Source organism: Cannabis sativa, chromosome 1, assembly GCF_029168945.1.
Source record: "Cannabis sativa cultivar Pink pepper isolate KNU-18-1 chromosome 1, ASM2916894v1, whole genome shotgun sequence".
Lineage (NCBI taxonomy): Eukaryota > Viridiplantae > Streptophyta > Magnoliopsida > Rosales > Cannabaceae > Cannabis > Cannabis sativa.
The window spans coordinates 12,495,267-12,561,200 of record NC_083601.1 but is presented as its reverse complement, the minus strand read 5'-3'; the positions used below and the strand labels follow the sequence as shown (position 1 = coordinate 12,561,200).

The following is a 65,934-nucleotide window of genomic DNA, read 5'->3' as shown; positions in this document are numbered from 1 at the left end:
GCATGGATTTCTTCTGCGGAGAAGCTGTAGAGGATGGGCACCGAAAAAGACCTAAGCCTGAGGGATTTTAGAGAAGAAGAAGAATATGAAATTCCACTGTTGGACCTCTTCTATTCTAGTTTTTTTATAAGACCTTGTGGATTGTGAGAAATCCGTTTCTGTGGAAGCCGCATGGGCTATCTTTCTGGTTTTCCGCCCTTTCACCTTTCCAACTCCTTGCCATTCTGCTGTCTCTTGTCGTTTTCGTTACGGGTCCCCGTTGACGATGATCTCTCCAATAGTTTCGCTGGCATGCGGATTACTCACTCCTATGATCCCAACTCATATTTACGAGTTCTACGCAGCGAACCAGGTTGTTATAACTCAAGTCAGTTGTGAACCCCCTAAACTTTCTTTATTCTTATATAACTACAGCTTGTGAGAGCAACGAAAGGTCTTAAAAAGCGAGTGTGAGGTTCAGGTACAATGATGGCAATCCAGTGAATTCACTTGAAGCAAAGCTGCTTTCATCTTAGGAAGAAACTTCGTACGGGACTCATCACGAAAAAACTTCTAAGAAAATGAAAGGACTTGCTCTAACACCAGATATTGGACATGCATCTTCCCCTTCCTTCCCTTTTGCCACATATCCTCCAACCTTAACACCTACTCCACTTGTCCCTGCTTACTCGACTGCTGCCTCTACAACATCCTTTCCTACAATATCAACATCAACACTTGTTTCTTCTGTCAGCAACAAGGAAAATGTCCCTCCCACGCCTGTGATCAAGAGACAAAATGATAACCTCTCTGTCAAACAGTTCCTCAAACGATGCCGCAACCAAAACAACTATGTTCCAACACCACTATCTATGGGAGAAATCTCAAGCCACAATGTTTCCTATGATGATATGGATTCGGATGGCTTCATTGATGATTCCGCGGAGATTTCTTTGCAATCCCGCGACTCCTTATGAAAATATTAAGTTGGAATGCTCAGGGATTGGGGAACCCGAATGCATTTAGGCATCTTCGATTGCTTGTTAAACAACAATCGCCCCACATTTTGTTTCTTATGGAAACAAAGCTGTCACAGAATTCCATTTCCCGTTTTCGACAAATCTTAAACTTTCCAAATGGCTTGGAATCACCTCGAAATGGCTTAAGTGGTGGACTGATGCTTCTTTGGCATCAGAATATTGATGTTACACTTCTGAACTTGGGCCGAACATTCTTTGATTGTCTTGTTAAGGCTGAGAATGATGCTACCTTTCATCTATCAGGCTTCTATGGTGCACCTGATGCTCAACGTAAGGCTGATTCATGGTTGCTTTTGCAACGCCTAGCTGATGTTTCTCCATCACTCCCTTGGATAGCCATTGGGGACTTTAACGAAATCCTTTCCAATGAAGATAAATCGGGAGGCTGCTTCGGGAGTGAAAGGCAAATGGAATCGTTTCGTAAGACTCTTGATCATTGTAAATTACATGAGACTAGCTTTGAAGAGGACCCCTTTACTTGGATTAAAAATCGTTCTGGTGTAAACACTCTTAAGGAGCGTTTGGATTGGTGTTTTGTGAACCATCATTGGGGAAGTCTTTTTTGTGCCCCTCACGTGTTGCATCTTGACTATTACAGCTCAGATCACCGGGCAATATCAGCTACTTTTGCTCCTGCTAGCTCTCGGTTCCAGCTAGAAAAAAGACGCAGCAGGTTTCGTTTTGAGAAACTTTGGCTATTTGACTCGCAAAGCAAAGAAATAATCTCAGCAAGTTGGAATTCTTCACCAAATGCTGATCCTATTGCTGCTGTCCTTACTAATATTCAGGAGTGTGCTTTGAATCTCCAAAAGTGGCATATTGACAAATATGGCAATATGAAGAGGAAAATTTCTGATGCTCAATCCAAAGTGGAAGCTCTCAATAACAGTCCATTTCGTTCTGCTGAATCAGTAAATAATTTGAAGACTTCTGAAGCTTTTTTGGACGAATTATTGGAGCAGGAGGAAATCTATTGGCAACAACGCTCACGTGTTGATTGGTTAAATGCGGGGGATCGCAACACCAAGTTTTTTCATCCTAAAGCATCGGCCAGGAAGTCTAATAACACAATAAAATTTCTGCAACTTGAGAATGGTACTCGTGTCTCTGCTAAACACGAAATGGAAGCTGTTATCCATGACTATTTTGCTGAGATTTTTACAGCTTCTACATTAGATGAGGATGTTGTTGCTACCACTTTAAATGCCATTCCTACTACAATCACATCTGAGATGAATGCTGATCTTCTCAAGCCTTTTGAAGCCTCTGAAGTCGAAGTAGCACTGCATTCTATGGCTCCTGACACGAGCCCCGGTATCGATGGTATGTCTCCTATGTTCTATCAACACAATTGGGCTGTGATTGGTAATTTAGTCACAACAACTGTCTTGAGTGTTTTGAATGATGGGGCTGATCCAACAAGTTTCAACAAAACCCTTATTACACTTATCCCCAAGATCAAGAAACCTCAGGGAATGCAAGATTTCCGACCAATCAGTCTTTGTAATGTAATCTCCAAGCTTGTCACCAAAGTACTGGTTAATCGCTTCAAACACATCCTCCCTTATGTCATCTCCGACTCACAAAGTGCCTTCTTGCCCAACCATTTAATCACCGACAATGTTCTTGTAGCTTTTGAACTGGTCAATGCTATCAAGAACAAAACCTCGGGGCGCAAAGGCATTGCCTCTCTGAAACTGGATATGAGTAAAGCTTTTGACCGGGTGGAGTGGGGATTCATAGAAAGGGTTATGGGTAAAATGGGGTTTGCTGGTGAATGGATTACTTTGGTTATGAGCTGCCTTCGTACAAACAGTTTCTCATTCATTTTAAATGGAGAAGTCACGGGTTCACTTCTTCCTTCAAGAGGGCTTCGTCAAGGTTGTCCACTATCGCCATACTTGTTTCTCATATGTTTTGAAGCCTTGTCAAGACTGTTACAACACGAGGAAGCTACTGGCCGCTTACATGGTTTTAAACTTCCAAGACATGCCCCATCGATTTCACATTTGTTCTTTGCTTATGACAGCCTCCTCTTCTGTCAAGCAAATGAGTCTTCCTGCCTTGCTATTCAAAGCTCCTTGGATATTTATCGCAGAGCTTTGGGTCAAGTTCTCAATACAGAAAAATCGGTGATGTCCTTTTCTCCAAACACAACACTTGCATCTCAAGTTTTCTTCCATCGACATCTGCGAATGCCTATCTGTGAATGCCATGAACGATACTTGGGCTTGCCATCTTATTCTGGTAGGGATAAGAAGCGTATGTTTAGTGATATCAAGGAGAAATTATGGCGTCTTATGCATAGTTGGAGTGAGAAAATATTTTCGGCTGGTGGACGCGAAGTGCTACTAAAAGCGGTTGTCCAATCCATTCCAACTTACGCCATGAGTTGCTTTCGACTACCAGCATACTTTTGCAACCAACTTGAGTCCATGATGGCTAATTTTTGGTGGGGCTTAAATGAGAATGGCAATAAGGTTCATTGGCGTTCTTGGAAACTAATGTGTAAAAGGAAGGATAGTGGGGGTATGGGGTTTCATTCTTTTATGCACTTTAACCAAGCAATGCTTGCTAAGCAAGCTTGGAGGGCTGACTGTGTGTGTGTGTGATAAATAGTGAATATTATAAATATAATATATTAACTGAAAGTCTGAAAGTGAAGAATGAAGATTGAAGAAGAAAAGATAAATAGATTAGAATTTAGAATATGAATAGCCTATTCAGATTCATTTATTAATTCATTGAAATTTGAAAATGATTAAAAATTTAAATGTAATTTAGTTTTACAGAATAGTGGAATAAGAATAGGAAAGACAGGTAAGTAAATGTATTAATTTTTTAATAAAAAAAACAGTTTTTAATTTTTAATATTTTTTGGGTTACGGGTTCTAACCCGACCACCGAACTTAACTAATATGTGACTCGAACCCGACACCCGTTACAATCATTTTTGGGTTCAACCCGACCCGACTATACGGGTTCTCAGTGTTGGGTTTTATGCCCTAAATAAAACTCTTTACAATCTGATTAGTTATCAATATAAGAAATTTGAAGTGATTAATGTTTGCATGAATTTTACATGCTAATGGTTTAATATGTTTATTACATTTATACACAAAATCAGTTAAATCCAGATCATATGTTTATTCACAATTACAGTATCGTCAACACAGTGGAATGTGATTGTGATCATATGAATCAAAAGACTAAGTCCCTGTTTCATCAGTGTTTTGGATTTACACTAATGTGATAATCAGCGATGATGTGTACTTACACTTGGAGGAAGTGTTATGTTCTTTCTAGGACATTAGTAAAGTATACAAGTTTCGAATGTATGGAGTATACATTGGACTGGACCGATATTGCAACTTAGTTAAGATATTACAAACTTACCGTTATATCTTTCCAAGTCAATGTCAGTAGTTGATCTTAAGATTAAGAGAATCTAAATCCTGATATGCTTAGGCTCAACTCAGGAGTACTATTCATGTTCTTTGATTTATTAGTTAAGCCTACTTTTGGGTCAGGGTGATACGTATATTTTGGGAACATGATAGTATGATTGAGTAGGAGTGCTGAACATAAATATGGAATCTATAGCTTCTACTGGTGTATAGAAGTCAAGTGATGATTCCCTTCGAGCTTAGCAAATAGAAGTAAATGGATGAGCTCTTGTTTAAGTGACTAATTCTTAGATCACTAAACACCATTTACAGGTAGCTAAGTGTTTTAAAGGGCAAAATACATTGAGGGGTGAGAACGGTGAAATTATCCCATCTCGATGTAAATCATCTATATAGAGGATCTTTAATCACAATAAGATTATAACAATGGTTAAATGAGATAGCATATCTATATCGTGGAACATATAATATGCTCTATATAAATTTGAGAGTGCAATTCTAAGTTCTAAGAGTGGATTTAACGAAGAATTAATAAGTAGGAATTTACTTAGTAAATTCGGTTCACTTATTGGAAGCTCAGCATATAGATCCATGGTCCCCATTCTAGTTGAGAACATACTGCTTGTAAGACTCAATAATTGATTCGTGATTAATCAATTATAATTCTAAAGTTAGACTATGTCTAATTTGTGAATTTTCACTAAGCAGGGGTGAAATTGTAAAGAAAAGAGATTCTAGGTTTATTTATTTATTAATAGACTTTATATGTCTAATTAATAATTAAATTAAATGACAATATTATTTAATAATCTATTTTAGTTATTAAATAATTAGTTTTGGCATTTAAAAGGTTAGAATTGGAAAATTGGCGTTTTTGAGAAAATAGAAATAAAATTTGTGAAAACTGCAAAACCAAGTGGGGCCCATTCTACACACCATGGCCGGCCACTTTATGTGGATTTTCAAATTGATATTTTCATTATTTTAATGCCAAATAATTCCTAACCTAAACCTAGTAGTTGCCTATAAATAGAAAGTGATTGCTCAGTCAAAACATACTACTTTTCAGAAAAACAATTTTTCAGAAAAACTGAGCCTTCCCTTTTTCTATTCCTTGGCCGAACCTCTCTCTCTCTCTTTTCTTCTTCTAAATTTCGAACCTTAGTGATAGAGTAAGTGCCCACACACAGCAAGTGGTAACTCAATCATAGATTGGAAGACTGTGAAGGATCACATACACAAAGAGAAGGACATTCGGGCTCAGATCTTGATAATACTCTGCGACAGAAAGGATACAAGGGTTAGAGATCTGAGTGGAAGGAGACATTAATTCCGCTGCATCAATGTAAGGTTTTCTTAACTTTATATGTGTTAAATAATCGTTTTAGAAAGTTCATATTTGGGGTGTTAAACAACATACTTGTGAGTAGATCTAAGATCCTGGTAAAATAATTTACAACAACTGGTATCAGAGCCATGGTAATTGATTTGCTTGCAAGAAATTTGGACTTTAAAACTATTGTTTGTTATTTGGATGGTTTCATGTTGTATTGAGTGTTATATGATGATTGATTGATGTTTGTGAATTTTCGTAAAAAATAATTGAAATTTTGTTTCTGGAATTATTTTTATTGGATAGTATGGAAAAAATTAAGCAAGTTACTTTTTTACAGAACTCAATTTTCGATTTAATTTGAATTAGTTATGATTTTTTGAAGTTTCGAAAACAATCAGGAATCAGGCAACCAGCATCCGCGCGCGGAAATCATGCTGGTGACCCCCTGCGCCGAGAAATCATGCCCATGCACTCCCCATGCGCGCGCAGACGGGTATGCACAGCATCCCGTCCGTATAGCTCGCAATTTTTTCGTTTTTCTTCGATTTTTCATATTTTTTCATGGAATTAACTTCCGATTTTTTGTGTAGTTCTGTATTTATACATTTACTATTCCTAATTCAATTCTAATTATCATAATTAATTTAATTAATATTTTTTTTAATTTAATTCATGATATTAGTGTAATTTGAATTTGAAAATAGTAAATATCTATCTTTTTGCTTAATTATCTATCTTATTTTTAAATTTGATTATATCTTATCTTATTTTTAAATTTAAGGTCAGATATTAATTTTTTAATTTAAATATTTTTTTAAATTATTTGACCTTATTTAAATTTAAAATAAGATAACTATAATCATGATATTTTAAATAGATGTAAGATATTTCGCTAACTTTTAAAGTGTGTTATTTTATTTATTTAAACTAAATTTAAAATCTGAAAAAAAATATTTATTTATCTTATTTAATTTTTATTTATAAAATAACATTTAATTTTTAAAAGTAGTTAGCAAATTTTTGAAATGATATTTAGGTTAGTTGCAACCTAATTTTTTCAAAATTGTAGGCTTAATTTTAAATATTATTTTATTATTATTTTCGAAAATAAATAAATATTTTTTTTTGAAAATTAAATATTAATTTTATTTATTTATTTAATTATTTTATTTTCGAAATTTAATTATTTAAATATTTATTTAATTATTTAATTATTTTATTTTCTTTATATGTGTTTATTTTATCGTTTCAGAAAGTTCATATTTAGGGTGTTAAACAACATACTTGTGAGTATATCTAAGATCCTGGTAAAATAATTTTCAACACTCAGTTGGTCGGTTTTTTGGCGTCGGGGCGGGTCGGGTCTTCGGGTATTTCGGGTTTGCGGGTCTAAATGTGCAGCCCTAATGGAGGCTTCTCAAACAACCAGATTCATTGCTTGCTAAGGTCCTAAAGAGTAGATACTACCCGAACAACTCTTCCCTTCAAGCTACACTTGGTCACTCTCCTTCCTTAACATGGCAAGGCATCCATTGGGGTAGAAGTCTTCTCTCTGCTGGTTTACGTTGGAAAATCGGCGAAGGTTGCAGAATCAAGTGTGTAGATGACCCTTGGATACCAGGACAATCAACCTTTCGGCCTTACCATTTTTCAGGGCCTCCTGATATGGTTGTTTCGAACCTAATTACAGAGGAAAGGCAGTGGGATTTAGCGCTTCTTCAACAATGGTTCTCTCCTCCTGATGTGGATCGAATCTTAACCATCCTACTGAGCTTCTTTCGCAATGAAGATACCCTTGTTTGGCACCCTCACTCTTCAGGCATTTACTCAGTACAAACCGGTTATCACCTAGCTGCATCTCTTGAAGAAGTTGATGATAGTTCTTGTTCTTCACCATCGGCTTCTTGGTAGAAATTTTTATGGTCACTGAATTTACCACAAAAGATCAAGATTTTTATCTGGCGTGTTTACAATGATGCTCTTCCAGTTGCAACTGCCCTGGTTAAAAGAAAAATAATAACGGATTCTACTTGTTCCATCTGTCAACAAGCTTGGGAAACTGTCGGGCATGCTCTCTTTAGTTGCAAATATGCTCGATCTGTTTGGCGATTCTCTAATATCACACATGATTGGAACACAGCTCGGGTTATGCATAAAGGCGACTACTTAGTTCACTTAGCAGCCATGTACACAAAGCAGGAGATGGAACAAATTTGTTGTTCACTTTGGGCGATCTGGACTGAGCGGAATCGTGTGCTTCATGGACATCAAGCTAAACCAGCAAAGGATCTAGCTTTTTTTGCAAAGAATTACTGCCAGAATTTCATATCAGCCCAACTGAAACGCACCTCTGTAGCATCAGCTTTCACTCCTTCAACTTCTGCTACTGTTGCCGCTCCTTTGCAGCAGTCTACTTCATCGGCTGCTCCGTTACCTTGGACTCCTCCTCCACCTGGTTTGCTGAAATTGAATGTTGATGCAGCAGTTGACAGTTCGCGAAAAATCACTGGTGTGGGTGCTCTAATTCGACGCTCAGATGGTTCGGTTGCTGCAGCTTTTTCCAAGCCGGTTCTTGGCTGTTTTGCCTCTCATGAAATGGAGGCAATTGCTATGTTTCACAGTCTATCCTGGGCGCTTCAACTTCATTTGCCTGTCACTTTAATTGAAACAGATGCTTTCCGAGTTGTGAATGCTTTATGCAAATCTTTATCAGCAATTTCATCCTTCCAGGATTTAGTTGCTGATATCTCTAGTCTATTATCCTTTTTCCCTAATGTAAATGTTTCTCATGTCAAACGCTCAGCTAATGTTGCTGCTGACGGGTTGGCTAAATTTACTTTAGGGGTGGATGAGGTTTGTTATTGGACGGATTGTATACCTCCGCCTATAAACTCTGTTATTGTAAATGACTTTTCTATCTAATTTATAATAACAAGTTTTTTTCCTCAAAAAAAAAAAAAACCAATAATAGTTTGGCATTGTTTCAGAAAAAAAAAATAAACAAAAAGTTAACCAGCCAAAAAAATATGCAAAAATACGATTATACGGAACTAAGAAACAACCCGCGTTTCGCGTGCAGTTATATTTTGTAGGGGTATATGTCGATCGGTTTAGTCGGGTTATAGCATATTTTTATTAACCCAATATAAATATCGAGTTGCAAAAATTTAATCGTAACTTGCCCAATGAAAATTTAGAAAAAGTTCAACCTGTCCAATGATTTTGTCGGTTTGGTCGGGTTAACCCGTCCAAAGCGTTCTTCATTTTTTTTTTTTATAATTATTATTGTTAGTTTCTAGAATTCAAGTAATAAAAGTTAAAAAAATAAAAATATATTATTTATATTTCAAGCTAAAAAATGCTATAGTTTAAATTAATTTTAAGAACTTTAATATAAGATAAATATAATTGAGTAAACATAAAATAATTGAATACAATAATAAAAAAAAAGTGATAATATGGTATAGATTTTAAACTTTAACTTCACTATCCAAATACACTAAAAATTATTAACTATAAAATCTAAGTTTTAAGTTAAAAATTAAAATATCCAAACATTAAATACAAAATAGGTTAACTAATAAATTTAATTTATATAATATAAGATATACACTTTTATTAAAAAATATATAAATCGGTTTAATTCGGTTTATTCGGGTTAATTAGACGGTTTAGAATAATTTGTAAACCACCCAATATATTCATTGGGCGGTTTAGATTTTCATTATATTATTTCGGGTTGTATTTTTTGTCGGTTTATTCGGGTTGGGCGATTTGTAAATTTTATTGAACACCCCTAATATTTTGTTTAATAATATATATTAAATTTCAAAATTTAATATTTTGTTTTAATAATATGAGTAACTATTTTACTAATTTTTTTTTATTCAGAATTGTAAAAAAAAAAATTATCATACAATTTCTTATTTAATAAATAGGGTGACTATTTAATGATTACATTTTTATTATAACAATGATGGTTATATTTCTTTTTTGACATGTAATAGCATGTTACCAATAGGTAATTTTTTTTTTATTTAGAATTAAATTGATCATAATTAACAATTTTCTTATAATAATTAATTTTAATTTAAATATTTAATAAGACTTTTTTAGCAATTAATATTTATAAATAATTCTATTAATATTTAAGCCCATATTATAATATTTTTAACATTTAAACCATTTAACTATAATATTTACAATAAAATTTTAATTTTTTTTACAAAATTTAGACTTCCACCCTTTCTAAAATAAATTTTTAAATACTTAATTAATTTTTAAAAATTACATCTAATTATTATTTTGCAACAACCGCTTGACCCATCTTCCTCCTTTATAAAAAAAAAAATAAAAATTAGGGTTTCAGTTTGTTCCAACCTAACACTACGTGAATTTTTTACTTTGATACAATCTCCTACATCTTTACCGCAAACCTATTTCTCTATTCAACTAACTACAGTTAGATTTTTCTTTAGTTTTTAATAATTTGCTTGGTATTTTCCTACTTTTATGCTTATTTGTAAAAAAAACAGTAATTTCAATTAATTGGTAATCTACTTTGACAATTTTTTTTACAATCTTTAGATTAATACAGATGATTTCAACGAGGAGCAAAAATAGTTAACAATCATTAATTTTATAATTGTTATTAATTTTTTTTACTTAATTTTTCATTTTTGAAAAGAAAAAAAAACTAAATAACTTGAACTAATCTTGGCCTGACAAACTAATTTAGTACTTAAATGTGTTAAAAAATAAGATTGAACGTAAAATTACCTCTAATTAGAGGTCATTCATACTATTTTTATTAATTAAGGTTATGTGTGTAATAACTTTAAATTATAAGAAGTTTTGTTGCAATTATTTCAATTATTTAAGTTAAAAAAAATAATTGCTAAAAGATCTTTACTTATTAACAAATTGCATAAAATTAATTAATAATTAGGTTAATTAGCAATTTTTTTCCCCGAACTTTGACATATACCAAATTATGCCCCCTGAACTTTTTTGGCCGTTAAAAAGTCCCTCTGAACTATTGAGATTGTTAGATTTAAGGACTTTTGTCTAATTTCATTCAATTTTACTGTTTCAGTGACTGTTTATGTACTAAACTATGCTCCCCAGACTTTGATATCTACTAAATCATGCCCCTCAAACTTTGATATGTACTAAATCATGTCCACTGAACTTTCATCTATGTTAGAAGTTTTTTACTAAAATTAGATAAAAGTCCTTAAATCTAACAATCTTAATAGTTCAGGGGAAATTTTTAAGGGCCAAAAAAGTTCAGGGGGCATGATTTAGTACATGTCAAAGTTTGGGAGGAAAAATTGCTAATTAGCCTAATAATTATTAGTAATTTAATTTTGAATATAATTAATTTTAATCAAGTTTTTATAAGAAAATAAAGTATCAAGTTACAAGTTATGTATTATTTTTTTTTTTTAATTTCTAAATTAATCACAACCATTCAACAATAATCTAATGGTTAAAAATAAATGTAACCATGATTGTCACATATTTGATGTAACCATTGGAACCTCCTCCTTAATAAATAAAGGAAATAAAGATATATCTTCAAACATTATAGTGAAAAAAAAAAAAATTGAAGAACCTTTACACAAAATTGAGGTCTAAAAAAAGATAATTAATAAATCTATAGAAAAATGACTATATATGATCTCAAAATTGTTGTATCATTATCTTGTAGACGGGGCTACGTTAATTCAAAACTGTTATTATCATCGTATCTCGTCAATATATTCAAAGTTATTATTGTCGTCATCGTATCTCACTCTACCATTTATAAACGAGCTACACGAGTCGTATTTGGATTTTATTTTTTGACACAATATCTTTCTAATACTTTTAAATACGATTTTTTTACTATACACATATATATTATTTTTAATAATAATAATAAAAATATTTTTTTTTGATTGCTACCTATCTTTTTTTCCTTATTAGCTTAGAGAATTTATTTATTTTTTTAATAAATATTTTTTTGATTGTTATTAATAATAATATTTTTGGTTGCTACCGATTGTTATTTTAGTTATAATTTTTTTGAATTGTATATAAATATATATTTTTAATTAATTAATCAATTAATATTTATAAAAAGAATTAAAAATAAAAATTCGATAAAACTATTTTAATTGATTTTAAAGTGTTATTTTATTAATTTATATGAGATATTTAAGGAAAAAATAGATGGAGTTATTTTGAGTAATTTTAGAGTATTATGTCACCACCTCATACTTCTCTTTTATAATATGTATAAACAAAATACAAAATCAATACCAACGAAAGTAACTTTAAAAAAATGATGTAGAAGTGGAAAGCTATTTTTCTATACACATAAAATTGAAAAAGAAAAAAAAATTGATAATAAGAGGTATATATACCAATATGTAAAATAGTGAGAGGTATGAAGACTATATAATATATATATATATGGCGGTGAAAAGAATTAGAGAAATATATAATATATATTGATTATAGTTTGAAAAAGAAAAAATAAATGTGAGTAATTAATTGATAAGTGATATTTAAAAAAAATAATATTATTGTTAATTTATTTATTTTAAAAGTAGTTATTATTTTTTGTTAATTCTGATATAAATATATATATATAAAAATTTATTTATTTAAAACAACATGATAACAACAACAATAATAATAACATATAGTATTATATGTATATAGTTTTTTTAAAAAAAATAATTGATTTACTGCTAGATATTTTTATAGAAATTTTTTTAAAATAATTGTAAAATATCACTTTGTAGATCCATACTTCAATAAAATATCAAAAATGAAAGAATTAAGGAGAGCTGAAATTTTAAATTATAAGGTCCTAGAGCTAAAAATTTATTTTCTTAGGCTATCATCCTAATAAAAAATGATGTAAATATTTTAATTCTATCTCTAAAAGCATTTATATTACTATGTATGTTTCTTTTGTTGAAAATAGTCCTTGTTTCTCAAAGAATATTGTCCAGCGGAAAATTCAGTGGTACAAAATTTTTGAGAACTTAATGAACCTTTGCATAAAACTATTCTCGATGTTTCATAAGAAAACTTTGCCTACATTTATTAAATCCAAATATAACCTTGGTTTGTCAAAAATTGAAATGCTACGATTGATTAAAAATCGTAACAATCTTGAGCCTGTGGTTTATTCAGTGAAGAACATCTGTGAAAGAAGTAGATACCATCCGATGATATGCACAAGACCAAACGTAAACCCTAAACAATAGTCAAGTACGTACCCAAGGTAATTCTTAGGGCTGTACAAAAAAAATTGTAAACCGCCCAAACCGAATAACTCGCCCAAACCGAACCGAAAAAACCGATAAAAATTACAAACCAAAGTGGCCCGAAAAAATTACAACCCGCCCAATCTGTTAATTGGGCGGGTTGAAAATAGGTCCAACCCGCCCAATTAAACCGAATAACCCGACCAACCTGATTTTGCCTTTTTTTTTTTTTACTTTTTAGTTTTTATTATATATAACATAAATGATTAAATATATAATAATATAAAATTATATACTTAATTGTTAGTTTCAAAGTATATATTGTGTTGTGCTTTGGTGGAATTTGATATTTTTAATTTATTTTTTAAATTTTTATTGACTTTGAAATCAAAAAAAAAAAGTTTGGCCGGTTTGGGCGGGTTAACCCGACCAAACCGCCCAAACCGTTAGTCGGTGTACAATTTTTTTTTTTAAATTGGGCGGGTTGCACTTAAATTTTAGCAACCCGAACTTTAAATTGGGTTAGAAAATATATAGGATAAACCGCCCAAACCGACCGATGTACAACCCTAGTAATTCTTCTTCTATTCCTAGTTCTTCTTTTTCTCCAAATAATATTTTGTCTTCACAACCTCTTTCGAGCCCTACATCTGAAAACTCTAGATCTTCCTATCGCTCTTAGAAAAGAAACTCATGCTTGTACAAAGCACCCAATTGCCAAATACATCTCGTACAATTACCTATTTAAAAACTGTAGAACATTTATTAACAATATTATGAACTTGTGTTCCTAGAAGTATATAGGAGACACTAGATGAACCGAGATGAAAGTTGGCAGTAGGGATGCACACGGGGCAGGGAATTGGCGGGGAGTGCTCCCCTCGTCCCCATCCCCGTTAAAGATTTTAATCCCCATCCCCGCTTATTTCCCATCGGGGATGGGGCGGGAAATCCCCTAATGGGGGCGGGGGCGGAGGCGAGGACGGAGCGGGGAATCCCCTAATAGAAAAATAAAGTTTATAATAAAAATTTTAATAAACAAAAATATTAAACTACATAAAAATTAAAATATTACACATTAATTAGTATTCAATAAACTAATTACTATCCAAAACACAACTGAAAATTCATAAAAAAAATATACTAATATACTAAAATAATGCAAACATAAATTGTAAATTATAAAATATTACTATAAATATAAGATAAAATACTAAACGGGTCCCCGTCAGTGCGGGGAGTGTGATCCCCATCCCCGCCCCGTTTAATATTTGGGGACAAAAAGTAATCCCCGTCCTTGCCCCGTTCCCTATTTAGGCGAGGAATCCCCGCCCCATTAGGGGCGGGTCCCCGCGGGGCCCCATCTCCATGGGAGAAATGTGCATCCCTAGTTGGCAGTGGATGAAGAGATGGATGCTTTGGTAAAGAATGAGATTTGGGAGATTGTGAAGTTACCGAGGGACAAGAAAATTGTAAGGTGTAAATGGGTGTTCACAATAAAAATCAAATCTGGTAGAAGTATTGAGAGGTATAAGGCGAGACTTGTGGCCAAAGACTTTAGGCAAACCTATTGGAATAGATTATCAAGAGATGTTTGCACCTGTTACAAAAATTAACTATATACGAATTCTACTATCTTTAGCAGTTAATTATAATTGGCCTTTGAACCAGTTAGATGTAAATAATTCTTTTTTTAATGGAGACCTTGAAGAGAAAGTGTATCTGAGTGTCCTGCCAGGTTTCGAATAAAGCTTTGAAGTTAAAAAAGTGTGTATATTGAAGAAATCCTTGTATAGTCTTAAGTAATCTCCTAGAGCTTGGTTTGAACGCTTTGGTAAGGTATTGAAGTTGTTTGGTTACACTCAAAGTCAAGCGGATCACACTATGTTCTACAAACATTCAGAGGAAGGAAATATTGCTATTCTAATTGTGTATGTAGATGATATTGTGATAATTGGGGATGCTATTTATGAATAAGAGAGATTAAACAGAAGACTTGGTGAGGAATTCAAAATTAAGGACTTGGGTCCTTTGAAATCTTCCTTAGAATGGAATTTTTAAGGTCCAAAGAAGGTATTTTTGTAAGTCAGTGTAAGAATGAGCTTGATTTACTTAATGAGACAGGTATGATGGGTTGTAAACCTGGGAAACACCTAGTGAATCTAATGTTAAACTACAGGCTGTTGAAGATTTAAAATGTGTGAAGGACAGAGAGATTTATCAAAGATTAATTGGAGGTTGGTTTATTTGTCTCGTACACGACCTGATATAGTTTTCTCTGTGAGTATGGTAAGTTAGTCCATGCATTCACCTGGTTCAAGGTATTTTGATGCAATCTATAAGATTCTAAAGAATTTAAAGGGAACACCTGGCAAGGTCTCTTGTTCAGACCTCAAGGCCATCTAGAGATTGAAGCTTATACTGATGCAGATAGGGTTGGAAGCACTTTAGACAATAAAATCTAGATCAGGCTACTGTTCTGTTCATATATTGGAGGTAATTTGGTCACTTGGTGAAGCAAGAAAAAAAGTGTGGTGGCTAGAAGTAGAGCTGAAGTTAAATTCAGACTTGTTGTTCATGGAATTTGTGGAATTATTTGAATGAAAAGGTTGTTTGAAGAGTTGAAGTCATCTCAATCATCTCTTATGAAATTATATTGTGACAATAGGGCAACTATTACAATTGCTCATAATCCTACATTTCATGATTGCACAAAACATGTTGAAGTAGATAAGCATTTTATTAAAAAAAAATTGAGAGCGGTCAAGTGTGTATGCCTTATGTTTCTACAGAAGAGCATGTGAAAAATATCTTTACAAAAATATTGTTTAAGAAACAATTTGACTTTCTAACTAGTAAGTTGGTTATGGAGAATGTTTTTAGTTTAGTTTGAGGAGTGTTGGAAAATCATCTTTATTATTATTATTATTATTATTATTATTATTATTATTATTATTATTATTATTAGAAATTTTTACACAAAAAATACAAAATGCATTCTTTATTACTGAAATACCCTCACACGGTTATTGTTACTTTTTTACTCATCAAGTTTATTTTATTACACTTTTACCACTTGCACACACATTTCATGCATCGCACTTGTTGCTTACACGTCAGGGGTCTAGGATTGACTTCTATCAATCAATCCATCATTTCCCTCTCTTTTTTTCTTCTTTATTTTAATTTTATTTCAGTTTTTATTTTTAAAAATTAAATTCTCCATAGCTGAACTCGTCTCCCTCCACGATCCAAAACCATTTTCCCCTACTTTCTTTTCTGCCATTTTTTTCCAAACTCCCATTAACCGATTTCTATAACTGTTTTCACTCTCTTTATATTACTGTGAATCTATATATAATCATGGCTAATTAATCATTCTTCATCCATCCCTTCTCCATGCCAAAAAAAAGTTCTAAAATGAGTGTTAAATCTGTAGCTAATAGGTCTAAAGAAAAATGACAAGTTGGAGAAGCTGATGACTCCGAGTTTGCTCCTCCTTTATTGAAACGTGATCGTGGACCTACAAAGAAGAAAGCTAAAGTTGATGTTCCTCAAAAAATTTCCCCATCTTCTGATAATAAGAATGAGCAGGTTGAAGATGATTACGGGTTGGAGGTTTGTTTTCTGTTTCTTTTTAGTTTTCCCCAAAGGAAAATACCCAGTTGTAGAAGATGATGACTCCGACTTTGCTCTGCCTGTATTGAAACGGGGGTTGTGGACCTGCGAAGAAGAAATTTAAAGTTTATATTTCTTAGAAAATTTCCCCAACTTCTGAGAATAGGAAAAGGAAGGTTGAAGTTGATCATGGCTAAAGACGTTTCTGGGAAAAAAGCTAATGTTGGTGCTGATGTTCGAACCGAGGTTTGTTTTCGGTTTCTTTTTAGTTTTCTCCCATATTTGAAATTTTACACCTTCTGTATGTATTTTTTTTAATATATTTTTTATCTAGTTGTTTCCTGTCCATTTTTATGGGTAACAATGAGATTTATCATGGATGTTGATGTTCAAAGAGTTTTTCCTGTATTTTAGTTTGTATACAGTTGTTTTGTAGTTTTATTATAGTTTTGCTACTTGCATATGTTATTTCACTATAAAATTAATATGCAACTATTTGCACAAAACTTACTATGTATAACTACTATTTCTTAGTCCCCATCAAATTAAATTCTTGCATAATATATAAACTATCATAAAACGATAATGCAACTATAAGGCAACTATTTGCACTTGCATACAGTTGTTTTGTAGTTTTATTATAGTTTTGCTACTTGCATATGTTATTTCACTATAAAATTAATATACAACTATTTGCACAAAACTTACTATGTATAACTACTATTTCTTAGTCCCCATCAAATTAAATTCTTTCATAATATATAAACTATCATAAAACGATAATGCAACTATAAGGCAACCAAAACAAAAAATAAACAGACTTATACATAATTGGTTGTACCTTAATTCGATTTTACTCTTCTTATTTTATTTTTCAAAAAATATATTTATATTGAAAACCAGTAATCAATCAAAATGTAACTGTATATAACGTAGATGTATTATTCATGAGGTTTTTTTTAAAAAATTTCACATCATACATTGTTTTGAATTTGGTGGGAGCTCCAGATCTGTTTGTTACAGATCTACATTTCATGAATCTGGATTTCGATATTAGGGGGAGTTGTTTTGATCGAATAAAACAGAAAACAAATGTGTAATTTCAGTTTCTTCACAGTTTTTCTGATTTTTTTTTCGTCATTTTCAGTTTAGATCATTGCAGGTCTTCTTTTCCAGTTGATTTTGCCAGAATTAATAGTTGTATTTTTCTCGTTTTGGTTTCATTTTGGTTGTTTTGCGGTTTTGAAACGAGCGCGTATTTTCATCTTCATGGTTCGCTCTGTACAGCTGAAGGCTTAGTGCATGTGGTATTTTTGTAAATATTTGTATGTGGACTGTATAAATGTTTAATGGGCCGGCCCAAAGTATTTTTGTAATTTTTTTTTCCTTTTTTGTATTTTTCTATTTTTTTCCCTTATTATTAAGATAAATAGCAGTACATAAAGTTTTAAGTTTGTAAGTGGCATAAATTCAATGTTTATTTTTAGTGTTTATAAAACTGTAATTAGACTCCATTTTGAATTTATTAAAAGAATATTTGAAAGTAATTGATACTATGTGTTTCTATTTAGACCCAATGATCTAAAATCTAGGTCTTATATGTGTCATATTTAAGACAATAACAGTCCATACTGACAAAATTAAAAAAAAAATATTTTTTTTTCAAATATTGAGTACTTATGCTAGTAAAAATAAATATTAAATTTATCTTACTTATAAACTTAAAACAATAAATATTTAGAACTATAAATATTTATCTCTATTTAACCTCCTCCTACTCTGATTTTATTGTACCATATTTTAGGGCTTTATTGTGTCTTTATTATTACATAACACAAAAACAGAAACAACAGATTTCATTACCCTGATGTTACATACTGCTGTGTATTAGAAATAACAGAATATCATTATTCATTTCCCTAAATCTGTCGACTAATTTCAGGAGTTATTTGTCTTTCTTATTTTACTTCTAAGGTTTTGTTGTTAAAAAACCTTTCTTTAAAGAACAACACTTGTAATTTGTAGACGCGAGAGTTTTATAAAGCGCAAAGTGCATGAAAAATTCTGGTAAGTCATAATATATTCATTTATATATATACATAGCACAAATAGAAAAATGGCAGTTAAGTACAGTAACAAGCTTACACAAACTAAATTGAAAACAATTTAGCTCCTATTCCAGTTTTACCTCTCTATAAAAAAACAAAACAAATAAACAAATTCCAGCTCTCATAAGCTACTAAACTTTCCTAATATTGTTTCAAGAAGAAGAACCGCCATGACGAAAATGGAGAACAGAGCGATAAATGGCAGCAACATGAAAGAAGAAAATAAGTATAATGATGAGATCATCCAACAGACCAACTATACCCAGTATGCCTACAAGATCAGCCAAAACAAGTCAAACAGAATATTAATATATAGGTCAACCATACCATGAAATATTGCGCGCTTACCTTCTGGAATGATATCAACCGGACTGAGTACGTAAACACCGCTCATTGCCATCTGTACACAGTAAGAAATTAAGAAATGATATGCAGCCCACAAACTACCAAAAATATATGTTGAAGAAAAGATACCTATATTCAAACATTATAGTTAATATACATGTACTGTTAGCTTGATCTTTAGTAAAAGAAAAATAACAATGTTAGCTTCATACTACAGAGAGAAAGAAACATTCCATCAATCTAGAATTTGGGATTTTAGATTCTGTTAAAAGTATCATGACCTGGATAAAGTATCTCATTGTCCTTATGGATGGAATCATGGTGATACCATTTAACTTATATTTGCTTATTGTTGCTTGACTAATGCCTGCTTTGTTTTACAATGTGCAGGGAAGACATAGTGTCAAGAGTCTGATATAATGGGCTGGCAAGAATCTTAGCTCAAAGTTTTGGGTATTCTTAGAACAATATGTTTCTATGGAAGCTCTCCAAATGTACCAAAGTTCGGACTAGGAGTGACATACTGTAAGAAATACTAATTCCCTTTCCCTTTGCTAATAAACAGTCTTATATGTGTACTTCTATTTCTACCAAGAAATAAAAGCACCAAATAAAATTTTATTGGTTCAATACCGTTTTCTACAATTCATTTGTTCATTGTTAAAGGTCCTCTACAAAGCCAAGCAAATAGTTTAACCTTATTTCTTACAAGTGCTTTGAGTCTCTTTATAGATTCTACAGTAGCAATACCAGGTATTGCTCAATCTTTTGGGTGTCTTCCCACTAGAATTAATGTAACATAACAATGCGACAGTAATTAATACTAAGATGAAAGTCATAATCATTGATTATAACGAACATCCAAACACATTTTTTGAATTCAATGTAGACCATGTTAAGTGATTTCCCTAGAAAAGCTAAATAAATAGGATGATAGAACCCGAGGAAAAGTTAATACAAATGCATTTGATGCGGTGCTATCTGAAAAACATGGACTAAGCTAATAAATAGATCATTAGGCAATGAAGAAAACTTTGAAGTTTGATGATAGTATTTTTAATGATGATGACTAATTATGAAAGAATTAAGACACCAACGATGTCAATAACATGTGTATGCATGTAAAGCTAAATGCAAAATGAAAGAACTTTAGACAGCAGTTAGTTGTGTCATTATCTTAACTGCAATGTAGATACGTGCCCTTATGACAAGGGGGAGAGATCGCTGAGGATCCATTAGTTCTCGTAACAACCTCCGTAAAAAGAAAGGAAGGTCTTGAAGTCTCTGCAGTAGAGAAAACCCATAATTCTGATATTAAAATGTTGAAGGTGCTTGAAGACAATCCCAAAATAGACATGAAACAAATTAGTCTAGACTCAAAGTGAAAGAAAATGGTCTCCTTTGGACAGCAGATAAATGCAAAGAACTACTTGCTTTCACATAGTAATATCGCTATTTATGGAACATAGTTAGCACAATCACCTGAAAAAGACCAAGAGTACGCCCAGCAAAATATCGATTGTATCTTTCAATCTTTCCCAGAACCTCCTCAGCATCATTTTCGTGGCGTTGTCTTAATGAAGCCTCACTTGGAACCAACAATGTAATTTCACGTCGACAAAGAGGACATTTACACGGCTGTAATGCTGATCCATGATGCCAAACAAGCATAATACAACCTCCTGATGATGAAAAGGAAACTATAAGTAACTAGTAAAAGTATATTTGTCTCATGATACAAGGAAGGCATAAAACTCTAAAATTCCATCCCCCAAAATCTTTAGATACTACATCTAACCCTTTCGTTTAAAACAACATATTGCATGTATTATATATTAGTACCCTATCTTTTCTTTGAAAATACATTTGGTAACGTTTTCAATAATACTTATTTGGTACCTTATATTTTGAAATTGTACATATTTGGTACCTTTAAAGTAAAATTTAATCAATATAATTTTTTAATTTGATTAAACGGTTCTCAATTATATGTAATTAAATAATTAAATTTAATTCAAAATTTATAAAATTGAAGATAGTTTGACTGCATTGATAAAATTTATCAAAAAATTTTGAGTTTAAGGTATCAAATATATATGCTTTCAAAATACATGGTACTAAATAAGTATTATTAAAAATACGGGATACCAAACCTGTATTTAGATAAAACATAAGGTACCAAATGTGTATACACCAATATATATATATATATATATATATATTACAAATGTATATATTTATAGAAATGCTCACAATGCCATACTCCGAAAACATACACACACATTTATAAATTATGTTCTCCATTGTCCCTCATAATTTGAGCAATGAAAGCTGGTTGTACCATCACTAATTTTCCTATCCTTAATTGTCAGAGTACATGTTGTATGCATACCTATACATTACTCTTCATCCTGAGCACTTTCGAGGAAGCTCTTTATTTGAATTTTGACCCAATGTGCACACAAACATGCACATTAAGTGTTAACAATTGTAAAGGAAAATGCGTTACTTCAAATGATTCAAATTAATATCATTTTTTTTTTTTTGAATTGGAACAAAATATCAATTCCATGGTTAAAAGGAACAAAGTCCTATAAAGTTAGGGGTCAGGCTTGACAAAGCTTAAGGAGCTACACAAATTTAACAAAGTAACCTAAAGAAGAAAACCATGCCTATTACAATGATGGAACAAATACAAATCTCACCCCAACTAGGAGACACAGATAGAATTGATCACAACCCCACACCAACACACAAAATAGTGGTTCAACTTTTAAAATATTGCAATTAGGCAACCCAACCCGAATTAGTGACAACACCAAAGTGTAAATAGATGAAAAGGACACAGATCAAACAAAACTGGCACAAGCCAATGTAACAAAGGGAAAATTGGTAAACACCATTATTATATCACTAAAAACGAAACCCACAGACTAACAAACACTTAAAACCAGAAAAATTGAAAAGAAACACACAAACGCACACAAAGCCAGTGAGATCCGCCAGAACTTCACCAAATTCTTCAAAATTGCAAGCTCTATCAATTCTTACACAACAAGATCACATCATATTAATTGTCCGAAATACATGAAGCCATTTAGTAATATATTACGAAACCTTAATATTTCTAATTTCATTTACCCAGAATTAAATTGCGTAAAAATTCAGCATCAAGCCAAACAGAGCGTTGCACACTAAATTTTAATTTCGGATTTAGAATCACTGAATGAAATAACGATAAATAGACTAGGTGATGATGATATAGAGCTCCCCTTATGACCTAATCTCAGCGTTTTCTTCGATTTAAATATATATATATATATATATATATATATATATGTGTGTGTGTGTGTGTGTTTTCTTGTGAAACTTGAATCGGAGAAAAATGAGAGAAAGAAAATGCACCGCAAAACCAGTGGGAGCAATTGGCTTGACAAGGAATGTTGAAGCTGCCATGGCATACTGCACAGCAATCATTCTCCGGAGGACCGTCCATTTTAACTCTGGGCACTTCCGCACCTGATTATTCTTTCATTAATATCTTTTTTCCTCTTTCATGCGAGGTACAACAATATTTATTTTCAAATATTGCAATTTACTCCTCAAACTCTCTCTCAACTATCACCCTAGGTCCCAAGGAAACAAAACTCCAGTTAACTACCGAACCAAATCTTTATTGTTATTTACAAAAGTTTAATTAAGAATTTTACAGTCAAATTTTAACATGTACTAAATCATGTTCTTTAGGTTTTTCTAGCCGTTAAAAATTCATTCTAAACTATTGAAATTGTTAGATTTAAGATTTTTTGTTTAATTTCATTTAATTTTACTATTTCAGCGATTGTTTATGTATTAAATCATGCTCTCCAGATTTTGATATCTACCAAATCATACTCCTCGAACTTTAATATATACTATATCATACCCCTGAACTATCCATGTTAGACTTTTTTTACTAAAATTAGACAAAAATCTTTAAATCTAACAATTTTAATAATTTAAAGGCATTTTTAACTAATAGGGACATGATTTGGTACCTGGTAAGATTTTTAATTAGCCTAAAATAATTCCACTAACACATTATTTCAAATACTAAAATAGGACATGATGTACCTTTTTAAGTAATGCATGTTAAAATTTTCCAATAACTTTTAACAGAACGTAAAAATGTAATATGCCCTTGTAATACCAAGCCGGGCCTATATAGTGTTAATAACCAATAGTGTCCTCATCAACACAGATAAAACTTAAGCTTTGCTATAACCGCCCACATTACCATAGTTTGCATATTTGAGTGGCATCTCACCCAACTTCCAATCTCTTCCTCTCTTGTCTTGATCTTATCATTATAGTCATGGCCAACGTTGACGATTCTGATCAGTCTGACGGCAGCGAAATCTCCACCAACAGAAATGACCCCATATTACACTTCCTCTTAATTGTGATTGTAATAGTAGCCTTCACCGTCTCCATCTACCGTCTCATCATTGCCATCCGCCGCCTCCGCCCCCAAATCAGGGGAAGTACCCTTCCCAATTCTCGAGTGCCTGCACAATCAGAGTCGACACAGGGCCCTGTCGATCATGATCATCAGCCGCCGACAGTAATCGAGCTGGTCCCGCCGCTTGAGAATGAAAAAAACGGCAGCAGAGGCCATGAACTATTATCGGTTGGACAAAACGACATCGTTTTCGAAAAAGCTGGCGAGGGAAGAATGGTGGGAAACGACGCCAATGTTTGTGCCGTTTGTCTTAGCGAATTCGCAGAGGAAGAGGAGCTGCGGATACTCCCTGAGTGCTTGCACTCGTTCCACAAGTCTTGCGTCGACACGTGGCTTTTCTCTCGTTCCACTTGTCCCATCTGCCGCACCAAAACCGCCCTACTGTCTCCGCTGCCGCCAGAGATCGGACGATATCGGACGGAGGAGAATGATCACCGTATATGATTCGTTGAGATCTCTGGCAATTCCTTGTTACCTCGGCATCATCACTCTTGTCTTTTTTCTTTCTTAGCAGTTTACTGAAATATAATAGTTAGAAAAAGAAAATGAAGATAGCATTTTTCTTTTTGAAAAATTAAAACTAGGGAAAGAGCAAAAGTGTTTAGTATACTTTAATTTACAGTTTATCTAATATTACTTTAGTTTAGTTTGCTTAAAGCTTTTGAGATCCTATATTATTTGGCGGTGTTTAATACTACGTACATCAATGTAAAGTCTCACATTTAGTTGGTTGTTTCTAATCGAAACAGGTGAGACCATAATCCACCAATTACAGTTTACCACCTCTTGTCTTGTCACCGTACTATGAGCATTTTTCTAAAATAAAAGAAATTGACATATTTATCACATGCAATATTATTCTCTTCTAATTTCACATCAAAATTGATTTTTTACTTCAAATATATACATATCAATATTCATTTCACACGATTTGTTTGAAATTTAAGGGTAAAAAAAACAAATAAACTACGAAAAAGTATAGACTTAACAATGTGTGGTACCTTTAGGAAAAAAAAAAGTATGGTACTTACGTACACACTCACTCTCGTTTATCTGCAAGTGCAAGGCAGTCTTGTTTCACAAGAATTCGGCTGATCATATAAACTTTTAGCAATTGGGGTTAGGTTAGTTATACATGCGGCATCATAAGTTGGTTAGTTTTCGATATTTGTTAATTGACCATTGCTACGCGACATGGCTAAAATTATAATTAGTTACTATTTTTTATAATCTTTAATAAAATAATTAAAATAAGTGTAATCTAAAATTAAATTGTATTAATAATAATTATTGCATTTAATAAAGGTGTTAAACACTATTAATATCCTTTGGTATTTTTCTTATTAATTTGGTTCTATTATCAAGTATTGTTATTTGGCACTTTAAGTTCCCAGTGTCACTTAATAATTAATTAGTAATTTATCATATTATTTATTAAATCAAGTGAAATTCCATATCAAAATAGATTTATAGCAGTATGCCACTTGATATATATAGTGCTCAACATTTCTCCTAAGCATTTTTCTTATCTTTCTCCTGAATTATATTGGAAATTCCCATACTCTAGTAGTACGTCATGGTACAATATGTATGCTATTTATCTTTGATTCTTGAGAGAAGTGAAGTTATTACGTACTATAACTAATGATCAAACATCTTGCTTTACATTTTTTGAAGTATGATATCAAGAATCTCATTTTATTTAGTATTAATAAATCCCCAATATGAAATCGAATATTAAAGATGAACTGCAAGTGGGGGATAACTGGCAACTGTACAAGTACCTAGAAAATTTCTATATGCTCGAATATGGATTAATGGTAACTATTAATATTCCACACATATGTTCAATTGATCACCATCGCTTTAGCCTTTATTTTAACAAAGTGAAATAATATTTACCATGTTCACTAATTAATAATAATCAATATTATCTTATTATATACTTCTCACACTATACCTTAAGTCCTAATTAACAACGCCAAGCAATAATAAACACATTTCATTCAATACAAATACATTTTTATTACAACATAACGTATTAATTTAATATATAATAGCTACGTAACGTGCCATATCTAAAATCTTTACCAATAATACGATCAATAATATGCCCTAGCTAGGTAGAATTCAACCTCGTCTCACCATGCCAACCGATCCTGGGCGAGGGGGAAGGCGTGGCATCACCGCGACACACCGGACAAGTAGAATGAGAAAAGAGCCACATGTCTATACAGGGTGCGTGAAACGAGTGCAAACACTCCGGCAAGGTCCGGAGCTCCTCCCCTTCTTCGAATTCGGCAAGGCATACCGCGCAAACCACACCCTCATCCTTATCGTATCCCCCGAAACCTTCGCCTTTCTTATACTTGTGCGCTGGGATAAGCTCGGCCACAGAGGCCTCGGTGCTATTCCCAGCTGGCTGCAGGTGCCACTGCTGCTGCTGCGGCTGCCGCTGCCTAGGGGCCTGGTTCTGGTTATATAAGCAGACACTGATGAGATGGTATATGGTGATTAAGACAGAGGTAGTTCCAGCTGCTATTAGGAGGAAAGTTAATTTGTGGTCCTTAAAGAGGCTTCCGATGCCATCTCGATCACCATCGTTGTTGTTGGCCATTAATTTAAAATTGTAGAGAATAGTATGTGATTTAAATGAGTATAACAATATGAAAAGAGTGGCTGAGTTACCAATATAATCAAGATAAGATGATGATATGATTAAGCGGTGGATCATGTTATGATGATATTGTCTATTATTATTATTAATGACGGTAATAGCAAAGACTATAATATGTCCAGTTCTACTGCTCCTCTCTCTTGTTCTCTGCCTTTTAATTTTGTTACAATTATTATTTTGTAGATGGAATTTTGATTTTATATACTTAAAAAATAAAAAAAAATTATTATTAAACCTAAAATTTAAACCCTAAAAAAACTAAGGGATTTTTCATCTATATACGTGTTTTTAGAAATATTTATAAAAAAAACAAAAATAATTTTAATTATTAAAAATATCGTTACGCGTACCGAGATATAAATAATGTACTCAACCAATTAGAGATATTGATCAATATATCATTCTAGCTAGCGTTTTCTTTTTTAACACCAATGTATTTTTTTTCCTTATTTAATATTTATTTTTATCATTTAAAAAGAAAAAAAAAATCAATTACACTATTAGTCCACGCTTAAATAATAAATATAGTGCCACTCCAATTTACTTTTTCAATGTCATCATTTAAAAATGTTGAAACCATATATTCAAAATCAAAGCAACTTTTTAGTTTATTTTATATGTTGTTAATCAAATCAAAAAAAAAAAAATTATGAGATGTTATTACAAAAATAGGACACTAAAGTATTAATTAGTTTGTGAAAAATATTATCTCATATATATTTTTATTACTTATTTTAGGTAGTTAACATTAAAAATTATAATTTTATTTTCAACCTATATATTATTGATCAAGATACAATTATATTACATTTTAGTTTATTTATTTTTATAGTAACTTTTACGTTATTTTTAAAGATATATAAAATTTAATATAATACAATAAAATAAATTTATATAGAATACATATCATATGGTAACTTTTACATGTAAAATTACAAACAATTTATAGTAATCTACGAGATTAGTTGAGAGGTATAAACAATTTGTAAGTTATCAGTTACTTCTTCTTTTTTATTAAGAAAAAAAATATAAAAGAAACTATAAGATTACTTTTAATTCCAAAACTTTAAATTGCTCGAAACTTCTATAGTTCCAACATGTCAAAATGATATAAATATAAGGTAACATTTTAGTTTCTTTTATACTTTATTAAGAGATAAATAACTAAACTTTAAATTTCACAAAAATTCATATGAAACAAGTTGATAACTTTAAAATTTATAATAAAAATAATTTTAAGTAACCCATGAAATTGATTGCTAATTTAAGATATATTTATGTTACTTTATTTAGCAATTTTTTCATGTTAATTAATATTTAAGGAATTAATAAATTATAATCAAATATAAAAAGTTATTAATAATATGTATATATATGAAATCTTACCAATAATTTTATTATCAAAACTAAATAATAATTATTTATTATTTTAAAATATAATTTATTTTATGATGTTTAAGGTACTATTTAATACTTTTATAAATAATTTTAAAAATCTATTAAAATTGCTCTATAATACAAGTTTAGCAAAGATACAAGATTAACTTTTAAATATGAATTAATAAAATATTATTAGTAACTCATGAAATTGGTTAGTTTATTAAAATTAATTTAAAGTTTGAATAATTTTTTAATTAATTTTTTTTTTTGTTAAAGTTTTTATTTATTAAATAAAAAAAAAACTAAAAAATTACATATATTTATGATTATTTTTCTAGTGAAGGTGAAAAAATATATGTTTCCCACATATTAAAATGGTCATCTTAAAGAGTAGGTTTTAATAGTATAATTATTGAGATCAAATAATTAGCAATTTGACAAGAAAAAAAAATATTTTTTTTTTAAGAAAAAGTAAGTTTTTTAATATTATAAACAAAAAAACTAAAAGAAAACAAAATGGTTGTCAGTGATTATTTAAAAAAAAAACACACTAAGCAAATGATTGAAAGGAAAAAAAAGAAAAAAAAAGTAAGTGTCCTCACAGCCAATTGAATAGGATTGATAACGTTTAGAAAATAATATACGAAACTATCGGTATTTTCCCCAAAGAAATAATACTGTACATTTGTATAATTAAAATCAAATTTTCGTTACCCAATGTAAAATTCTCAAAAAACTATACTTTTTTTTCAAAACCCCAAAAATACCCCCTCACAATTCTCTCTCTGCATCATCTCTCTCTCTCTCTATCTCACATCCCAGCCGCCACTCTCACCACCACCACCTCCGACTTCCATTCTCCGACCTCCAACCCTCACCGCCACCTCCGACCACCCGCACCAACACCCCGACCCAGCCCCACTCTCTCGGACCGCCTAAAAATCGCACCCCGAAAGCCCACTCTCTCTTCTTCTCTCTGAAATCGCAGAAAAAAAAAAATTGGTCCTGTCCGATGGTCGGACCATGGGTCCGACCAAATTGGACCCCATCGGACCCATGGTCCGACCATCTGACGGGACCAAATTTTTTTTTTTTTTTCTGCGATTTCAAAGAGAAAAATTGGTCCCGTCCGATGGTCGGACCATGGGTCCGATTTGGTCCGATGGTCGGACCATGGGTCCGATTTGGTCCGATGGTCGAACCATGGGTCCGATTTGGTCGGACCCCATCGGACCCATGGTCCGACCATCGGACGGGACCAATTTTTTTTTTTTTCTGCGACTTTCGGGGTGCAATTTTGGGCGGTCTGAGAGAGTGGGGCTGGGTCGGGGTGTTGGTGCGGGTGGTCGGAGGTGGCGGTGAGGGTCGGAGGTCGGAGAATGGAGGTGGTGGTGAGGGTGGCGGCTGGGATGTGAGATAGAGAGAGAGAGATGATGCAGAGAGAGAATTGTGAGGGGGTATTTTTGGGGTTTTGAAAAAAAAAGGTATAGTTTTTTTAGGTTTTAAGTTTTTGGTTTAATAATAAAAATTTTTTATTTTTTAAGTATATAAAATCAAAATTATCCTTAGTAAATGGGTGCAATTTTCATTTTCTTTTTCTTTAAACATTTTATTCTTTTTATATATACTAGAAATGTTACTTGTCAAAGTCATGCATGCATGAATAGTTTTAGTTTTAGACATAAATTATGCAATTTATAATAATTTATGTGTAATTTATAATGCTATTTATTTTTTATTTATTATAAATTACATATATGCTATATTTTAAACATATGATATTTTTTTTGAAAAAATTGAATAGTTTTAAAAAATATCATAAATATAATTTATAATAAATAATATTTAATGTTTAATTTCGATAATAATAGTAAAATAATCATATATTTCGAAACTCAAATAAATAATTAATTTTCCTAAAAAAAAATAAATAAATACTTGATTATTATTGAACTCATCAATAAAATAATTCAATTTATTAATTTCATTATTGCTCCATATAAATAAAGAATTGCACTCTTTGACAATATACAATTATATTTACAGAATTCTTACATGTAGTTCATTGATATAATATAAGTTGTTTGTCTTCCAATTATTAGTTTATAATTAGAGTTGGTCAAAATTACTATTTTACCCTTCTAATTACCATTATAGATTTGGATCCAATACTCCTAAAATTAACACTTTAAGGGTCCGTTTGGTATGCAGAAGTTAACTAGATTGGATTGGAAAAGATTGAACTAGACTGGACAAGATTGGATTATGCAGAATGTAATCATGTATTTGGTTTAAAAATAGACTGGACTATTTTATTTATTTCCTTTTAAAAATAAACTTAAATTAAATAAAAATATATAATAATAATTAAATAAATAAAAATAAATAATTTGCAATAAAAAAAATAAATAATAAATAATAAAAATAATTAAATTATAAAATAAAATAAAATAATATATCATATATAATCAAATATATATCATAAATATATAATAAAATAATTTATTATATTTTATTAAATAAATAATTAAAATAATAAAATAAAAATACTTGAATAATATAAAATTATTTATGCTAAATATTATTTTATTGCAAATATTAATTTTCTAAAATATTGATACAATTTTCTAATAATTTAAAAAAGAATATATAATTTTATAATTATCTTATTAATCAATTTAAGTAATTATTATTTAATTAATATTATTTTAAAATTTAAAAGCTTATGTATGATAATTCAAAATTATACATTTTTAATAATTCTAATGAATAAGTTTTTAATAAAAAAAATTATAAATAAATTTGTAATAATTCTTTCATTTAAACTCTTATTAAATTTAAAATATATTAACAAAATCAAAATTAAAAAAAACAATAAAAATAATCTCACTCACCTGCATGGGATTATTAATCTCACCCTGCTGGATGGGATAAATAATCTCAGACATATGAGATTAGTTATATTAGTTATCCAGACTTCCAACATGCCCAAATATGGACTGGACAAATTAGCCTGTCTAATCTAGTCCAGTCCTGCGTACTAAACGGACCCTAAGGGAACTAATATTGTATAACATGTTCCCAGTCATTCATGTTATTAAGCTCTCAAAACAAAAGTTGTAAGAATCATCTTCTCTAAGAAACTTTAACAAATGAATCAAAGAACTTGTTGCCCCTAATTTCGCCCAATATACGATATACGTGGACCAATTAGACAGGGACACGTGGATCAAGCAATTTTAGAATATTTGCTAAGTCTTTATGCCATAAGGTAACGTCCAGGACGTAGGTCCCGGAGAAGGCACATGGAACTCAATATGCTCCCGGAAGCCCATATAACGTTAAGGCATCTCCGCGAGGTGTCAGGTTTCTCATGAGCATTCAAGTCGCATTAAATGCCGCATGGGAAGAAGCGTGTTGGGACTGCTACATGCAATAAAGTCTGACGGCACAACCTCCAACCAGCAGCGCCACAGTAATGATCATTTAAGTCTAGCGACGGCTACACTGTGAAGAGTCACGTCAATCAAAAGGCAAAAAGGACATTCCACATAAAAACCCTACAACACCTAGGGATTTGACCATGCATTACCCATTGTATATTCATTGGGAATACCCAACTTTATGGATACTTACAGATACACTTGTAAGGACAATTCTAGGGATTACCCCCACCAAAAACACTATAAATACCCCCTCAAAGCTCATTAAATGGGATCGAGAATCTTGGGCTACATATGAGCAAGTAGAGTAAATACTCACCAAGAACATTCTCTGTATTTATAAGGGTGAAATTCTCCCAAGTATATTCTCTGTATTAAATACATCCATAAATAACAAAGACTCGTGGACTAAGGCTCATTAACGCCCCAACCACGTAAAAATCCTTCTCTCACTTTCTTACAGCTCGGTAATTTTATAATATTTTATTAGTTGCCGAAATGTCAGTCAACAGAACTCAATGAACACAAATAAGAGTTCATGTATACTTAGGATTTAGACTTATTTACTAATGATCATCATGGTGTTATGAATAATTCTTTCATGGTAAACGACATGTGTAATAAAAGATGTTATTTCATATCGGTCCATTCATGCATAATCAAATTATACACAACATCTACACTACATGTATATCTACATATGTGATCCAAATCAAAATCACACACACTAGAGTATAGTGTATAAAAAAATAATACCTTAAGTTTCTCTTTCGTTTAAGCTCTTGCAGCTCCTAGCTGGTGCCATAGCGAAAACGAGGTAAAAAATGCTAGGAAAACAGAGATTGGCGACAAGGAAATTGAAGAAGAGAGGACCAACATCTACTACTGATGTTAAAAAAACTAAATCCATAGATTCTGTACTTGGTATTGAACCAATGGATTTCAATGATGAAGAGAATGAGGAGATGGGGATATGAGGAGGAAAGATGAAGGTGTTGATTCACAGTGTGATTTAAGACAGCCATTATCTTCTAACTCATCTCTTAGAGCTATTAAACAGCAACCGAATATTTGTAAAGACTTCGCATATATTCTAGGATCGAATAAGCAATGCAATAGTAACTCCAGACCGGGGATGAAATCTCATTCAGCTAAAATGAGACCTGGTTTGATGGGACTACAACAAGAGAATATCATTAGTGATGTTGCTCAATTCATGGAGGCCAATAGGCTATGTAACAGTAATCTCAAACAAGGTATGATGTGTAATAAATTTAAAATAGAGTTTTTACTAACAAAATTTGAAAAAACATTACAAATATACAAATATTTGATACTTATACCGCTAAAATAAATATTGAATTTATACTGTTTACAAATTTAAAACTTTAGATATTTATGCTGTTATTGGAAAGAATATAAGAAAAGAGAAACAATGACGAGTTTTGTCTAGTGAGAAGGAAGAGAAGATAATCACTAACGATTGCCAATTTCTTATGCCCCTCTAAAAACAATTTGGAGCAAAGAATCTCCACTTCTCTCTAATGGAAGACCTATTTCATTAATGTTCACTTAGCTAAAAAAATAATTATTATGTATATAGAAAAATAAATTTAAAAAACAAAAGAAACTCAACAATGATATTAATAAACTCTTAAAGAGTGTAAAAGAAAAGAAGCAGAACAGAAAATATTGGTTCGTATGTATGAAACCAAAACACGTTGGGTAGATTTTTTGCTTTTCTCTCATTCATCCAAGACCACTACAGCTTGAAACGTGCTTAATGGCCTCTTCTTCCATTTCCACAAGTTGGCGGCAGAAGGTTTCAACATCCCGAGCCTCTTCTTTCAACGCGAAACGATATTCCTTCCACTGGTAACCGGGGCCTTCCTTTGATATTGGAGTGGAAACTTTTCCCAACACGTTGAACCCCTTTCGATCAATAGATAGCATGTATGCATCCTTTAGAGTAACACCACGTACGTCAGTTAATGATAGAGTTCTCACCAATGATTAACCAGAAAAAACTCATAAAATAAAATTATATGCCTTGAATTAATGAAGATGTCCTCAGAAGCAACTGCCACTAACATGTCACACTATGCTTATTATAGGATTACTTCACAAAAATAATTTCTGGATTATTGTATCAGATGTCCAAAATAAAATTGACTTGTTCAATTGTGTTTTGACTTAATTATTAACTCTCTCATAAATTATATTGACAAGATCATAATCAGCTATGCTCTCAGTTGCTGCAATTCATACATAGTAACATTGTTTTACTATATCTCACTTTATCTTATACCTTTGCATTTGCATTCAAGTAGGTGAGGCAAAACAGCATCAGGGCTCGGCGCCTTGCTTCACTTTGATTAATCCCATCAATTATCTTAGCAGACAAAGGAGCTGCAAAAGAGAGACAGCGTAGATTAGAGCAAACACTCTTCCTCTAAGGTTTGTATGAGAGAGAAACAACCCTTAAAAAAGCACAAGGAATAAGGTTATCACCTAACCGATCAACTTTAGAAGAGTTCATATCCTCAAAGTCTACTTCATGGGTGCTTCCATTGCCATCAATGAAAACACATGATCTGAACAAGTAAAAATCTTAAGTTATAAGATCATCAAAATTGTAGCTTCTAATTGGTTTTCTGAGTGAAAATAATAGAAAATAGGTTTTGATAAAAGCAGCTCAATGAGCCTCAACAATTCATTCCAACTTTATAGCCAAAAGGCTTGAATATGAAAAGTACTAGAACAAGGATAGCTCACCAAAATGGAGAGAGAAAACACTAACAATAAAGTAATATTCTCTGAAATCAATAACCGAAAGGAGAGAGAATGAAAACTAGCAATATTGCCTAATGATTGCAATTAAAAGTTAGTAAAAGGGCAGCTGATACAACTCTGTAAATGGTGACCAAAAATGACCTGTGACCAATGAGTAACCAATGACCAAATGAGTCTCATTTACTAATGTTCTGGTCCCTTGGCCTAGATCAAAATCCTCCTCCATTGTGGATTTCAAAAGCTACATACTGCCACTCTTATGACAGATATGTTACTATCATGCATATACATACCATTATTCTTATCCAGATATGTTATAATCATGCATAAACAGAACAGCGTACTAGTTATCTTCTGAACATAATTCTAATTGGACAGTACAATACAAATTTTAGAGTATGAGATCCTTACCTTGGATTAAACTTATAAATCACGTATTCTTCGTCCGCTTCTAGTAAGGTTTTAAGGTTTTCAGTTCGAGATGTATCATGAATATTAGAAGAGCTTAATACACCGGAAACTGTGTAACTGAACTCTCTAATTGCATTCTGTTCAGAGAAGATGATTTCTCTGAGGCTCTCTGTGGCAGACTGATCTCATAACAAAAACAGAAAGCTGGTCAGTTGAATAATTGAGAATCACACACTTAGGACATGTTTAGTGCACTGTAAAAGAACTCCATAATGTGGCAATCAAATGCAGCACTGTGTTTGGTAGAGCCTTTCTATTGTATTACACGATACAAAATCCAACCAAAAATCAAACACAGATTTGTTAAAAAACAAAGTACTGCACTGTACTGTATAATCCAAATGTATCGTGAAAAGTTTTTTTAGACAATACAAACTGTCAATTGACAGTGTACTAATGAGTTTCATTCATCTATGGTATGTCACTACAATCAAGCACTAATGAGTTTGCAAGTCCTTCCATCAAATATAAATTAATTACACTAAGAACCAAGAACAAGAACAGTAAATAAGATCATATTCTAAAGCTCTCTCTCTCTCTCTTGCCTCTCTTTTTGCTTGATAAAACCTATATCATCAATTTGTAAGATAATCTGATCTTATCTATGTTTGTGTAGTCTTAAGATACCATCCAAAGTTAAAGATATTTGGAAAAAAAAAAAAGGTAATGATATTGAGATGTTTATTAAATTTTCGACCAGAGAGAAAGAGAGAGAGTGGAATAATAAATTGTAAAACTATATAAAGGCACAATTAGTAATTAAATATAACGGTTTTCTAATTGGATCAATTCAGATTCTTCAGATTAAGGCATAGTCCACAAGTACTAGAAGTGACACTGTAATACCTTTTCATCTTTATGGGGTACAACATCACCAGTCAGAGCAACTCGAGCTGGTAACTGCAGAATGAAATCAAATCATCTTTAGGTGTAACACTGTAAGTACTAAATTATATAATTTAAAGTCAAATCCTTTATGTATCTTAAGTCACACAGCCTCAAATGTTGTCACAAAGGGCACCACCATAACTATTAGGCAGCCACCATCACTAACCTTTTTTATCGATCTGAGCAAGCTTGCTAATGGACCAGGGTAGGGAGTAGTCACGGAAAATGAGCCACGTTCATCGATGATCATGTTCTGGAAGAGAATGAGAAGCAAATACAAGACACAAAACTGAGACTAAACAAATTTTATAAAACTTCTACTTAATGATTCTAATGTTTTCTCCTAAAATAATTATGAAAAATTTAGAGAATGGCATATATATGATTGTTCACCATGGTTGCACATATAAAACAAAAAATACAAGCTTACCACATTATGCAACTCCTTCTCAGGCACCCAAATATATGGTTTTCCCTTTCTCACTATGTATTTAACCTTTGATGTATATATATCATTCTTGCTGAAACAAACAGAGGTATAAGCTATCATTTAAAGAAGCTTGATTGACTTTTATTCTTTTCTTCAGCCAATTGGGTTTACAATTTCGTCAATTTTCTTTATGAATTTTGATTAGTAAGAGCATAACTTGAGCTCCCTCCATAGGAAAAGTAACATGAAAACAACAGGAAAAGCCTTAAATATAAGGGTACCTACCTTCCTTTAGCGTCAGCTTTAATGGTGTTGAGGTGGCCTTGCCAGTTTGAAGCCAAAATGTTCTGCAAATATATTAAAGGCCAGAGAAGTAGTTATGTTTTGCCCACAAAGAACGAAACGCCATAGCATTATTCAGAGAAAATGGTTGAGAGGGAACCTTGCACTTTTCGGCAAATGTTAACACCGTTGCCCTGTTTGGCTTCATGATTAGATTCGTTATGTTTGAGTAGCGCACGCCCACCAAGTGGTCGATGAAACTACCGCTTGATATATAGAAGAGGGCTACAGCTGTGGCCCGTGGGGTGTAACTTGTTTATTAAATATATCTTAATTTCCCTCCTTGGTTTTGTAGCTCAAAAATTTCTTTACAAAACTAAATTTGTACCATTAATTTGTCCAATTTTTTTTTGTACAGTGTATACTTTAAATTTATTGAGAAAACTTAAAAGTGGCCTTTAGTATACTTTAAATTTATTCGAGGTCTGGAACCAAGGTTGGGGTTGAGGCGAGTTCAGGGCTAGGTTCGGGGCTAGGGTTTAGGGTCTAGGGTCCGAGTTCGGGGTCTAAGGTCTAAGTCTGGGGGCGGGATCTAGGGTCCAGGGTACGAGTTTGAGTCCCGGATGTTGGGTTTTATACCCTAAATAAAAGTTTTCCATGTAATCTCATTTATTTATTTAATAAAGAAAATATAAAATATTTTATGATTATGTCAATTGCTTGATTCATGCGTTTTGTTTTTACGTGATTATATGTTTAATATTTAAAGGGATAAGTTGAGGAATACATCTTTTTTGTATCCATTAATCAAAAATACCTTCATATTTTATTTCATTAAAATCTACCCACTTTTATGAGTGGGTTGCCTAATATATCCTTACCCTCTACTTGAGTGTAGCACATGATTTACATTAATTTAAGGGGTATAATAGGGACATCATCTATAAAAGTGGGTATATCTTAAAAGAATATGGAAATGAAGGTAAAAATTAAATCAAATAAAGTGAAGTGGGTATACAATACAATTTCCTCATATTTAAACTATTTGTTATTCGTATTTTTGGTAAGAGACACGTGAATTCATAATATAAGCTTAAGGACCATCAGTGGACCCAAATAACATAAGCTAGGGTTGTTTATCAAACCGTTTAAAGTTTAAACTACCCGCACTACAAAAAAAAAAATATGGTTTGAAATCCTTTGCAATGGGGTCGCGATTTGAGTTTTTCCTAAACTGCGCTGTGCGGTGCGGTTTGCAGTTTTGAATTGTTAATATGTAGGTCAAACCGTATCGCACCACATATTATAAAAATACCATTTCTTATATTTATTTAGGTCCAATATGTGAAGGCCCATCCCAAAGCCCACTAATTATTATATGGTTGAATCTTGAAACTTTTTTTCATATCTATTTTTAAGTCTTGTGGTATTTTTGACAAGTGTTGTTCAAGCTTACTTGTATTTGTGATAGTTTAACTATGTGGTGATAGTCCAAACTGCGAAAATCGCACTACACTATTTTTTGTAGTGCAATTTTTTAGTTTCACGGTGCAGTTTGAGAAATTAAAAAAATCGCATGTGCAGGTTGGTTTGAAAAAATGGTCAAAACTGCAACACCCGCACCGCAAGCAGCCTTAATATAAATTGGGTCGAGCCCATGATGCATTCTACCTTTCGAGAATTCAAAAACATAACTCGCTTAGGTGAGGTTCTGTCAAGCCTTGTCATATTCGGAAGGTCTATCTTCGTGTATCTAGAAGAGGTCCTCAACGTGTATCCGGAAGCCTAATATAGTTTCTCATTTTCTATCTCGCACAAGATTAGGAATTATTTTTCCAAAATCTCGGGCAGAGAATAATATCTTGCTAAAAAGAGAAATAGGATAATTCAAAATCAAGTAATTAATATGTCATTAATGACCCATGAATACAAGACACAGTATGAACATCTAGCTTCGTGATAAGGCCTCCATGTCAGCATACACAAGGTGCCTCATAGGTTGGGTTGCACTAAATAAGTCCAAAGTCAATGTATTATTTGTAAACTCCCTATTAGAGGGAAAATGATAACTAGTATGACCTCTATAACACTATAAATACTCACTGAATCTTTCACGTAAAGGGTTGGAAATTCTTGACTTAGTTACTCAGGAAAAGAATAGAGTGCTCATACTCATTGTAATCCCTTATGCTTTTCTAGCCTACTTCATAATTTGGACTAAGGCTTGTTAACTCCCCAACCACGTAAAAAACTCTGAGTGTCTTCTTCATATATTACTTTTTGAATTATATTTTCTTTAGCTCTTATATTTAATAATTAGTTTCTGAAAAACTCGGTAAACATTTGGTGCTTTCATCGAGAGCTAAAGGAAGCAATGATACCATCGACGATTGAATACTGTAATTATGCTACTCACTGGAATAAAATTTGGTCTTCATTACCATGATGATGCTGATCCAAATACCAAAATTGGACTTGATAAAGATTCCACTGAGACGACCAGTCACCAAGAAGGGGAAACATCTGCGTGATGAAATAAACCTTCATGATGATCCCATCGATAAAGGAGAAGAAGAAAACAAGTCTAAGGATTCGAATCCTATGGATCCAAAAGACAACAAAGTCGATAAGGGAGATGAGCGCCACGAACTAGATTCTGAGATCGTTAAGATGGCCCAAAAACTAGAAGAAACTGAACAAAAATTAGTAGCACAAGAAGAGTTTTCTCAATTAATGCTAGAAAATTTTACAATGTCTGAAGAAATATTTGGAGGAAACTAGAATCGTGATGAAAATATACCTAATGATACTACTTGTCAGGATACCAGGAAAACAAATCATAAAGAACTTAACACCCGTAATCCTCCTAAGGATAAAGAAAAGGGGAAAAAGGAAAGACCTCCAAAAAAGTTGCTCCCAATGATCGACAAAAGAGAATGAATCCTAACAGTCAACCTCATAAGAAAAAGAAAGGAACCAATGCTTCAAGACAAGGTCATCGGAGTAATTCTAGAGGCAGAACTACAAACAAGGAGAAATCTCATGCTGAAGCACAAAAGTCCACCACCAAAAAAGATAAAAAGATAAAAGTAATTTTTTGGGATCAATTTTGAATTATATCATAAAATATTGACTTTTTTAAAAAAAATTATACTTATCAAAGACTTTTGTGTAGGCTAAAATACATAGTTTTCTCATACATTTTTTGTATGGTCCGATATAGGCCCGATTGTTCATTATGGCCAAATTACTCAAATTTTTTAATTTTTTTTAATGGCCCAATATCTATCTGATGTAGGTTCGTTGTATTGACTGATGGTTTGTTATGGTCAAATTACTCAATTTATTTAAAAAAAAAATGAATGGCTTGATATCTGTCTAATGCAATACCAATTTATGGCCCGATGGTTCGTTATGCCCAATTACTCAAGTTTATAAAAAGTTTTTTTGAATGGCCTAATACATGGTCTGATGTAGGTCCGATGTATGGCCTGATGGTTCGTTATGGCCAAATTAGTCATAATTTTTTAAAAGTTGTTATATCGTATGATACTTGCTCGATATAAGTCTGATGTATGGTCTAATTGGGTCTTATAGAATATAAGGTTGGAAAGCCAAAAATGGCATCGAACCTGCATCAGACTAGGAATTATTTCATAGGAAATGTTGCAGTAAGTAAATGAAAACATGCTCATGCCACAAATTATATTATTCAAGAAAGTCCAACAAGAATTCAACAAAAATACGTAATAGTACAATACATAACAATACGATTTCAAAAATTCAACAAGAATTTTTAACCTCTGTAGGTGCAAACATTCTGTTGTGCCCCTTACCACCATACTTGCTACAGGTTCATTTTATCACAATCCTTTCACCATTATAAGTAATTTAGTTTGACTTAATTCTTCTAACCTTTTGCTTCTTAGGTTGCCCTACTGGTTTCTTCTCAACAGGCACTCCACCTATCATGTTCTTTATGTCATCAGACAATTCCCAATCATTCTCATCATAAACTGGCATAATTATGCCTTCATACGTGCTCTTCCAATATTATGTGGTGTAATATGACGAGCATAGTGCGTACATGCTAATACTTTATTGCTGAGCTGCAGCATATGTATGAGGACAAGGAAACTTCATGATTTAGAACAAGTTGCAAGTGGAAGTTTGTTCTTGCAAATGCACTACGACACCGGTCTCAACTGATCTTCCAGGGCGAACATTCAACGTGTAAGGTCCACATGTGTCAACATTCAAATACCGAGATTTCTCAAACTACAATGTCAAGTCATCCTCCATTTCTGGTGCTAGGGTCTTCGTCCACTTATCAACTTTTTATTTTCACGTAGCAAACCACTACTAGACTTTAAACCTCAAAAAATCAACAGAAGAAGTGGTCGAAAGCCTCTTGAGTCCTTAGTTGTGTTGTTGAAGCTTTCGGCCCAATTACTCATCATTACATTGTAACATTCCCCTAAAAAGTACAACCGAACCCTTTCTCAAATCCAATTTCCTCAAGATATAATGCAACTGCAACATTCATTACCTGAATCTTCTCAAATTCTCTATGAAACTCTGTTTTTGAATAATGTAGGCACAAGTATAAATATGATTCGTGAATACATCAGTCTTGAACTTGTGGTATACATTCATAGTAATGTGGTGGTAGCATGTACCGTGGTGTGCATCAAGGAGCATGAGCTCCAAAGCATGAATAATGATTTGATGCCTATCCGACACGAAGGCTAAGTTCTCGACATCACTAATTGCTTCTTTTAAGTTTCTCATAAAATAAGTCCAAGAGTCGTGGTTTTCGTTGTTAACTGCCGCAAAAGCTATCAGAAAAAATTTGTGGTTACCTAAATCCAGTGCCACTGCATACAACATTTTCCCACCATAACTAGTCTTCAAGAAAGACCCATCAACGCATACAACAGGTCGACAAAACCTAACCCCACGCCTACAAAGACCCAACAAGAAGAAAAAACACTTGAAGGGACCATCCTTTACCACAAAATCTGTGATGGTACCTGGATTTTTCAACTTTAGCATGTCCAAGTAACTAGGTAATTTCAAGTATGAAGTTTCAGGTGTACCCCGAACTAGGTGTAGTGCCTTCTCTCTGCACCTCCAAGCCTTTTCATAACTCATTTGGATTCCGTAATTGTGGTGCACATCTTTCCTAATATCAGAGGCCAAATGATCCGAGCCGTCAGTTGTAATGGAAAATAATTCTAAGCTTTGTTTTGATCCGTGAAGTCAATGCATATACACCATGTTCTGTTTGGTTTAGGTATAAAAACTAGGTTAGCCATCCATTTGGGATAATACACATCTCTGATAAAGGTGTGGGACAGCATCTTGTCTACTTCCTTCTCCAAAGCTGCTGACTTTATCGCATCCAAAGGGCATCTTTTTTGTTGAACTGGAGGCATATCTTTGTTAACATTCAAAACATGAGTGATGACATTCGAGCTTATCCTTGTTATGTCTTTATGGCACCATGCAAAGACATCGGTTGATTCTTTGATGGTGTCTATGATCTCAGTCCTCTCATCAGGGCCCAAACCTTTTCTAAGCGGATCACTTTGGTTGGGTTTTGATCACAAATGCATACTTCCTCAATCTCCTCCACGGGTTTCAATATAGTTTTAGAGCCGATGCCAAGATCCAATTCATCTTGTCCTTCGGGCAAGATTACTTTTCTGGTCTCTTGGACCATGAAAATGGCTTGTTACACAACCATATTATAGGACTTTCTCGCTTCTCCTTGGTTTCCACGAACAATTCCAACCCCCGCTGCTTGAGTAGGGAAACTTGAGGCACAAGTGCCTGATTAAGGTAATCCCTCCAAACTCAACCAAAGTCGAACGTCCCAAAATTGCATTGTACGCCGTGGGGCAGTCTACTACAACAAAGGTACAGTACTTGAACGTACTTTGGGGGGTGTCTGGGCACAGAGTTATGGGGAGTCTCACCTTTCCCATAGGAACTAGAGTAGTCCCATTGAATCCCGTGAGTTTTGAACCACTCAGGGAGAGGTCTTGATCAGTACATCTAATGGCAATAAAAGCATCTTTAAATAGGAGGTTCACTGAACTCCAATTGTCTACCAAGATCCAGGCGACAATCTTGCTGGCGATGGGAGTTTCAATTACCAAGGGTCGTGATGAGGGAAACGCACCATCTTGGCATCCTCTTCCATAAAGGTAATAGGCTGACCTATAAGTCAGGGCCTTTACGCCGGAAGTTGGTTGACTTCCCATATCTCTTCATCATGATCCAAAGCTTTAGCATAACACTTCAACTCATTCTGTGTAGTTCCTCCAATATATCGTCCTCTTAAAATCATGGCTACTCTCCCATTTGGTTTAGGAGACTGTCTAGGTGCTGGATGGTGCTGAGAGAGGACTCCTAGAGGGACTGGCCCATTTAGGACTTAGGCTAGTACCTCGAGAGGTGCTGGTGCTCTGATTTGTCCATCCATGTGTGGTAACCTATCTTTGATCCATTCGTACAAGTGACCTAGCCTTATTAGGCTCTCAATTTCATCTTTTAAATTCTTTCATTCATTGGTGGTGTGGCCAATATCATTATGATATTCACATCTTTTGTTAGGGTCTTTTCGCGAGCTATCTCGGTATAGAGGAAGCGGTCTCTGGTAGTGGGTGTTTTGCCTTGTTGCTAAGTACACACATTCTTGGGTGTCCACTAAATCGGTATACTAGGTATACTGAGAGGTGTAACCTTTCTTTTGCCTCTTATTCTTTGCTTGCGTGCTTCCTTTTGAAGATCTCTTGCTCTAGGAGAGTTGAGGAGCATCTGCTGCACTTGCTATGGGAGGTGCGAATTAAGAGGGATATTGCAAACTTACTCTGAGAACTAGGTTACCCCATAGTGCTCCGATTTAGATTGAGTTGGGGTAAAAACAAGGTTGTGGGTGTATCCTAGTGTTGTTGAGAATTGCACATGCAACTAGAAGGATAATTCTCAGAAATTGCGTTCTAGGAGCATACCCTGGTTCGCCAATGGGATAATACCCTCTGAAAGTAGTTATTTGCGCTTCCTCTAGACTGATGTACTTTTTAGCCCTCTTCTGAAAGTCCTAAAGACTAGCAGCTCCTTCCTGTTGGATTTCACTCCAAAAAGAGATTCTCGTTCGAATTCCCACTTGAAGCAATGCCAATTGCTGTCCATCATCAACCTTTTTAGTCTTGGAAGCTTCTTCCTAAAATATTTTATAACATTTTTTAGAGTTTTAATTGGTAGTTGTTTAATGTTGGTCAAAGTGCTGACTTCAAGGTTTATTTTTTTGGCCGCCACGAACAGCCTTCGAAAGCTAACTTGCAACTTGTTCCAACGGTCCATAGATCCAGGTTCTAGCTTCTTAAACCACTCCTCAGTGGACCCTCCTAATGTCAGCAGGAAACATAAACACTTTGTGTCATCGCTGACTCTCACGACTGTCATCACGCGGTTAAACTAAGATAAGTGTGTTGGAAATTATTTTACCAGGATCTAGATTTACTAACAAGTATGTTGGATTAACAACCTAATATGAATTCTAAAACAATGAAAATAAACACATATAAAGTTAGAAAACCTTACAGTGGGTGCAGCGGAATAATATGACTCCTTCCGTTCAGATCTCTAGCCCTTGATTCCTTTACGTAGCGAGCATCACCAAGATACGAACACGGATCTTCTTTTCTCCTTCTTTGATGCAGAAATTCCATAGTCTTCCATACTATGATTGAGATACCACTTGATGTGTGTGGGCACTACTCATCTCACAAGGATTTCGAAATTTCTCTCTATTTTTCTCTCTCAATTTCGTGGCTTATGGCTTCATATGATATGCAAGAGAAGAAAACAAGGGCTGCTATATATAGGGAGAAGGGAGAGCACAACTTTCCAAATAAAACAGTTTCCTTAATTACTGTGTAATCAATCAACTGCCTTATTTAGTGTGATCCACCACTTTCCTATTTTTGCTAGGCTTTGATTAGCAATTACATGGCAATTAAAAAATAAAAATAATAATTGGGAAACACAAAGGGAGTGCTCGGCCATAGAGGAAAATGGGCCTCACTTGGATTTTACAGTTTCCTCAATTTTATTTCTATTTCTCCAAAAATGCCACTTTTCCAATTCTAATCATTTAAATGCCAAAACTAATTATTTAATAACTAAAATAGATTATTAAATAATATTGTCATTTAAAATAATTATTAATTAGACATACAAAGTCTCTTAATTAATAATTAAACCTAGAAACCCTTTTCTTTACGATTTCATCCTTAAACTGTGAGAATTCATAAAGTAGACATAGTCTAACTTTTAGAATTATAATTGATTAATTAAAATCAATTAACTGAGTCTTACAAGCAGTATGGCCTCAACTAGTATGGGGACCATGGGTCTATATAACCGAGCTTCCAATAAGTCGAACTGAATTTACCAAGTAAATTCCCTAACTTATTAATTCCTCATTGAATCCACACTTAGAACTTGGAATTGCACTCTCAGTCATATAGAAACGCTCTATATGTTCCACGATATAGACACGTCATTAGTTATCCATTGTTATAACCCTAATGTGATCAATGATCCTCTATATAGATGATTTACACTGTACAGGGATTAAATTACCGTAACACCCTACAAGTATTTTATCCTTAAAACACTTAACCCTGTATAAATGATATTTCACCTAAGTGAAATGAGATCTCCACCATTTATCTTCGTTTGGTTAAGCTCGAAGGAAATCATCCTTTACTTCTATTTGCCAAATAGAAGCTATAGATTCCATATTTATGTTAGCGCTCCCACTCAATTGCACTACCGTGTTCCCAAAATGTACGTATCACCCTGATACAAAACTAGGCTTAACTAACAAATCAAAGAACACGAGTAACACTCTTGAAATTGAGCCTAACCATATCAGGATTTCGATCATGTGATCTAGGATCAACTTATGATATTGAATTGAATAGATATTTACGGTAAGTTTCAAAATCTAATCAAAGTTCAATATCGGTCCCTTCCGATGTATACTCCATACATCCAACCTGAGCTTTACTTTAACCTATGTTCTGGAAAGAACATAACATTTCTCCAAATGTAAGTAAACTCTGTTGTAGATTGTCATATCAGTAAAACCCAGTGTTCTGATAAATCTAGGAATACTTTATTCACATAGTCATGTTTATTTTCCACTGTGTTGACAACACAATAAACATGATCAAGTATGTGAAAAGGGGTTTGGATGAATTTATAAATCAAATAGACAAGCAATTGATTAAGTGAACCATGCAACATAAAAATGTTATTTCTGATCTTTATTAATAAGTAAATCTGATTATATGAAATGAGTTTTATTTAGGGCATAAAACCCAACAAACTCCCACTTGCACTAATATAAAACAAAAAGTGCATTTCAAATAATCATTAACACCTTGATATACCAATCAAGTGTAATAGTAGTAAACTCCTCGTAATGGGATCTGACAGGTTGAATTAAACACAACCTCTTCTCCACCATTACTCTTCCTTAATCACAAAATCCTTGATAATGTGACATTCCTCTCTATATGTCTACTCTTTTGGGATACTGGATTCTATACTTTTGGGCAACTACTCTTTCGTTATTCAGGAAGTAACCCTAGTAGTTAAGGCAAGTTGGAACACTGCCACAAAAGTATAGAACTTTCCTTAGACTGAATAAGTATCTTTCCTGCAACTTTTAACATTCAGTCTCTCTGGTAGACCAATAGATTTCAGATAGGTTTTTACACTTCTCCAAAATCGCTACTCCACCCCCAAAGTAATCACCATCTCATCAGCAGACTTTCTAGCACAAAGGCAAGTCTTGAAATCTGATGTGGTGTAGTCTAAGAGTTTTAAACAAACACCCTTATTGACTAACATATAGTTCCTCTTCTTAATCTTAAAATTTACTTGATTGTCTTCCAATGTTCCTCTCCTGGATTAATCTGATACCTACTCATTACTCCCACTCAACAGTAGGTGGTATAAGGCATACTAAAGCATATCTTAGACCTCTCACTGTTGATTTAAGAATTTCTTTCATGGCTTTATCTTCTCTGGAATAGTTGAAACTTTTCCTTAGATAAATAAAATCTATGCCTAGAAGTTGTGAAGCTTCTATAGATTGCCATTGGAAAGAAAATGCTTCAACATCTTACTAAAGTAAGTTGCTTGCATTAGAGTAAGTAATTACCAGGTATACCACAAGCCATAGGTTTAGATAAACTCAAACCTATAATACTAGGAACAGGAAGTTTTGTTAAGTCCATTGAATAGACTTATGAACAAAAATTTTCTTTCATGTCCTTGTAATAGAAAACTTTAGGTTACTCCATGTGAATGGATCAAACCATAGTTCTCTTGGCTTTCTTCTTAGTTTCTTATCTTGACAATCCATTACTTGTTTAAACTCACAATGAATTTTAATCACTAGTGTCTTCCAAGTCATAAGAAGGTGAGTTCCTAGAAACTCTCCCACTACGACAAGGTACCGTGAACTATGTCAAAGAAAACTAAATGGTATAGACCTCTTCAGTTGTGTTAAGACAACAGAGGCAGTGGGATCATCTTGTATCAAATAAGATGATGGAACACTTATGGAATCAAAAAAAATATCTCCTTTATTTGCTAATTTATTTTCAGACTTAGTCATTTTCTTAGAAAAAGTGGTATTTGTTTAAACAAACACTTTCTTATCTAATGACTATGGGATGCTCCACCCCTAATCACTTAGAATAGCTAACAAACATCCAAACCAAGGTTAGCAGTTCTAGCTTTTCTTAAGATTTCGATTAGGTCATCCATGAATCTAGTAATGATTTACATTAAGTATACAACCATTGCATCATTCTGAAATTTTATTACCATAGAAGGATTTAGGCAACGACTAGTAACTAATCATCAATATGCAACTCGAATTTCTGGGGAGGTAAGTTTGGATATAATTCAAAATCAAATTAATGATCTTTAAACTGCATATCTACTAACTTTTTCTCCACCCCTATCAGTTCGCAAGATCTTTAACCACTTACCTTCACCGTTGCTAGAAATTCATGAAATTTTTCAAACATTTCAAATTTCTTTTGTATAAGGTAAAATCTAGAGTGGTCGTTTTAAGAATACAACGAAAACTCATATCCACCCCTGAATGTACATCCATCTGTGAATGAGATGAAATTACTTTCAGTGGATATAGGCATATTAACTCTTTGCAGAGAATGATCTTGTCAAAACCACTATGAACAAGATACAAATGCCTTAGATTTATAAAATATGTGGTTGTATCTTTTGATGACTTACTTTAGTTACATCAAAGAGTTCTTAGAATAGTGCAAGTGGATTCTGGTCACAGAATACTAAACTCATACAGTTTGAATCCATTGATAGAAAATGGTTATGAAACACTTGTGAAAGTGTAACTGTATAATTAGTAACTCTTTCTTGGACCACCACTACTAATCTAACTCTATGATTTGCCTATACAAGTAGGAGATATCTAAGATTGAGGATTTATATCATTTTGGGATAGAATTCCGGGAATATAATCATATGCGTCATCTAATTTCTTAAGAGAAAATAAGACTTTATATGATTTATAGACCATTCATCCAATGATATGTCATTAAGCTAATTCGAAATGAATAAGCTAAGAGGAATTAGGATAATTTCGTTTTAAATAAGAATCCAACGATGCTCCGATTAGCGAGAGTCAAAGTAATCTTATTTATACAATCTTCTTGTTTCATATTGTAAAACACTAGTCTAAGGTGTCATCAATTGATGAACAGTTAGATGTTGCATATACAATATTTATCTTTCGAGATCTAACACTATTATGTTAGTCTAATGGTGAAAATCCATTAGGGATTTATCTCATTAGAAAAACAAGCCAAGTTAGACCAACAATGAAGATTCGAAATTAAACTACAATTTAATAACAGAAAATAACATGGTTCAATACAAATTCATACACAATTCAGAAATTATGAAGCACATAGCAAGTAGGAATGACAAGTGAAAATACTAAAACATACAATCCTAAATAATTTCCAAGATTTTCAACAAACTGATATCAGTGTCCCGTTTAGGCGAGAGTCAAAGCTATCATTCATTGAATAGAGTTGTCAGCTCATAAAATGTCAAACATTCTAGCAACCTTTTATTCGATCAAGATGTGAATCCGCGTTGTCCTGTTTAGGCGAGAGTCAAGGCTATTCTATCTTATGAGCTTCCACCATTGTTTCATATTCTTGCAAGTCTTATACAGTCGCCACCATTAGGGTGATCATAAACTATATAAAAAACTTACAAGATTACTTATCTTTCGAGATTAAACGGTGCTAACTTGCTAATGAACGTTCCTCCATTAGGGAGGATTACTCACTAAAACAATAGCTATGTAAAACCAACAATGGAGATCGAATATCCTTAAAATAATAAAGCTCATTATTTAATAAAGGGTTGTATTTTCTTCTAATATTTATTTTAATCCATTTATTTTAAATATATATTTATTTAATTAAAATTTCCAATTTAGAATGAAAAATTCCAAATATAAATTTTAATTTAATATTTATAAATTATACTTAGATGGATATTAAAATAACGTGAATTATTTCCATCTTAGTAATAATTTCCATAAATATTTAGAAAATTATTCAATTTAAGTTGTTTCAAAATTAATTTAAATTAATTTACAACTCAAATTTAATTTTCTATAAATATATATTGCATTTCGAAAATGCTTTAAAATAAAATAAAATAAATCCTGGAAAATTACTCTAATTTTATGTTGGCCCAAAATTAATAAAAATTAATTTTCAACAAAAAATATAATTTCCCTATTTAATTAAATGTCTAAGAAAAATTTCAAATATTTAAGTATCATGATTAAAAAATCAACTTAAATATTAATTTTCTATTTAATTAAATATCACTAGAAAAATACTTCAAGCAAAACAGATAATATCTATCTAGACTTTCATAGACTAATTAATTCAATTTCTAATTATTATATATTTTAGTTCATTTATTTTAATTAACCATTAAATGAAAAAGTCATTGATTTAAGTTGGTCCAAAATTAAATAAATAATTTTCAACTTTAATCTATTTTTCAAATAAAATTCGAAATTTCTGCATTAAAGAAATGCAATTTCAAAATTTTGGGAAATGATTAATAAAATAAAATAAAATATATTTTGAAAATTATTCAAACTTAAGTTATTCTGAAATAAGATTCCAAACTTAAAATGATTTTCAACTTTAATTAAATAACATGAAAATAACAATATTAAAGTATCATGATGAAAATCAACTTAGATATTGAAATTTTCAATTTAATTAAATGTATTAAATTCAAGAAACAAATAATTAAGTAAAGAGGAAACGTAATTATTAATTCTAGTTTAATACTAGGAAAATATACTAAACTTAGATTGTACCAAAATTAATTAGGAAACAATTAATTTCACAATCTATGATATTTTCCTATTTAATATTAGAAATAATAACTAGTACTAGAAATAATTGTCTAGAATATATCATTGACTAAGTGTTTTTCTAAAATTAACTTTAAAATATTACAATGAAAAATAAATTTCATATATTTTAAAAGTTAATTATGTTGCTAATTCAATTTTAATTAGGTTAGACTAATATAATTAATCTAATACAATTATTTAAATAAGGCAAATGAGCCTTCACAATTGAGGTAGTTCATGTGAGGGGGAGCTGGGTTCAGTATGTCGTACCCACTTCTATGGCCCCCAACTCTCACACAAGGCCCAAAAGAGAGGAATTTAACCTTAAAATAAACAATTGTTATTCATTGAATAAGCCCAATTCTAATTGGGCCTAAATAAATTTCCTTATGTCAAAATTTATTTTAGCAACCTAGTCCATTTACTTAGTAAAAACTTAAATGGGCTTCCTATATGCATCTAAGCCCAATTGCAAACATATAGGCTCACACAGGTCAAATGATTTGGATGGGCCCTATCATGTTACTAGGTTTACACAGATGAAAGAAGTACAAAATTTACCTGTTACAAATTATTTATAAGATCTATCGTCAATTGGACTATGATTAAAATCAGATCATTGGATCATGATCTGTCAACAAGTTAATTATAGCAATTTAGATCAGATAAATAATAGGTTTGTTAAAAAGTTTTGAATAAACAATATAAATAAAGAAACATTGTCCATGTAACAGATGTGAATCAAGATATTAATATAATTAAATTATTATTCTTAAACTAACCAAATAAAGGAAACTAATTTTAAAATATCTAGGTTTATTTGAATCAAATTAAATATCTAATAAGATCAATGATTTGAGAGGAAATAATCTCCAATATCACTTTCAGATCTTATAATGTAATAAAATAAACCACTTCTAAAATAGATTTGGTTAGATAATTATTATTTTAGGAATAAAATAATAAATGAATAATAATTACCATAATTATATGTCAAAATATCTCAAATTAAGCAATATTCAAATCTCTACAAAAATATCTATGTTATTTAAATATTTAAGATATGATTTATAAATTTCTAATAAGGAAAAAATGATATATATAGAAAAAATATCATTTTTATACTTATAATTTATAAATAATTAAATATTTAACAAAATAACAAATTTTTGAATTTGAAAAACATTATGGTAAGTATATCTATAAAAATATCTATGTTAATTTCAAATTTATTAATTATTTAATTTGTCATATAAGATAATTTTAATATAATATTTTAAATAAAAAGACAAAGTTATCTTTTAATTTAAAATATCTTAAATATCAAAATATCTAATCATATAATTAAATAATAAATAAATATTAAAGAAGTTAACAAATTTTTAAATCTGACCATAATAGGAAATATTTAAAATTGGAAACATTCCAAAATAGAAATATTTAAAAATTGGAAAAATTCCAAATTGAAAATATTTAAAATTAGAAACATTCCAATTTAAAAATATTTAAAATTGGAAAAATAAATTTTGGGAAACAATCCCATGAAAAAATTGGATTTTTGGGGAAAAAACCTCAAAAATTCGCAATTTGTGGGGAAGCTTGAGGATAAGTACATGCAGCAACCATGATTTCCAATCTTCCAAAATTCATATCTTTCTCAATTTTTATCGGAATCGAGTTCCGTAAAAACGAAAATTGCTCAATTTTTCACAAGGAATCCAAATAAAATATATTAAAAAATTGAAAAAATATATATCATGGAAAAATTTCGTACAACATTAACATTCATCACATAAGCACATAAACCAACATGAAACCATCCAAATCAACACAGAAAACATGCAAATATCGTTTTAATTCATATTACATGAAAGTAAATCATTACCATGGCTCTGGTGCCAGTTGTTGGAAATTATTTTACCAGGATCTAGATTTACTAACAAGTATGTTGGATTAACAACCTAATATGAATTCTAAAACAATGAAAATAAACACATATAAAGTTAGAAAACCTTACAGTGGGTGCAGCGGAATAATATGACTCCTTCCGTTCAGATCTCTAGCCCTTGATTCCTTTACGTAGCGAGCATCACCAAGATCTGAACCTGGATCTTCTTTTCTCCTTCTTTGATGCAGAAATTCCATAGTCTTCCATACTATGATTGAGATACCACTTGATGTGTGTGGGCACTACTCATCTCACAAGGATTTCGAAATTTCTCTCTATTTTTCTCTCTCAATTTCGTGGCTTATGGCTTCATATGATATGCAAGAGAAGAAAACAAGGGCTGCTATATATAGGGAGAAGGGAGAGCACAACTTTCCAAATAAAACAGTTTCCTTAATTACTGTGTAATCAATCAACTGCCTTATTTAGTGTGATCCACCACTTTCCTATTTTTGCTAGGCTTTGATTAGCAATTACATGGCAATTAAAAAATAAAAATAATAATTGGGAAACACAAAGGGAGTGCTCGGCCATAGAGGGAAATGGGCCTCACTTGGATTTTGCAGTTTCCTCAATTTTATTTCTATTTCTCCAAAAATGCCACTTTTCCAATTCTAATCATTTAAATGCCAAAACTAATTATTTAATAACTAAAATAGATTATTAAATAATATTGTCATTTAAAATAATTATTAATTAGACATGCAAAGTCTCTTAATTAATAATTAAACCTAGAAACCCTTTTCTTTACGATTTCATCCTTAAACTGTGAGAATTCATAAAGTAGACATAGTCTAACTTTTGGAATTATAATTGATTAATTAAAATCAATTAACTAAGTCTTACAAGCAGTATGGCCTCAACTAGTATGGGCACCATGGGTCTATATAACCGAGCTTCCAATAAGTCGAACCGAATTTACCAAGTAAATTCCCTAACTTATTAATTCCTCATTGAATCCACACTTAGAACTTGGAATTGCACTCTCAGTCATATAGAAACGCTCTATATGTTCCACGATATAGACACGTCATTAGTTATCCATTGTTATAACCCTAATGTGATCAATGATCCTCTATATAGATGATTTACACTGTACAGGGATTAAATTACCGTAACACCCTACAATGTATTTTATCCTTAAAACACTTAACCCTGTATAAATGATATTTCACCTAAGTGAAATGAGATCTCCACCATTTATCTTCGTTTGGTTAAGCTCGAAGGAAATCATCCTTTACTTTTATTTGCCAAATAGAAGCTATAGATTCCATATTTATGTTAGCGCTCCCACTCAATTGCACTACCGTGTTCCCAAAATGTACGTATCACCCTGATACAAAACTAGGCTTAACTAACAAATCAAAGAACACGAGTAACACTCTTGAAATTGAGCCTAACCATATCAGGATTTCGATCATGTGATCTAGGATCAACTTATGATATTGAATTGAATAGATATTTACAGTAAGTTTCAAAATCTAATCAAAGTTCAATATCGGTCCCTTCCGATGTATACTCCATACATCTAACCTGAGCTTTACTTTAACCTATGTTCTGGAAAGAACATAACATTTCTCCAAATGTAAGTAAACTCTGTTGTAGATTGTCATATCAGTAAAACCCAGTGTTCTGATAAATCTAGGAATACTTTATTCACATAGTCATGTTTATTTTCCACTGTGTTGACAACACAATAAACATGATCAAGTATGTGAAAAGGTGTTTGGATGAATTTATAAATCAAATAGATAAGCAATTGATTAAGTGAACCATGCAACATAAAAATGTTATTTCTGATCTTTATTAATAAGTAAATCTGATTATATGAAATGAGTTTTATTTAGGGCATAAAACCAAACAAAGTGGTCACTGGGGTTTGAGTCTCCTGCGTACAATGCCATTTTAGGCATTTTGAAATTCTTTGGGAGCTCCACTTCAAGGATGTTTCTAGCGCAGGGTTCTCGGTCCTCACAATCAAATTTCGAATCATATATCATTTGTCTTCAGGAGACTTTATCAATATCTTTTTGGAGGATAGTGAGTTCGGCCAAGATTCCCTCATTCAAGGCACTTTATGAGACTACTATTGCTTGTTTTTTTTTCGCTCTAAGCAATTTCTAAGATCATTGTGTTTGGCGTTGAGTTTCTATCTCAAATCGATAAAAGGGTCTTTGTGGTTTTTCCCTTTTCTCTCCATCGACTCTTGGTGCACTTACACTTTTCCGGTCTCCCCAGTTGAGGGCCAGCATTTTCCTTTGGAAACCGTCCCCTCTGTGGACCTTTTTCCTTAGGGAGATCAGAGCAAACTTTCGACAAATCTTGAGCCTTCTTGTTCTTTTTAGGAATGGTTGTGGGGTTTGCCTTTGGGAAGTCTTTTGAAGGGTATCAAATAGGGCTTGGCTCTCGATTTTTGTGCCTTGGATTATTTGGCGGTGGAGACTCCTCTTTCTCGTTTTGTCTAGCATTTGGATGCACATGGATGCCTGCCGTTTCCATAGCTTTTTGCATGGCAACCATTATTTCTTGCATCCTCCTGTTCTGCTCCCTTTGCTCTGCCAACTCGGCTTCATGGTCAGCGACATTTGTCTTAATGCCATGAGTTCGGTGTAACTACTATCATCATATGTGTCGTACTCTGCTTAGTTTTTGTCGTATTCTATATCATTAGTTTCATCTTGTTCTTCTGCTTCTACGTCTACTCGCGAAGCCACCTTTTCTTCGTCTAGCCCCTTAGGGCCTTGGGGATGGACGTGGTTGACGTACGTGGTTTCTAGTTTCCACCATCGTATTGAGAATTTACTTTTGATATTCTTCTTATGTAAGGCCTTCTACAACTCTTAATGAAAACACCAAAATATTGACTGAGATTTTCGACAACTAATTAATGAAAGCTGTTTTAATAATTAGAAGAGATTAGATGCAAATATTTTTTACGTGGTTAGGGCAATAATGAGCCATAGTCCACGAGTCACTACTATTTAATGTAGTAGTATTTCTTACAGAGGATGTTTTACACTATTTTTTCCGACCCCTTTCTCATAATACGGTTGAGGTATCTATAGCTTCATAAAGAGAGCTAAAAGGTCTCTATTGTCGCAAGTATTGAAGAATGGCTTGCACAAGTTCCTGAGTTCGAATAATAGGGTATGTATGTCTGTATAGTAGGTTACATAGATTTTAGCTAGGTGTTAAGTAGGATAAACCCTTAATCTTTCTTGATTGATTTGATAGTTTATTATACAGTCGTCATAAATCTCATAAATTAGAGTATGATCGCCAAAGAATGAACTTAATGCCTCTGACATATCTTTTTAGATCCATTTGCAGATGCTTCCTCCATGCCGCATTTAATGTGCTTTATATAAGTCATGTCCGAGACTTAATGACCGGCCCTGGAGGCTTTGCCTAGCTCCCAAAGATGAACAAAATATCTTGGCAACATGATGCAATTGAAGCTCTCAGAGGGACTTTCCGGATATGACCATCCAATCCAGATAAATTCTCTTAGGATTTATTATGAGTACTTCGTGATCTTAAGACCCACTTGCCATATGATCAACTTCGGGACTACCACGTATATTGGAACAAAAAAAAGATAACACTTTAACTTAAATTTAGAAAAATAATTTTAATTCAATAAATACATAAAAAAAAAAAAAAGAAATCAAATTTCCCATATCAATTAGTTATTTTACCATCAAAAATCATATAAAAGTTAATTTTTCCTTGAAGAGCGCCTTTTTAGTTGCCTAAATGCCTAGTTAAAAAAAATGGTAAAAAAGTTGTACTTTTCGTGTACGTTAGTTTTCTTCGATTTTTTTTTTTTTAATTATAGCAATGTAGTTTAAATTAAGACAGAAAATTAGATGACTTGTGTTTCAGTGACTGAACTCGTTAGTTTTCTTCGATTTTTTTTTTTTTTTTTTTTAATTATAGCAATGTAGTTTAAATTAAGACAGAAAATTAGATGAGTTGTGTTTCAGTGACTGAACTCGTTAATGTTAATGTTAAATGTTTTTACCAGAAAGGGCATAAGTGGAAACTTCGGCTTCGGCTCAAACAGACCAGAACCCAAAAAGACGAAGAAGAAGAAGAACAAACCAAGAATTTTATTACACCAAAACAAAAGTATTATTATTATTAATTATAAATAAAAACTCCAAAACCTACGAAAGCCGTAGCCATGGAATCTTCTTCGGAGAAAGACCCAATGGAGTCTGTTCTGTCTTCGTCTTCGTTCGAGAAAGATCGCCACGTCAAGTTCTTGCAGATGATGTATCAGGTTCTTCCGTACAACTACCAAACCCATGAGATCAACCGACTCACTCTCGCTTACTTTGTCATCTCCGGCCTTGACCTCCTCGCTTCACTCCATTCCGTACGCATAAGACCTCTCTTTGTTCTTTTCTTTTCTTTTCTTTCTTTCTTTCTCGAATAAATGTCTAGAAAGTTTTGATTTTTAGTTTTATTTTATCTGAATAGAGAAAGTGAGAGAGAAGCAAAGATTGGATCTTTGACGGTTTCTCATCTTCTATTACATGTGAATCAGAAAATGAAATGGGTATTCATTTTGGCAAATTGAAAGATCTGCATTTGATATATTTTGGTTTCAAGATTCATTTTTTCTTTTTTTGGCCAGTAGTACATAGGGTGGTTAAAATTTTAGACAAGTTAGTGGTTGCTCTTCTATTTTTGTATAAATTGGTTAAAATTTTGATTTTGATTTTTTGTTGTTAATGATGATTTATTAGATCGACAAGGACGCAGTTGCTGAATGGGTATTGTCGTTTCAAGCACACCCAAGTGATGAAGCTCAATTAAACAATGGTATTCCTATGGTTTATTTAATGACAAGTGTTAATACTTATTGCTAGGACGAATGATCTGTCTTTGAATCCAGTTTTTCATTCCCTTTTCACACCTTCATTATTTGATCTTTGATGAGTTAAGCTTTCATAACTTGGAAAATGAGAAGGAGAAATATTTAACTTGCTCGTTGGTTTGTTACAGGACAATTTTATGGCTTCAGTGGTTCAAGAACATCTCAGTTTCCTCCAGATGATAATGGGGTATGTTAAACTCGCAATGCACTAGTCTATAACTTGTTTATGTTAAGGCATAACCTGTTTCGTTGTCGTCTTTCGTGGACATAACTTGTGTACTTCATTTCCTTGCAGGTTTTGGTTCATAATGGTAGTCATTTGGCAAGTACTTATTGTGCTTTAGCAATTCTAAAAATAATTGGCTATAACTTCTCCAAAATTGATTCTGTAACAATATTGACATCCATGAAAAACCTTCAACAGCCTGATGGGAGGTATTTTTAATTCTGTTTTTTGTTCTTTTTTAATTATCTTTCAAAATTTGCTGGTGAAACTTTTCTTGAAATGCCAAATGTTGTTATGTTACAAAAGCACGAAAACAGGCTGATTCGCTCGCTCTTTCTAGATTGTTTATAGTAATTTGGTTTCTCTTATAATAGCTGTGTTTCCTGATACAACCTCATACGAGGTACTTTCCTTCTATTTATTGTCATTTTTTTTTCTGTTTGCCAGTTTTATGCCCATCCACACTGGGGCAGAGAGAGATCTAAGATTCATTTATTGTGCTGGTAAGAGAAAAATAACGTTTTTATCATTAAGTTGCAAATTCATACAATGGAATGTAGTTTGAATATGGTTTTTCATTTTTTTAGCTGCCATTTGTTCTTTGTTGAAAAATTGGAGCGGCATGGACAAAGAGAAAGCCAAAGAGTACATATTAAGTTGTCAGGTTTGTTATTTATGAGATGAGACTGGTTTCTTGTGGTTATGTGAGTTCCTTTTTGTTATTACAATATGAAGACTTGATATCCGGTATAATAGATACTTATGTGCAGTGAAACATTTATTTCAGTCATATGATGGAGGCTTTGGTTTGATCCCTGGTTCAGAATCTCATGGTGAGTTGAAACAGTGTTCTTTCTTGAAGCATTTTTTTCATGTTTCTCAGGGCCAGTAGTTTCCAATAATATTATCCAACAGTGTTTATTTTAGTGGCACAGGTGGTGCAACTTATTGCGCTGTAGCATCTCTGCAGTTGATGGGCTTCATTGAAGATGACATTATCTCTAAAAATTGGTCATCCTGCATAATTAATGTACCATTACTCCTGGATTGGAGCTTGCAGGTTTGTTTTCTTCATGGCCAAAACGCCAAGGTTTCACAATTTTGATAACAAAGCAAGTGAAAACGGTTGAGACATGATGACATAGTTAACATAATGTTTTTCTTATTTAAATTAATGAATGAAAATAACACTTGTATTGCTGCAGAGGCAGGCAAGTGATGGTGGATTTCAAGGCCGGGCCAACAAGGATAGTGATACCTGTTATGCATTTTGGTAGGTGAAAGGACATCTTTGGAAGGATTTTGCAAAAGCTTTGAATTATTTTGCTTTTGACGAGCGGTTTATTATGCTTGTGTAGGATCGGAGCAGTACTTCGAATTTTAGGGGGCCACAAATTCATTGAACAAAAATCCTTGCGTGGATTTTTGCTAACTTGTCAGTCTGAGGTATGTGGTTCTCCTTTCCTACTACTAGCTTATTGAATTTCAGATCATATATCTTCTGTAAAATGGCTGATGTAATATGTTCTCTGATTTATATCTATATATTTTATGTATGGACCACCACAAGTTTTTATTGGTGTATGAGTGTGTAATACAAATAATTGAGAGGGTAGATAGGAAATCTTGCATTTGACATGAGTGGGAGAAAGAACCTGATATGATTGCTGTAATAATGTAGACTGATATTTTTTTCCATTTTTTCTCTGTTAATTGGTCTCTAGTTTTAATGTGAGGTTTACTGTGAATGTCCTTATTTTTAATGCTCATGTTTGTCTTTGTTAGTATGGTGGTTTCAGCAAGTTCCCGGGAATGCTACCGGATCTTTACCATTCCTACTACGGATTTACAGCATTTAGTCTTTTGGAAGAGTCCGGTCTAAACCCGCTTTGTGTTGAGCTGGGAATTTCAGATATTGCTACTTCAGAAATCTGACATTGTCCTTCTGATTCTTCCTGGGAGCATGCTTATGTGCATAATCATCCCGGGATAAAGCCAGCTTGTTTATCAACCTATATAAGTGTGTTTCACATTTTTAGGTTTAAGGGATGCATAAGTTTACCTTTTACCGGTTTACGATCTTTAAAACATTCTTTTACCTAAAGAAAAGAAAAAGAAGTGGGAATGTAACTTAGTTTTTTTTAAATAAACTTATTTAATGAATTTAGTTATAATGCTGAGCTTTTTCTAACATTTACAAGAAAAATAATAAATGATCTTAAGTTTTGCCATTTAACTCAGCCAGCTGCAAATCTACTTGAGAAGATGCCCAGAAAAAAATTAATATATATGTCATAAACATCATGTGAAAAAGGTCTTTGAAATTGTACCCGAATAGGTTATACCTTTACTTTGTCACCTTGTTCTATTTAGTAGTTAAATGTATGCAATGGTCAACAATACATGTGCCATGTAACCCCAAAGTATCCCTGGCCCACTAATACCCAATTGTATATATGAGGTTGGTCGGAATTGTTGCTTTTAACACAAAAGCTTAAGCTTAAAACAAAAGAGAACAAGGGCGTGACACTAATGATAGCTTATGCATGTCTCACTCATTGTGAGCACGAGAAAGGGAAAGGTGTCATTTGGGTAAATTTATATGTTTTAAGTATATTTAAAGAGAGAAGACACAACTTTACAACTCATAGTGCCATTAGGACAAAGAAACATCTGCGTTCTGCAGCAGTAGCAGCACTATTCCCTCACAGGAATGATTACAGGTATTGGACAGTTCAGTAAGACATGAAGATTGAATAAAACAAATTAGCCTCACTACTCTCTCCCCACCCCCACTTGTGCCTCTGACCCCATCTGTGTAACACATCATATTGTCCCCATTCCATTCTCCAACCCATTTTGAAAACACAACATTCATTATCACACATTTTTTCAGGCTTAAACTTGGAATAACTGAGAACTGATGATGATGATGATGATGATGATGCCCTCTAGGCCTCTACCAAAGCATAACAAACCCAGAGCCTTAAAATGGAAAAAGAAGTCTAATAAAAATGAAACCTAAAAAGAAAAAAAAAATCAAAAATCAAATTGGGATAAGATAATCTAATGTGGATATAACGTCTTGTTAATTGTTGAGCTGAATGTTGAAGGTGAAGAAGCAAGGGGAAGCACCTGAGAAGATGAGCTTGAATGGTGAATGACCTCCCTTGGTATGCTCTTGTCAACAGTGATTTCTATAAAAGACTCATCTTGATCATCATCATCATCATCATCATCATCATCATCTTCTTTAAGGAAGCTTGAAATGGTACTACCTTTGTGCCATCTATCACCATTATTAGGCCCTTCAGTGTTCTGATCACCTTTATCATCAGTCTCCTCTTCTTCCATTAATCTCTTCTCGAGTTTCTTCTCTGCTTCCTGTAAGAACTTGAACTTGGGAGGAGGTGAAGACCTTAATCTGTTGAACTCAGCATCTGTTGTTGACTCAAAGTGGAAGTTGAAGCCATTTTGGCTATAAGAGCCACCGGGAGTAAGAGGAGGAGTGACAAATGGGGGTGAAGCTAAAGGGGTCAAATATGGAGTCTCAACTGTGACAATCAAATCACTTAAGCTTCTATTTCTTGACCCTTTTCGGCTCTTATTAGATCTCCCATCATCAGATTCTAAGTCTTCTTTGGTCTCTTCTATGATTGTGAAGAGAAATCTTGGATGGCCTGAAGGGTTTTGCAGCCTCATAAACTCACCTTCCATTCCCTCCTCTCCAAAGGGTTTAAATAGAAAATCATTGTTTGAGTTCATATGAAGCTGAGAATTTGATTCTGGGATAAGGTTATTGGTTGAAATTCTTGTTGAAGAGCAGAGTTGTTGAGGGTTAAGAGCTGAGTGGCCAAAAGCTGAGTGTTTTCTCCAGCAAAACATGTAGAAAAGCTCTTTTGCTGGGCTACTACTGTAATCATTTTCCATCTCTCTATTTGTGAATCTCTTCTTCCACCAGAACAAGTAGTAAAGCTCAGCCATTAGAGCTAAGAAAAGGCAACTAAACACTACACTTAAACCTATTCCTACACTACTCAAAGACTTCATCTTTTGCCTAAAAATAACATTAGAAAACTAAATATAAACTGGTTTTAACTCAAAAGAAGAACCAACATAAAATAAGCAAGAGATTCTATAGTTTCGAACTTCAAATCAAACAAAAGAAACAAAAAATAGAATATGCTTTACTTTTACACTACTAGTTGCTCAAAACCATTAAAGCCTAATTGGGCTGTAAAAGAATCCCAAGAAAGTGAAAGAAAAGCTGATGAGAGTTTCTGAATGGTACCAATCTTCTCTGAACAAAGGACAACCCCCCCATGAACTTGGTCTTGAACTTGCACAAAAAAAGAAAAAAAGAAGAGAAAAACTCACAAGCACTTATCTACTTTGCAATATACAAAATTTTACAACTTTAAATCTAAAATATAATGTAACCCCAGTTCAGATACAGCTTAAAAAAAAACACCCAACAAAAAATATTTATTATTATTATTATTATTTTTCCCTGAATATCACATTCTTCAATCATGAACCATGATTATGAAAGCTTTTCACTTTAAACCAACTAACACTAAACCCATATAGTTGCAGATAATTACATCATTTAACCTCTAATACTAATTAGTAACAAACTAATTCCCCAAAATGGTTTGAGAAAACAGAAAAAGTATGTTGTTGTATTAGGTGAAAAAACCAAATAAAAAACAGAAAAAAAAAAAAAAAAAAAAGATAAGGCAAAGCTTATAGCGGTGAGAGAGAAAAGTCGGCAAAAGAGCTGACTAGGTTTTATGGTTGAAAGGTCGCATCCCTCGAGGGGTATTCACATGGCTTTGTAAACAAAAAGTAAAGTCACGTGTCACTAAATACAAATTATGTTTTGGTAAATAATTACAATTTAAGCTAAGCTGGCCATTGCATTGAGCAATATCTCTATTTATCATGTTAATTAATTAACCTTTAACTAACTATTTAGTCTCAAATTTTTGGAGAGAGAAGAGAGACAAGATTATTATGTACTTGACTAGAAAATAACAATTGCTAAAAGCTATTTGTCCTCGAAACACAGGTTAGTAGTATTCGACCGACTGTGCCGGACTATACTGATGACACATGACGAAGACAAATATTTTGGCGCCATTTCTCTCTTCTTAATTTCATTATTACTACCTAGCACACGCGACACGTGAAATGCACGTGGAACTGAGATATTCAATGTAGTTTTTTCTTTTTCTTTTTTGCAAGAGGTATTAAGTACTCTTATTTTATTTTAGGCTAATTAGTATTTTTGCTTTTAACATTTATCAAATCATGTTTCATGAATTTTTGAGGTCGTTAGAAATACCTCTTGAACTATTGAGATTGTTAGATTTAAGAAATTTTTTCTAATTTAGTAAAAAAGTCTAACATGGATGAAAGTTTAGGGGGCATAATTTAGTACATGTCAAAGTTCGAGGAGCGTGATTAAGTAGATATCAAAGTCTAGGGAGCATAGTTTATTACATAAACAATCACTGAAAGAGTAAAATTGAATAAAATTAAATAAAAGTCCTTAAATTCAACAATCTCAATAGTTCAAGGGACATTTTTAACGACTTTAATAGCTTAGGGACATAATTTGGTATATGTCAAAATTTAGGGGACAAAAATCTTAATTAGCCTTTATTTTATTTTTTAAAAATTAAATATTAAGTAGTGTTGATAAGGGGAAAAGAAAATCGAAAGTACTATGAGTAAAGATAATTAATAAGCTATGAGGCGTTTGGTTTGTGATAATAAAATGGAATGATAAAAATAAATTAATTTTCATTTATTGATTCTATTATTTAGTTACATTTTTAATTAAAGTACTGCATATTATAAAATTTATAAAATACTATGATACATTGCTACAATAATAGGCTTTAGAGGCCTTATTTTTGTTGAAAATTAAAATAAGGGACGACATAGAGTTATTAATTTATTGAAGAGTTATAAATTTCTTATGGCGTCAGTCTTTTAGAAATAACTGACGCCATAAGGTGTGCTCCTATGCCATCAGTTATTTTTAAATAACCGATGCCATAAGGACTTTATAACCCTCCTCGGCCCCTTGTCTTCTTCATTCGATCAGTCTACCCAGAATTTCCCAAATCATAGAAACCCCATACCCTCTCCACCAACCACCTCGTTAATCACCTCCCATTTTACCATTTCAACTCATTTTTTAAAATTTTCTATTTTCCACACCTAAAGCTATATACTCGAAAAAATCACATTTTTTCTCGTTTTTAAGTGTAAACTGAAGGTAGAGGTAGTGGTTGTGGTGGTTATACCTCCCGTCACAAGTTAGAATACCAACTTGACTAAGCGTTAGTTTAGCGATTATTTACCATTGAGTAGTGTAACTTATAAGCCTTTCATGGACTCTAAGAAAATGGGATACAAGTGTAACAAAGGACAACAATCTAACAGGATTGAAGCTTTTAAAGAAAAGGTGATGAAACAACAAACTGAGCCTCTGCAGGGTGAAGTGGATATGGAAAAAAACTCCTATGGAGATGAAAATGTAGAAGAAAATATGGAGAATCAGTCAGAACTTCCCACTGAGGAAGAAAAAGACTTAGCCACGAAGAAGACAGATGATTTGCGACATCAATTTCTTGATTCAATGTCAATGGAACTAGAGGTAGATTTTGAACTGGAAGAGGCCCTAGTTGATCAATGGAGTCCTGCTGAACATTAGTGTTGACCGAGGTTTTCGGCAACTAGTAAAATATGATTATAATAATGAGCTGTAAGAAAGTGAGATGAAGACTTTTTACGTGGTTGGGGCATTAATGAGCCTTAGTCCACGAGCCACTGCTATAAATGGATGTATTTAATACAGATTCTACACTTGAGAGAATGTTTTTCTCTTAAATACAGAGAATGTTCTTGGTGAGTTTTTTCTCTTCTTGCTCTTTTGCAACCAAGATTCTCCGACCCCATTAAATGAGCTTTGAGGGGGTATTTATAGTGTTTTGGTGGGGGAATCCCTAGAATTGTTCTTACACATGTATCTGTAAGTATCCATAAAGTTGGGCATTTCCGATGAATATACCATGGGTGATGCATGGTCAAATCCCTAGGTGCTGTAGGGCTTTTATGGAGAATGTCCTTTTTGTCTTACGATTGACGTGACTCTTCGCAGAATAGCCGTCGCTAGACTTAAATGATCATTACTGTAGCGCTGCTGTTTGGGGGTTGTGCCGTCAGACTTTATTGCGTGTTACAGTCCCAACACGCTTCCTCCCATGCAGCATTAAATGCGACTTGATTTCTCGGGAGAGACCTGACACATCCCGGAGGGCCTTCACGCTATACTAGCTTCCGGGAGTAACTTGTACTCCGGGTGCCTCCTCCGGGACCCATGTTAATAGCGCTTCCTGGTGGCATAAAAAGACTTAGCAAATATTTCCAAGTTATCTGATCCACGTGTCCCCTCTTGACTGGTCCACGTATTTTGGGCGAATTTTGGAGCAACATTTACCCCCCAAGCCTTGTTTACTTAGTAAAAATAAACCAAGGCTTGTTCGAGTGTCTCCGGTTGACCCCTCGTTTCCCTAGCTCGAGCCTCGAGCGCGTGGGGGCACATTAAATGATGTTATTTAATGCAACAATATGCTTGTTCGCAGGAATGTTTCCAGCCGCCTCCTCGGTCTTATGATACGTCTTGGGGGCGCGTGAAGGTGTGTCTAATAATGGCATTAAATGCGGCGATTCACTTTTGCAGAGGTCGATTCGTTTCACGCCCCATGATTGATGCGGCGCATTGATGGTGTCAGACGGATACTCAAACGTTTCCACCGCCTTAATGGTAGATTGATCTAGTCCGTTGATCTTTTGGGAATTCGAATCGTGCGTTTCCCCCACCGTACGATTGGTAGGTGAAGACGCCTGTTCCTCATGCACTTTTGCCTATAAAAGCCACCACCTTTCCTTCATTTCGGTTACTTTCCATTCCTTGCCATTTCTGCTCGAATTTCTCAGAGAGAAAATTCCTCAAAGTAGCACAAATCGCTTTAACACTTAAACACTTCTCTTAATTTTCCAGTGTTCGGTTTTGCCAGTGCCTCTCAACCCTCACTCAACCATACCCAGTACCCCCAGTTCAACAGTCAACTGTAAGTTTCTTGCATCTTTAGATAATAACATGCTTACATTTACTTTGTTTGTTTTCTGGGTTCGCACTTAGAGATTTCTGGGTGTGTGAGTGTTTGAGTTCTGCGAGTTCTGCTTTATGTTTACTGTGTTAGTTGTAGAGTCACCATTGTCATGCCTCTGTTGTAGGCATGCAGCTTTGTTTGAAGAAGGCCATGTGTTCTTCGTTTAGCGATTGCTTAGGGCATAGGAAGGCTTTTCTCTTTTCTTTTCCTTTTTGCAAAACCACTTTTCTGCGATTTTACTGCACCTGACACTTGTTCAGGGATTCTCTCCTGAGTTTCCCAGGTGACACGTGTCCGGAGGGGGCCTCTTTCCAGCGGTTAGGGGACCCCCACTCCCTTTTTCTTGATTTAGGGTTTGGTATGGGGCCTAACTGCTGGGTTTTTTTTCTTTTTGTTTTTCTCAGAACATAAAATGTCTGCTTCTGGCTCGAAATCTTCGAAGAAGAAAGGGAAAAACATAGCCACCCTGGAGGAGGTTTCTCTGGGACCTGTTGCCCAGGAAGGGTACAAGTCCCGTGCCACTGGTTGGGAAGCGGCCGAGCTTCGGTCGACCCTGACTTGCCCTCACCAGCTGGAGAACATCATTAACGTGGCTGGGATCAAACCCTCTATCTCAGGGACCTTCCACCGGCCTCCTCGTGACTCGGAGACGCCCAATCACAACTATGACGGCTTCGGGGCTTGGAGTCAGACCCATTTGATGGCCGGTGCCATGCTCCCGCTCCAGGATTATTTTGTTAATTTTCTTGTATTTGTCGGCCTTGCGCCATACCAACTTATTCCTCAAGCTTACCGCCTGCTCTCAGGCTTATTTATTTTTACCTTGCACTGCGGTGGGGTCTCCCAGCCCGGCGGAAATTTTATATTTTTATGAACTTGTATCCGTCCCCAAGAAAAGGGACAAACTTAAGGATGGTTTTTATGGGTTCCGGATCCACCCTGCTAACGAGGGGATGGTTCCGTATAATAGGCAGACTCATGTTAAGGAGTACCGCCACCGATTTTTCTTCTCGTCCGGGTTCAGGGCCGTGGACCACCCGGAGCTTCTCACGGAGTGGGTGCGGATCCCACCCTACCAGCGGACGCTCCCCACTCAGGCTTTCCTTCGAAGGGCCCAAGCCTTCGCCTCCTACGACCATGCCGATCTTGATGTCGGGGGCCTGGTCACCACGGAGAATTGTAGAAAGGC

At 33.3% G+C, this 65,934-nt stretch overlaps 6 protein-coding genes and 1 long non-coding RNA gene across 7 annotated transcripts; 3 read left to right on the top strand and 4 right to left on the bottom strand.

Annotated features, from left to right (window-relative positions):
• Positions 1 to 16,506: 16,506 nt before the first annotated feature.
• Positions 16,507 to 18,031, top strand: LOC133030988 (uncharacterized). Its single transcript, XR_009684530.1, has 2 exons — positions 16,507 to 16,891; positions 17,793 to 18,031. It is a non-coding gene; the product is annotated as an uncharacterized LOC133030988 (long non-coding RNA).
• A 665-nt stretch (positions 18,032 to 18,696) lies between these two features.
• LOC115708143 (uncharacterized) lies at positions 18,697 to 22,721 on the bottom strand. Its single transcript, XM_030636345.2, has 5 exons — positions 22,504 to 22,721; positions 20,581 to 20,780; positions 20,281 to 20,382; positions 19,102 to 19,153; positions 18,697 to 19,024 (listed from the first exon to the last, which is right to left on the bottom strand). Exons 1-5 carry the CDS (start codon positions 22,592 to 22,594, stop codon positions 18,906 to 18,908), a joined length of 564 nt encoding a protein of 187 aa, XP_030492205.1. The 5' UTR covers positions 22,595 to 22,721; the 3' UTR covers positions 18,697 to 18,905.
• A 731-nt stretch (positions 22,722 to 23,452) lies between these two features.
• LOC115703837 (RING-H2 finger protein ATL47-like) lies at positions 23,453 to 24,043 on the top strand. Its single transcript, XM_030631067.2, has one exon. It carries the CDS (start codon positions 23,453 to 23,455, stop codon positions 24,041 to 24,043), a length of 591 nt encoding a protein of 196 aa, XP_030486927.2.
• Positions 24,044 to 25,588: 1,545 nt separating this feature from the next.
• LOC115703835 (RING-H2 finger protein ATL52-like) lies at positions 25,589 to 26,448 on the bottom strand. The gene has a single exon (XM_030631066.2). It carries the CDS (start codon positions 26,331 to 26,333, stop codon positions 25,719 to 25,721), a length of 615 nt encoding a protein of 204 aa, XP_030486926.2. The 5' UTR covers positions 26,334 to 26,448; the 3' UTR covers positions 25,589 to 25,718.
• Positions 26,449 to 32,422: 5,974 nt separating this feature from the next.
• LOC115708297 (uncharacterized) lies at positions 32,423 to 36,285 on the bottom strand. Its single transcript, XM_030636526.2, has 9 exons — positions 36,124 to 36,285; positions 35,967 to 36,028; positions 35,682 to 35,772; positions 35,418 to 35,504; positions 35,210 to 35,263; positions 34,304 to 34,482; positions 33,611 to 33,693; positions 33,408 to 33,508; positions 32,423 to 33,061 (listed from the first exon to the last, which is right to left on the bottom strand). The coding sequence occupies exons 1-9, from the start codon at positions 36,169 to 36,171 to the stop codon at positions 32,849 to 32,851; spliced, it is 918 nt and encodes a 305-aa protein (XP_030492386.2). The 5' UTR covers positions 36,172 to 36,285; the 3' UTR covers positions 32,423 to 32,848.
• A 19,071-nt stretch (positions 36,286 to 55,356) lies between these two features.
• On the top strand, positions 55,357 to 61,010 carry LOC115705192 (geranylgeranyl transferase type-1 subunit beta). Its single transcript, XM_030632449.2, has 11 exons — positions 55,357 to 55,826; positions 56,200 to 56,275; positions 56,459 to 56,517; positions 56,626 to 56,765; positions 57,004 to 57,059; positions 57,144 to 57,220; positions 57,344 to 57,389; positions 57,492 to 57,616; positions 57,762 to 57,829; positions 57,915 to 58,002; positions 58,342 to 61,010. The coding sequence occupies exons 1-11, from the start codon at positions 55,632 to 55,634 to the stop codon at positions 58,489 to 58,491; spliced, it is 1,080 nt and encodes a 359-aa protein (XP_030488309.1). The 5' UTR covers positions 55,357 to 55,631; the 3' UTR covers positions 58,492 to 61,010.
• On the bottom strand, positions 59,144 to 61,363 carry LOC115705194 (uncharacterized). Its single transcript, XM_030632450.2, has 2 exons — positions 59,692 to 61,363; positions 59,144 to 59,577 (listed from the first exon to the last, which is right to left on the bottom strand). The coding sequence occupies exons 1-2, from the start codon at positions 60,604 to 60,606 to the stop codon at positions 59,455 to 59,457; spliced, it is 1,038 nt and encodes a 345-aa protein (XP_030488310.2). The 5' UTR covers positions 60,607 to 61,363; the 3' UTR covers positions 59,144 to 59,454.
• Between the last annotated feature and the right edge of the window lie 4,571 nt (positions 61,364 to 65,934).

What these genes read in the sequence shown, in the direction of transcription:
- LOC115705194 (XM_030632450.2), bottom strand. Translation starts at nt 60,606, where the DNA reads ATGAAGTCTTTGAGTAGTGTAGGAATAGGTTTAAGTGTAGTGTTTAGT. An exon ending in ATTCAAGCTCATCTTCTCAG is followed by an intron (nt 59,578 to 59,691) that starts GTGCTTCCCCTT and finishes TTTTCTTTTTAG; the next exon opens with GTTTCATTTTTATTAGACTT.
- LOC115708143 (XM_030636345.2), bottom strand. Translation starts at nt 22,594, where the DNA reads ATGGACGGTCCTCCGGAGAATGATTGCTGTGCAGTATGCCATGGCAGC. An exon ending in GTACTCTTGGTCTTTTTCAG is followed by an intron (nt 20,383 to 20,580) that starts GTGATTGTGCTA and finishes TCTCTACTGCAG; the next exon opens with AGACTTCAAGACCTTCCTTT. An exon ending in GGTTGATATCATTCCAGAAG is followed by an intron (nt 19,025 to 19,101) that starts GTAAGCGCGCAA and finishes CTGATCTTGTAG; the next exon opens with GCATACTGGGTATAGTTGGT.
- LOC115708297 (XM_030636526.2), bottom strand. Translation starts at nt 36,171, where the DNA reads ATGAAGCCAAACAGGGCAACGGTGTTAACATTTGCCGAAAAGTGCAAG. An exon ending in AAAGCTGACGCTAAAGGAAG is followed by an intron (nt 35,773 to 35,966) that starts GTAGGTACCCTT and finishes TGTTTGTTTCAG; the next exon opens with CAAGAATGATATATATACAT. An exon ending in ACTTGAATGCAAATGCAAAG is followed by an intron (nt 33,062 to 33,407) that starts GTATAAGATAAA and finishes GTTACTCTAAAG; the next exon opens with GATGCATACATGCTATCTAT.
- LOC115703837 (XM_030631067.2), top strand. Translation starts at nt 23,453, where the DNA reads ATGGCCAACGTTGACGATTCTGATCAGTCTGACGGCAGCGAAATCTCC.
- LOC115703835 (XM_030631066.2), bottom strand. Translation starts at nt 26,333, where the DNA reads ATGATCCACCGCTTAATCATATCATCATCTTATCTTGATTATATTGGT.
- LOC115705192 (XM_030632449.2), top strand. Translation starts at nt 55,632, where the DNA reads ATGGAATCTTCTTCGGAGAAAGACCCAATGGAGTCTGTTCTGTCTTCG. An exon ending in TCCTGGATTGGAGCTTGCAG is followed by an intron (nt 57,617 to 57,761) that starts GTTTGTTTTCTT and finishes GTATTGCTGCAG; the next exon opens with AGGCAGGCAAGTGATGGTGG. An exon ending in GATACCTGTTATGCATTTTG is followed by an intron (nt 57,830 to 57,914) that starts GTAGGTGAAAGG and finishes ATGCTTGTGTAG; the next exon opens with GATCGGAGCAGTACTTCGAA.